Source organism: Manis pentadactyla, chromosome 5 (genome assembly GCF_030020395.1).
Source record: "Manis pentadactyla isolate mManPen7 chromosome 5, mManPen7.hap1, whole genome shotgun sequence".
Classification (NCBI taxonomy): domain Eukaryota; kingdom Metazoa; phylum Chordata; class Mammalia; order Pholidota; family Manidae; genus Manis; species Manis pentadactyla.
In genome coordinates this window covers 158241468-158312427 of record NC_080023.1, presented here as the reverse complement: position 1 = coordinate 158312427, position 70960 = coordinate 158241468, and the positions used below count along the sequence as shown (strand labels likewise).

Sequence of the window (70960 nt, the reverse complement as noted above, 5' to 3'; positions counted from 1 at the left end):
AAAGCTGAGGATAACAGGGACCAAGGAAGGTTCTATCTTGCATCCTCTAGTCTGTGTTTAGAATGATCTTAGGTGGCCCCTGAAGACCTTCACTGTCACTTCCCTCCAAAAAATGTTTCCTGATTTTCCCAGCCCATGGGTATTCATTCATTCTTTCATTCAACAAATTCACATGCCAGAAACTATTAAGTCTAGGCACCCAGACCCACATCAGACATGGTCCCACCCTCCAGGAGCTCTCAGCATCAACCAGCAGTAACAACTCAGAGATCCAGGTTTGAAGGAAGCCCAGGGGGTTGTAGCAACACAAAGGACATAACTAAACAGTCTGGGAGGTGGGGGAATCTGGGTCAAAGATTCTTTCCTAAAGAACTACTGTCTCAGCTGAGCACTGAAGGAAGCAGAAAAGGAGGTGAAATGAGAGAAAGTGGTGGAAAACCAGGGAGGAAGTGTTCCAAGCAAAGGGCCCAGCGTGTGCAAAGGCCTGGAAGTGAGGTGAAGGAAGAGACTTTGACTTGTCTACTACTGACTCCCCTGTTCCAAAGCCACATTCAGCCCAGAGTAGGTGCTTAATAATTATCAGTTGAGTAAACGGAGCATGCTCAGAGCCCTGCAGGTCACTCAGGACAGCTACATTATACCCTGCAAGGCAAGGACAGGGCAGGCAGAGGCTGGAGAGATCACAGGGGCTGTATTAGGAGCATGAGAGAGCCGCTGAGGAGTTTAATTCAGGGCAGGGGGGAAGGTTGCCTGGTTGGATTTGTTTTTGAAAGACCCTCTGGTTCATCAAGTGGAAAATGAAGGGGACAAGGCTGGGGGCAGGCAGACCAGTGAGGAGATAAGATAAGAAAAGATGACTTAGAATCTTGCCTCCTCACCAGCTACCACACTGTCCATCCACCCAGTCAGGATTATTGAGAAGCCCAGAACTTCGGCCAGTTCCGTCCTCCAGGCTGACTCTGACCAGCACGGAGGAGATCCAGATATCCTTCCAGGCAATCTACTCTTAGTAATGCAGCCAAAATGAGACTCATGCGCAGGTGAGCCTGAGGCTTTTTCACACCCTTCTAATTAACAAAGGTGTATGGGGTCTATCAGTCATGGTCCACTCAGAGAAACAGAAAGGACTCCAGATATTTCAAGCAGAGAGGAATTGAAAGCATGGCATTTATAACAAAGAAGATGGGGTGCAGGATCAGAGGAGCAACAGGGTGATAGTCTGTTATCGAGAGGCTGCTACCACTCGGGCCCGGGCCCACAGGCCCCTCTGACAACATTGCGCAGCAGTGGATGGGTTTATGCCAGTTGCACGACCCAGGTGGGAGGCAGACAAACCCTTAGGATGGACAAGCCCTCAGGACCAGGGTTTGTTGAAGTGTAAGGAGCAGCAAAACTCCCCATGTGGCAGCCACCTGGATCCCAGGGAGCAGCTGTCACTGAGATCAGGGAGGAGGGCTGATGCCCGCACACCCAGCCCGCCCTCTGCAGCTGGCCCCTGCTTGCCACCGTCCTCCTGACAGCGCCCAAAGGGACTTCAAGTAACCCATCCAACTCTGAGAACCTGACTTGTGCCCAGGTCTTAATTTACAAAGCTGAACATGGGGAAGTTAATGCCATTACTTACAACTCCTGAGAGAAGAGGGAGTGCCACACCACCCGGGGCCACACCAGGAAGCACCAGAAGGCAGGAGCAGAGTGGCAGGAAAGCATGGGCCACACAGCCTTTACAGGGTTTCCACCAGATAGACAAGACAGGCCAGGGTAACAGCCAGGGATCAGTTAGTTGGCGTCAGTCCAGTGGGCTTTGGGACATAGAGGACATCTCTAGTTGTCTGCAAGCCAGCTCTCGGGTGATTTAGGGCAGGAGAAATACTGGCTTGATGGAAATACTGACTCGATGTGAGAGAGTTAGATACTGGAGGTGGCTCAGAGTACAGGCTCGGGATCACAGGGGGATGTGAACAGTTTTGGCCACTAGTTTGGTCCTGTGACTAATGGATGCCAAATAGTCAAATACAAAAATCTAAGAAAAAGGAGTTAGAAACAAGAACTCAGCAGAAAACCACTGATCTTGACTTGGTCTCACACATACACCCATTTTACAGATGGGAAAGGGGAAAGAACCCCCCCAAAGTTTTACGCTGAATTTAAATGGAGATGAGACTCAGGCCATCTCTTGCCTCTCAGCCCAAGCCCCCTTCCCTGACTCCAGACAGGCAGAGGATGAAGAGGTCACAGGGGCCAGATTAGGAAAGATCTTAACTGCAAGACTAGATAAATCTTTGCCTGCACATTTTTTTGCACTATCCTCCCAAGCCAGTTGTCTGCACTGAGCCTCCAGCCCTAGGAATTTTCTTGCCTCTCCCTAAACTAGCCAAGCCCTCCTCTATCTCAGGAATATGTGGGTCCAAACAAGCAAGCTGCAGAATGACATACACAATGTGGGACCATGTTCATCAGGCCTTTTCTGTCTTGGGAGAGGAGGTCTGCCCTTGCTAGTTCACACACACGCACACGTGTACGCACATACTGTCCTCCCCCAGTGTGTCTCATCCCCCAGGCCTCAACTGTAAAGTCCCTTCCACCCAGAGGCCTTCCTTGACCATGCATAGGAATGATCCCCCACAGGTAACATCTCTCCCTATCACCTCTGTAATAGTATATACTGGTTTGTTTGGTTATCTCCCCACTGGATACCAGCTTGCTGAGGATGGGGTAATGACTGATTTCAACTTTGTCTCCAGTGCCTGAAACTTGTAAGGCACCAAATGAGTGTTGAAGGAAGGAGTGAGTGGGTGCATGAATGCGAATGGAGCTCAAAGAGCAGAAACTCCTCGGCAAGGCTCCCCGCTGCTGTAAGGGCCAAGGATAGGCTCCGGGCTGGCTCGCATGCCCCTCCCTCCGCAGGAACTCAGACACCACGGGAGGGAGTCAGCTTGGATTGGGGGGCTTCCCTGTCTCCCATGATACCCCAGCCTGGAGACTCCGGTCCCCATGATTCAGGAAAGTGCAGGCGTCCTCCCGGGGGCCGCCTGCCCCGGAAGCCCTCTCCCCACGGAAAAAGAAGGGGCGGGGCCGCCGGCCCTTCGCACCCCTCCATGCCCCGGGCCCTGCAGGGAGGAAGAGTGTGCAGCCCCGCCTGTGCGCCGCTGCAATCTGCAGCCCGACCTCAATTAGCCCGGTGCCTACGCGCGCCAATTACCGCGTCAATCACCGCGCCCGGAGGCAGCGGAGGCGAAGAAAAGAGCGCGAGGAGGGAGGCGAGAGGGCCTGAAACCCGACCCGGCTCCTGGGGAAGGTGCCGTTCAGCCCTAGCCCACCTCGGAGCTCCGCAGCCTCTTTGATCACTGTTCCGGAGTCCTCCCTGTGGCGGATTGGAGGGCGTCCCCCATCAGTCTCCCCTGCTCCCCTCCGCCCAACCTCTGTGTGGGCCTCAGTTTCTCCATCCACTAGATGGTAAGCTCCGTGAACGAGAGCTGGTATCTTGCCTGTCTTGCACGCCGCAGACTCTCCAAAGTGAAATTCTTTTCTGACCTTGAAAAATATGAAGTGGAGGCACAAGGTGGGGACAGAAGAATGAGACCACTGGGTAAGAGAGCACCAAGGAGATGAGGCAGTCTCAACTCCTGTTCATGAAGAATTTCCTGCCTCACAGAGCAGACAGACAGTACTTGAGGTTCCCTACTTTAGTCACCCCTGGACTCTTTTTCAGCCTTCCTTCTTCTGGTACTTTTAGGGAACCCTCCCCCCCTTCGCTCTCTGTTTGTGATGAAGCTGCAGCCATGATGTTTCTTCAGTCATGACTCAGGCTGGCCAGTCAGAGTGCCCGGTAAGCCCAGCCACAGTGATGCCCTGGGATTGCTATAGAGACTCTGCAGAGAGGGGCTCTCAGCTAGGGTTGCTGAGTCTGAGGTTGATAGTGGCCACATTTCATCAGCCATAGAAAGAGTATTTTTGCATAAATAAAGCCATGCTTGGAAAAGATGGGGAGGAAGACAGAGACACAGGTTGAGTCCCTGGTTCTATCAGTTACATGAGCCAAAAAATTGAATCTTGCTGGAGCCAGTTGAAGTTGAGTTTCTGTCAATTGCAACCAAAGGTTTTTGTTTTCCAGAATTTCTACAATGGGCATGTCTAATTATTATAATAAAAAAAAATAGAGATGCTCTTAGAAGTACTCAGGTACAAAGGTGATGTCCATTGCTTTCTTTTCTGTTCTTTTTTGCTTTGTATCATTTCTACAATGACAAGTGTTACTCTTGTGATCAGAAAAAAAATAGCCATTATCTAAAAACAGCAATTCACTTCTGATATTGGAACTTGATGAGTGAAAGAAGCCAGGCCTAGAAGTTCATAGTGTTTGTTGCCATTCATGTGAAGTTCAGAACAGGCAAATTATTGTCTATGGTACTAGAGGTCAGAAGAATGGTTATCCGTGTGGGGATGTTGACTGGGAGGAGCACAAAGGTGCCTTCTGGAGCAGTGGAAACATTTGATATCTTAATCTAGGTATTGGTTACACAGGTGTATACATACGTAAAAAGTCATTGAGCTGTATGCTTAGAGGTTTTCATATTTTACTGGATAGATGTTAGACTTAATACAAAATTTTAGATGGAAAAACAACATGTATTCATACCTCTGGACACCTCACAGTTCTACAAGTCCCCCTCCATAGGCCACTATCCCTCTCTAATTTTATATGAAAATAAAAAGTCTTCTTCACTAGGATTCTGAATACAGTAATAAAAAAATTAAACATTACATTAAAGACTATATCATAGGGGCACCCAACCTTCCATCACCACTTCTGGAAAGGCTTTCTTCCCTACTGAGCCCTCCTGGTACTCTCTCTCCTCATCCCCTTGGTGCTATCTCAGAGCAAGACATGAACCCATGTCTCTTGGATTGAACACAACTGTGTCCTCTTAGAACAAATAACGGCCTGGCATTTGGAACAGAAAAGCCTTGCTTTCCCAGCAACTTTGCAAAAGTGATTTATAGTATTAGTGGGTGGAACCTTCCCCTGGATTGATCCCCCTTTCCAAGGGACTAATTATAGATTTATTAATATTTATAGGCCCCTCGTCACAGCCAATAGCTCCTGTTTGAGGACATTAAGCCTTATCTCACTACCTCCAGGAAGGGGCATTTGAAGCCAGCTCTAATTGGGTGACCTGCAATCAAGATAGAAGAGAAAAATGACAAGAGCTCGCCTGTTGCCATATATTAAAATACTATCCGCCTAGCTTAATGATTATCTTTAGAATTAATAATCTTGCTAGTCCAGGTTTAGGCCCTAATAGTGGGAAATCGTATTAAATACTTTGCTAAGAGCAATCAGCTTTTTGATAAGGCTAATGGGCCTGCCCCTGGCTGTTTCTCATTTCTGAGCTCTGTTTTCCTTTCTGGGCAGAAGACCACTTTGTCCTTATTACTTGTCACCCAAAGTCAGCATGCCTTGCTGCTGTCTCCTGAGGGGGCTTCTGCTGCCTCTCTCGCCCCATCCAATCCATCTTGGGTGCTGCAGTGAGACTGATCTTTGGAAGACACAGCTCTGGCCCTGCCATGCCTCTACTCTACAGTCTTTAGTGGCTCCCCATTGTCAACCATATGAACAGCATGAACAGGCATCTAGCCCTCCACAATCCACTCCAACTGCTCTATACTTTGTTTCCTTCAAGGACCCAAATCTTTAGCCACACTGAACAATTATTTATCTGTTCCCAGGACACACCCCTGGTGTCAGACCACTTCCTAGTTGTGCAAAATGCACAGCTGGTTTGAGCCTCAATTGCTTCATCTGATGAAACAAAATGGTGATAAAATATTGTCTCCTTTATGTGGCTTGTTACAAGGATTGCATGTGATCAAGAAGGCAAAGTGCCTAACCCAGGGCCTACAAACCTCTAGAGCAGGTGTGCAGTTAATGCCTGCACCCACCCTCTTCCTAACTGCCACTTTACATCCTTCTACCTGGCTTTGGAGCTAAAGGAATTGAGAATTCAAATTCAGGCTCTAGTGATCTTGGCTGGCGTCTTAATCTCCCTAAGCTCAGTTTCTTCATACACGAAATGCATGTGATAGTCCCTACTACCTACTGCAATTATGAGCTTTAAATAAGACAAGGTGGGCAACACACTTACAGTGCCTGACACACAGTAAGTTCTCAGTAAACATTACTTACACTTTTGGTGCACCCCCAGTCACCAGAGCATTAGTCAAAGCTCTTCTCTTCCAGGAAGCCCTCCTGCACCTCACCTTTCTCTGACTCTGTCTTGTTAATGTTTTATCCTTACCATATGTCATTTGGATGCTTCCATCTCTCCCTTCTGCCAGCCCCCAAGGGCTCTGAATGCTTAGGGACCAAATCATACCTGGCTCTGTGCTCTCTAAGGTCCTTGGTGCCTGGGATAAAGTTTCGCATGGAGGAGACACTAAAACATTGATTTGATAATGACAATGATTACAGCTGATGAGTACTGAGTGCCCACTATGTGCCAGGCACTGTGGTGAGCATTTAAAGCAATTAACTCTTAAAGCAATTAATATTAACATCCATAGCAATTATAAATAAGTAATTTAATCTTATAGCAATTCATTCTGACAACCCCGTGAGGTAGGTGGGTTCTAGTAGTATCTCCAGTTGATAGGGCAGGAAACTGAGGGGTGAAGAGGCGAAATGACTTGCTCAGGGTCACACAGTTAGAAAGTAAAGGCGTCATGGGTCAAGTGCAGCCTGGGGGATGCCAGGAGCTCTTGCCCACCAGCCACAGGGAGCTGGAGTTGGCAGGGTTCCCTGTTTGTCTTGGGCAGCCCCGGGAGGCAGAGCTGGGGCTTACTTGCCCAAGGTAGAGACCAGCCCTTGCTACATAATATCTCTGTGCCAGGCCCTCCCCATATTATCTCCTTAAACTGAGCGCTGTAATCTGCATAGTATAATGGCAGCAACTGAGTCTCAGAGAGGCAAAGTAACTTAACTAAGGATACACAGCGGATAAGTAGGGGGTTTGGGATTTGAACCCAGGTCTGCTCCATTTTCCTTCAGGATTGGTGGACTCAAACAGATGCTCCAGTTTTTGCTGGACTGTAGCTCTGTCCTGATCTCTGTGCCCCTTTCCCAGGACCTTGAAATTCTGCCCTGTAGTCAGCAGCCCCTACTTGTGGGGAGCAGGATGGCTCTTGACCCTCCCCGTGCCCTCTAGACTCCTCACCACCAGCTGGTGGTCTCATTTTAACACCAACAGTGTTGACTTCCTGCGGTCCAGACCCTGCCCTGCCTCTGGCCCTTGGCCCCTTGGGCTGAGGGTACCTGGACACGTAGTCTCCCTCCTTGAGCCTCAAACATTGGGATTGGGAGTCAGAGGCAAGCACCCACCAGAATCCTCCTTGCTGACAACCAATAAGTATGATAGCAGAGAGATGCATACAGAGCTGGGGGGTGTCTGGGGAAGAAGAATCTCCCTGTGCGAAGCAAGGCAGGTTGTCTGAAAATGGGGATTGTGACCTGGCCCTGGAAAGGATGAATTCACCAGGCAGAAGAGGGAAGCCAACGCCTTAGAAGCAGAGAGCACAGGAAGCCCAGGGAGGCAGAGCACCCACGCCGTCCTCCAAAAAGAGCTGGAGTGGAGACCATGGGTGGCGGAGGCCAGAGTCAAAGCCAGTGAGGGGGAGCCATTGGAGGTGGGGTGGAGAGGGGGTCTGTGATTCCAGATGTACAGGAAATGAGGCCCACCCTTCCTTGTAGAGGGGTCAAGGAACAGTGGAGCAAAGAATACCCAGACCCCAACTATAGCTGCCCATGTCACCTTCCCGCTCCCTCCCAGCAGCCATCACCAAGACAGCGATTAGGTGCTGCAGACAGGTGCCAGGCAGGCTCCTGCTATCGCTGGCGAGGCCACTGACAGCCGCTCCAGCTGTCTCCCATCGGAGAGAACACACATCTGAGACCAGACTGATGAGGTTGTCTCCAGACAGGCGGCTGCAGAGGGAGGGGGCGGGAGATGGGCCGCTGTTACAGCGCACATCCTGCCTGTCTTCCCAGCGCCACCCGGCAAGAGGCTCTTAATCACCAGCCAGCCTCTGAGGGCCCTTCTCAGGCGCCCTTGTCCTCACTGGCACATGCATGTGCACAAACATGCCCTTAAACAGGTCTGAGAGTCCATCTATGCACCATGTAACAAACATATACATGTGCGTGGGTGCCGACACGCATGGGCATGCAATGGATGCATCTGCACTAGAGATAAGCATCACAAACATGTACCTGCATGTACACATTCACACCACTTCTCGCACAGAAAGCTTCTGCAGGTGCACACATACCCTCATTCATGCTTTGATTCCTATGCATTCATGGACATGAACGTGTGTGCACCCATATTCACACACGGACAACGGCATCTAAATCTGGGTTCTCTCAAAAGAAGACTCTAAGACGGGGATTTAGCTGCAAGTAGCTGCTGTGGGATCACAGGAAGCACAGTGAAGAAGACAGGAGGCAAGGAAGGGGTGTTAGTGAGTTGCCACTGGGAGTCCCTGGGGCTCAATTCTGCTAGACATGCTCTCAGAGACCATGTGGAACACACTCTGGAATTCTGCCACGGAAGGGCAAGGATTCAGAGCGGGGGAAGTGGGGGTTCTCTGAAACAGAAGTTCCTCACTGTTGCTTCTGGGCATTAACTCTCCCACACTGCTACGGTGAGCCCGCCCAGACAATGCCCTCACATGAAGACACAGAAAGCCATAAACATATGCAGGAGCCATCTGCTGGGGACCTACAAGGGAGCTGTCTGCTACACGCAGGGCAGACTCCAGTACAGGGGCTCTCAAAACATGTGAAAAAGTAAAGCATGTGAAGCAATGAGATATCACCTCACACCTGTGAGCACGGACATGGTCAGAAAGGCAAGAGGTAACATGCCGGTGAGTATGTGGAGAAAAGGAACCCTGGTATACTGTTGGTGAGATGAATTCTCTAGTTGTTTCTTTTTTATATTTTGTATATATTTATTATATCTCTAGTTGTCTCTTAGTGGTTCTCTGGTGATTACAGTTAACATTTTAACCTGCAACAATTTAGTTTGAATTGGTACCAACTTGATTTCCATAACATACAAAAACTTTGCTAGATTAGAGCTCCCTCCTTCTTTTGACTACTGTTGTCATACGAATTACATCTTTATACATTATAAACCCATCAACATAGTTTTATAATTATTGCTTTATGCAGTTGCTTTTTAGGTAAGAGAAAAAAAGTTGCAAACAAAATTACATTTATATGTCATATATTTACCTATATATTTGACTTCCCTCTTTATTTCTATACTCGTTCTTTGTTCCTGCAGCTTGAGGTACTGCACAGTGTCCTTTCATTGCAGCCTAAAGGAACTGACTCCCTCTGGTATGTCCTGTAAAACAGGTCTGCTAGGGACAAATGCTCTCATTTTATAAAAATGTATCATAAAACTCACCATTCTTACCAAGATTCAGCCATTTTCCTTGAATAAACATTCCTTGGGTTGTTGTCATTAGTTAATTTCCATCATTCCAAAAAAGTGTATTTGAGAGATTTTTCAGTATTTTTGTTTTTATGGAGGAGATTTTTGGAAGCCCTTCCTCCACCACTCCAGAAGTCAACCCCTAGGACCCTGACTTTTCCTGTGTGTCTTTTTGCATTGGATGAAGTTGTTACCATGTCCAGGCATTACCCGATCAAAAAGTAAAATATATGTTTAAAAGCAAAAAATATATTACACACATTTACATGTATGCACACACTGATGCAGGAATCCACATGCATAAGCCTGTTAATTTGTCTGTGATACATATCTGTTAATCAGTGCAGGGGAGTGACAGGGTTATCTCTGTGCTTCAGAAAACTCTCCTTTATGTGCATCCTGGAACATGCTGTTGACCTTAAAGGAAGATGTGGTACAGATGCCCTGGAGGGACTGGGGAACTGGATTGTCAAGCAAAAGGGGGACTTGGGGAGAAGAACAAGGTTCTGGAGTAAGGGCTGAGGGAGGTGTGAATTTCCAGGCTTAATGCCCTGGGCCCACCAGCCTCCCCTCTGTCAGGCTGGACCCATATGCCACCTTCTGGGTCTGGGACACCCTTTTTCATCTATGCAGATCCCCTCCTGTTCTCTTAGCAACCCATCTCTTTAACAGCCACTGGTCCCCTCTTTGGTTCCCCTAACTTGTTCAGCTCCTCCTGTGTCCCCCAGGTCACTTTCTTTCCCTGTGAGTAATTTGTACAGTTTGTCCCTTGTCCGGATCCACCCCTGGAGTTATCTCATCTGCAGCTCCGGGCCACCTCACTGCAGGGAGAACACAGAGCTGGAAGCAAACTGTGTGAGATCCCGGGTGTTCCCAACACACTAGATCATCTCAAACCCCTCCTGACACCAAAGGTTACAGGTCTCCTAAGTCCGAGATACTGCAACTCAGGATTTTTTTTTTAATATAATTTCTTTTTATTACAAATTATTGCAAACATCTAAAGAATAATAAAATGAAAACCAGTATACTCACAACCCAGTTTTAACTTATACCAAAATGATGCCTGATTTGCTTCAGTTTTACCTCTTATTTTTTCCAATTTATTTCATCAGTAAACAAATATATTCACCCACTGTCAGGCTGACGAGCATTTGGATGGTTTCCAGTGTTTTGCTATCTTGGGTAGAACAGTTACGAGCATTCTTGTCATGTCTCCTGTCGTGTAAGTGCAAGAGTTTCTCTTGAACATATATGGACGGAGGAGTGAAATTGCTGGATACCTGGCTTCATGAGAGACTGCCAAACTGTTTTCCACAGTAATTGTATCAATTTGCACACCACCAGCAGTGTTTGAGAGGTCGTGGGGATCTGCATCTTCTTGGAACCTCATACAATAGAATGAATAGCAACAGGCAACAATAGATGTGAGTCTCAGCAGTAGAACAATAAGTTAAAGAGGGCTACCTAGAGCATGCCATTCTAAAAAAATATTGTAAAGTTACATACACAAAACACATACATATATATTTATATATCCACATCTTGCCAGTTACTACCTTGTAAAAGAAAGAACATGTTACAGGTGAAGAGCCCTGTATATACCACTCCCAGTTCAATTCCTTTCTCTTCCTCCCCAGCCCAAAGAAACACTGTCCAGGAATGGGGTGTGTAGCCTTCCCATCCATCCCTGTTTACATAATTGAAGGGCTTATGAATGTACCCACACTGCTGGTGAGGGTTTTTTTTTTTTTTATATTTACACGAGTGGTATCTAATCATACATAACTCTCTACAATGTGCTTTTTTTCCCCACTCACCATCATAACTGAAATTTTTCCATGTCAATACACATAGCTGAAGTTCATTGCCTTTAAATGGTACATTCAATTTACTAATTTGCCACACTTCATTGATCCATCCTCCTGCTGATGGGAATTGAGTAATACTGAGTTTTTGTGATTTTGAGATTCCAAGATCCCAAAACTGTCTCATTCTACAATTTTAATTGTAGTTGAAGGATCCTTTTGAATATGAATCCACTTTGTTATCTCCTCACCCTTGAGTCCACCCATCATGTCCAGTTGGTGTCCTGCTGGCCGTGAGTTTGCAGAGCTGCAGCCTAAGAGGAGAGGGAGGGCTTGGGGCACAGACAGCAGAGGGGAGAGAAGCTGATGATCTAGGGAGTGACCAGGTTCCCAGTCACCCCCGAGGCCCCAAAACAGTCCCCTCATCTGGGCCTTGGGAGAAGTGTGGGAGGGAAACCAAGAGCCCTTAACGCCGCAGGGCTGAGGGTGATGACAAAACTCACAGCCAGGTCTTGAGCACCTGAGAGCAGCAGTGATGTGTGCCCCATTCCAGGTTGCCCCAGAGAAGAAAAGTCTGGATACACAGGCCTGAAATGGGCTCTCAGAGGCCCACAGGCCCAGCTTGTTGCAGGAGATGCACCAGACCCAGGGGGGTTCGCAAACAGCAGCACGCCATGGGACCAGCAACAGAGGGGCAGCATGTCTTGATGGGTGGACCACTGAGGTCAGCTCTTCTCCCCCATGACCTCCCCTTGACCTGTACCAGTCCCCCAAATGTCCTCCAATCTAACGAAAGAGGGGAGCCCAATCTGCCCGGTTTCTCCCACTGTGACAGATCAGGGCCTCCAAATGGAAAGGACACTGCATTATAGAAAAGCAATGGAAGCGACATTCCTTATACACCTGGGTGTAGGTGGAGAATTATACCCACTGCACTCAGAGTTGAGGAATCTGGGTTTCTAGGGTAATTGGCTCTCCAAGCTCTAAGACCCCAGGCTATCTAAACCCTAAGATTCAAGGACAATTTGGAAGTAGGGAAAATCTAGCCAGGAGGCCTCTGCCAGGACTATGTCCATTTCCTGACCCTCCAGGCCCCTTTGGGACAGATAAGGAATAAAGAACTTTGGGAGGAAGCCCCCATTCTTCTTGCCCCAAGATTCTGCCAGACCTTGATGAGTCAGTGCTGAGAGACCACAGTCAGTCAAAGCTGTAACGCCATCCTTTGTGGTCCCCTGGTCCACTCACTGTGCCAGAGGGGAAACTGAGGCCCAGAGAGGGCCTGGTTTGCCCTGGTCACACAGCAGCACAGACCCAGGCCACCTCACTCAAACCCTCTCTCTCCTTCTGTGATGACTCCTTCCTACCATCTGCCAAGGACAGTAGCTTGGGGTGGGATGCAGAGGTCCCTGGGAGTGTGTCCCTGCCACCCAGGCCATCATGACCAGCTCCCTGGCCCCAGGCCTCTCCCTGCCGAAGGTTGCCATCCATTTTCTGTCCACCTCATTTGTCTGTAAACCATGAAGAAAAATCACTCCCGTCTCTCTGCCTCAGCTGCCACTGTGATATATGGCCTCATCAGAGCCCCCTTCCCAGCTTGCACCCTCCTTCTTCCCAAGACACCCAAGGCTGGGGATCAGGGGGTGGAGTGATACTGAGCCAGCTAATGGGGTACACTGCCAGAGACTGTCCAGGAGACAAAGTTCCTATATTATTTTTGTGGAGGGAAGGCAGTGTAGACATTACTGGTCATTGCTGTGCGGACTACAGCAATCCATGCCACCTCTCGGTATAAGAACTCTCTGCCCCACACCTGACCCCTCCTCCAGAAGCCACACAAGGTCTGTTTACAGCTCTTACTTCATTTGCTCTTTCTATCGTCTCTGCAGGTTACCTGATGAGAACAATCCTAGTTTCTATTCACCCTTTGTGCCAGGCCACTGGGGACCCACAGCCACTGCCCTTAGTGAGCTATTGTATCTCATAACAGAGCAGGTCATGCAAAAAAAAATCAAAGCACCACCCTAGTGTAGAAATGCAATAATCAAAACCTTCCTGGATACACAAGTACCTGAGAAGAGGAAGGGCATCTCCCAGGTAGGAAGTTGGGGGTGATGGACAGTGGTGTGTGTGTGTGTGTGTGTGTGTGTGTGTGTGCTTGAGAAGTCTGAGGAGGTGGTCTCTAAGCTGGGTTCTAAGGCTCTGAGGTCAGAAGCATGGACTCTGGAGATGGACTGCCTGCACTGGCATCATGCTGTGGGTCCCTGGGTAACTCACATGGCTTCTCTGAGCCTCTGCTGACTTCTGGAGAGCTGGTAATGAGAATCCCTCTCAATGGACTGTGAGTACAAGTGAGTAAGGTGTATAAAGAATGAAGTATATCCTTCCTAATTACAACCCTTAAATAGAATTCATGCCTCATATCAAATTTACCGAGTATCATAATTCTTCCAAGTGGTAAAGATACCTCAAGACAAATGCTGGGCATAGAAGCTACAGGGCATAAATATGCAAAGAAATAAAAAGCTAACCATTTCAAACAATAAGGCTTCTCTCTCACTTACCAACTTTACATTTCCCTGTATGGCCCCGGAAGATGACTGGTTAGCCAGAGACGGGTAAGATTCCTCAAGGGAGGAACAACCTAAGACAGGCAGGGGGGTCATCAGGTGAGAAATTGGGGATCAACAGAGGTGAGGCTTAGAACCTCACCCCCCCGTTCTGAGAGAAATCTTCTGCATACGTGGATGTTTTATTGCCCTTGTCTAGCTTGGATTAACACATAGTCTACAGGCACACACCTGATCATCTACATTTGCTCTCTTAGAACACTAAACTATGTTTTCTACCTTTATCTTGTATCTACCTACCACTTCAGCATTTTATTAAAAATAATAATAATAAAGAGAGAAATGTGGTATCCACATATAAATCAAGTATAAAAACCAAATGAGTATTCATATTTGAACTGACTGTTTATAGTTCATAATGCATGAGCAAAACCGAAAGTTTCTGTAATGGCTGCCCTTGTACTGTTCACTATGTAACTTATTCATTATGTAAGAATTTGTTCTCCATGTAAGAACTTGTTTGTTACGCCTCAGAAGATTGGAGACTGACGAAAATTAGGCTTGGGGTGGATTAATGATTGTGCATTGAGCATTGACTCCCCTATACAGAATTTTATTGTTGTTAACAACCATTTGATCAATAAATATGAGAGATGCCCTCACAAAAAAAAAAAAAAAAAAAGGACAGACTTCCAATGGTAAAATAAATAAGTAACAGGGATGTAATGTATAGCATAAGGAATATAGTCAAGATATTGTAACAGCTTGGTAGGGTGATAGCTGGAACCTAGAATTATGTATATAAATGTTTTATCACTGTGTTGTACACTTGAAACTAATGTAATGTAATACTGTGCGTCAACTACCCTTCAATAAAAAATAATTATCTAAAAAAAAAAAAAAAGAATGAAGTATAATACTTGGTATAGAAAATCAGCTCTTGTTCTCACAATCTGTGAAGAGTGCTGGGAATTTGCCTAGAGGACAAGGTAGGGGCAAATGGTCTGGGCAGAGGGAACAGCCTGTGCACACACGAGGACATTGGGAAACATGAGGTTCTGGGAGATGCTGGAGCTTAGTGTGTGTGGCAGGAGTGCTGAGAGAGGAGGCTGATGTGGACAGGGCTTAGAAGGCCAGGAGCTTGTACCTGAGCCTGAGAGCAATGGGGAGCCATGCAAGAGTCTTGAGCAGGAGAGTAACAAAGTCAGACTGAATGTTAGAAAGACTCCACTGAGGGTAATTGGGGAAGAGAGGCTGGAGGGGTCCAGCTGAGATTCAAACCCTGGTCTCCCTTCTCAAATTCCCCTGCACTTTCAGTAGGATTTCAAATCCTTTGTGAAAACCAGAGCCTGATTTTCCTGAAGGCCCCAGAAACTGGTGAGGTTCCCATTCAGTTGTGTATTAGGGAAGGAGGAGCCAAGGAGTCTGAATTCCAGCAGGAGGCCCAGCAGATTGGGCTTGGGCGAGGCGGGTAGGGTGCAGGGCAGCCTCCATCTCACCCGGCCCCTCCTCTGTGGAGTTGGTCAAGCACTTCTCCCTCCGAGGATGGTGGCTCTCAGGCGTGTCCAAACTGCGCTCCTGGCTGCCTCTATTTCGCATCCCCCAGGTAGCGCAGACGCTGTGAATGGACCAGAAATTGAATGCAAAATCAAAAAGCAGCAAATAAATGGATGCAAAAGTCATTTGGAGCCAATAACAAGAACCACCTCCGGACTCTGGAGCCGGAAAAGTTCCACGGAGGCTGAGCTGGCTGGTGGAGAAAGGATGTTAGACTGTGCACACACCCCACACCTTTGCTGGCTCTGGCTCTGCTCCCACTGGCCTACATTGCTGGAGGACCTCCAAGGTCACCCAGTTCAGCGTCACCGTGCACAGACAGCAGAACTGACGCTTGGCAAGAGAAGACAGGTTGAACCCAAGGTGAGAATTAGGACCCTAACATCAAACAGACCCGGGTTTTGATTGGGATCCTTCACTTTCTAGCACACATGACCTTGGGCTAGGTGGCCCTGGGCAACTTGCTTGGCTTCTCAGTTTTTTCATCAGACAAGCCGGGAGAAGGCAGCTGTCCTCACGGCTTGGGTGGGCAGATCAAAGGTAATTCTGAGTGTGGAAGGGAGCCCAGCCCTGAGCAGACAGCACTCTGAATGTGATCCCCCAGAGGGTGGTGGTCATGACAGTGTAGCATTTCACTGCTCTGTCCGGGTGCCTACACTGTACCCAGCACACAGTAGGTGCTCAGTGCACATCTGGCAAATGCATGGAGGATGGAAGGTCTGCATGGGAAAACAGGAGCAGGTGGCTTTGTCTGCTCAAATAGACGCTTGAAAAATGCCTGGGGCGTTGTAGGTGCTCAATAATGCACACACAAACGAACTTAGTTTTAAACTTCAACTTGCTCCTCCCTGCAATGCCCTCACTGAGAGCCCCAGCACCCCAAGTCCCCAATTTGGGCTCCGTTGGGGGTTGCAAACTGACTTCATTCCCTCGGAGCTCAGATACCAGGAAAACACCGCACTGACATCTGATAGGCACAGACACCAGCAAGGCCCTGGGTGGTTCCCTAAGTACTTTCCCATCACATGTCTCTGTAGGCCTCACCATCACCTCCCCCACCACCTGCTGCACCTCTAGAAGAAGGAAAAAAAAACAGAGGACAGACATGACTTGCCCAGGGTCACACAGTGTTGAGCAGGGAGAGCAGACTGGGATGCCAAATCCTTTCCTCTTTGCACCACTCATTCCTTCAACAAAAGCCCGATGAACACCTGCAGATGGGTCAGACCTGGGGCTTTTGGACCCCACACAGCCCTGGTCTCTGCTCTGGGAGCTGCAAGGGTCCCGGGTAAGCAGGCGGAGAGCCAAGAGCCACCCTAGAGCACCGAGAGCTGGAGAGCTGGATGGGGGAGTGAGGAAAGGAACAAGATGCAGGAGGAGCCGCTGGGGCAAGGACACAGCAGGGAGAGGACAGCGGCCTAGAGAAAGGCGGTTCCACAAGAAAGGGCTATCAAGTGCCTACCAGCAGTGAGGATGCAACAGTAAGCAAGACAGAAAAGCAGACATGGAACTTAAACTTGGGAGGGGAGACAGACATTAAATAATCACCCTGATTTGTAATCTTCATTACAAATAAAGGTACAGGCTCTGAATGGAGGGAACATGGCTCTAGGAGTATACGATATTGGGACTTAAGCTGGGCCTGGGGGTCAGGGAGGGCTTCCTGGAGGAAGTGTGCTTAGTCTGAGATCTAGAGGATGAGGGAGAGAGACATACAGAGACAAAAGGGGGATGGGAGAGCGATAGAGAATGGGAAAGGCAGAGAATTTGAGAGAAGATGGGGCTGGGGGCAAAAAGGAGTCAGAAACAAGACAGTTGGAGAGTGAGGTAGAGAGAAGTAAGTCAGACTCAGCGACTGGACAGACTGACAGAGTAGGGGGGCTGTGGGAAGAGCAGACCAACAGGGAGACAGTCAGGGGCGAAGGGAGGGTGAGGAGAGAAAGACGGGAATGACTCCAGGTTCCGCCCATGCCCCCCGCTGCACACCACCTCCCCTCCACCCCCCTCCGGCTGCCTGGACTTTCATCTCTGGCACAAGAGGAACTTGAGCTCCCTTGAGGGGAACGCGTGGCGTCTGGCTGGAGCTGAATAATGCATTTCATGTTCCAGCGCCGTTTCATCTTTCCCTTTGTAAACGGGATTCCGGAGTGGAGCTGGAGTGCAGCCAGTGGGGTGCGAGGTGGGCAGCTGGGACTGGCTGGCCCGGCGCCTCGGGAGGACCCCTGCCACCCCACGCCCTCGCCGAGTGCCTCATCCCAATTGTCAAAGACCCTGGTGTCATTTAAAATGCTTCCGGTTATGTAAAGTGTTAACTGTTAATGAAGGTGTTGACTGCTAACTAGGATGTGCTCACTGTTGACTACAGTGTTCATTGTTAACCAAGGTGTTTGTTAAGCAGCATGTTTGCAGTTTACTAGGGTGTTAACTGTTCATAAAGATATTTGCTGTTAACTAGAGTGTTAACTGTTAACTAGAGTGTTCAACAAGGTTTTTGTTAAATAGGGCATTTTTAGTTAACTAGGGTATTAACAGTTAAGAAAGGTGTCGGCTATTAACTAGGGTGTTCAGCATCAGCTCAAGTGTTTGTTCATGGGATGTGTGCCCTGGCCCCAGTTTCCAGGCCTCAGTTTACACACTCCTTCCTCCTCCTTCTCACTTCCTTGGCTGCTGGAGTGTCTCCTTCCTTCCAGGATGGGGCCCCTCAGTACTAAGACCAGGACCCGGCTTGACCTCAGAACACTCCCGTCTCTCCTTGAACTGTTTCCACATATAGTCCCACCCAACTCTCTGGTCCTAATTTTACCTGACAATGAGGATGGAAAGTAAAACACTTCCAGAGAAGACCTACATTTTTTTTAAGGAACATTCGAAATATACACATAGCCGAATGCCTGACTCAGTAACGGTGGAACGACAGGCAGGCAGAATAACTTTCTTGGCCATGAGATCAGGCAGAAGGCCCAGGCTGTGAGCTAGGCGGGGAGATTCCTGTCCTTCCATGCTTTGCAGGCATACCTGCGGGTCCGCCCGGAAACCAGGGGCGCCATCTATCAGGCCTGAAGTGTTCTGTCGGGTGCCTCTGGAGAACGAGCCCCAGTGCTAATGTTCCAGGATCCCTGAGAGGACCCTGACCCAGGCAGTCATAGGAGGCCCGGGGTCTGACCTCCAAGCAATCGCTGACTTGCTGGGCAACACTCACCAAGTCACTGCCCTCTCTGGGCCTTAGGTATAAGTGAGGTTTGAACCAGCAGACATTGGAAAGTCCAGCCAGTTTCATTTTGGGGAGCTGTGCAGCAAGGCCCATTTCATAGATACAGAAACAGAGGCCCAGGGGGTGGCTCTGTCTTAGGTGTGCACCCAGCTTGCCTGGGCCTATCCAGCTCTCCTCATCAGCCTGCCAACTCCAGCCTGGCCCCACCCCTGAGAGGCCCCAACCCTCCCCCACAGTCAGAAACTCAGGTACGGTGAGTGGGCACTTGCGGATTCCATGGCTGCCCATCAGGCCCCTGCCTGGGTCCACCGCCCCTACCACCCAAGCCTGCCCAGTCCGGGCCAGGCACACACACATTTGCAAACACTCCAGGGCTCCTGAGGTGGAGTCCAAACCCTGACAAGCCCTGCCCATGGCCCCACCTTCACTCACTCGCACCTGCCACCTGTCTCCAGCCACACCAGACTCCTCACAGAACCTCTGGAGGCCCACCCTTCTCCAGGCCCCCAGCCTTGGTACACGCTACCCTTTTGCTTAACTCCACACCCTCCTCTTGCCTGTCAACTGACTCCTACTCAGCTCAACTGCCAGTTCTCTGGGCAGCCCTCCCTGAGCCCCGGTTCCGTTCAGCTCTCCCTGTTCTATGCTGCCCTTCAAGCGCTGGGCAGAGATGCAATGACTAGCTATGTGAGCGTGTGATGGTTTCCTTTCTTGTCTCCATTAGGCTGGGAGCTCCCCGAGACACTGTCAACTTTGGCGTCTTTCACTTCCCCAGGCACAGGGCATGGTGCAAGGGGACACTTCATATGCATTTATGCAATAAAGGAATGAATGAATGGTGCTCAAGTATTCATATACAGACACCCAGAGAGAGAAAGAAATGGGCAGCCATGCACATACAGGACTTGAAATCAGGACACCTAAAATCAAATCCTCTTGCTCCTCTCCGACTAGGTGACACAGAGAAGTGACTTGACCACTCTGAGCTTCAGTTTCCCCATTTGTGAGACTGGGATAAAAAAAAATAACCCCTAGAGTGAAATGGGGTATGAAATGAACCAGTGAATGGGAAGTGCCCCAGAGCTGGTCCCAACACAGGGACGCTGTCCATTCCATACACACGTGCCCCAGCCCTAGCACAGCCTCTCATCCCCAGGACAGAGGCAGGGCTTACATCTGGCACCCCAGCTGGTGCCTCTTGGCCAGGCCGAGAGAACAGCTGTGCTTGTCAGTCCTCACAGTGGGTCACCCTGGCCAAACACCTGATGGGCACTTTCTTACTTCACTCTCTCAACAACACCATGATGGAACTGGTACCCCTTTCTCACCCCATTTTACCGAGAAAAGGACTCAGCCTCAGAAAGCTGGCCTAGCATGCTTATGGGGGGAGGAGGGCCCTGTGCGAGGCCCTTCTCCACAACCTCACCCCCTACTTCCTCTCTCTGTCTCATCTACCTTTCTCTGTCCAAACAGTTTATCTTGAAGCCTCCTCTCTATCTCTCACTTTTATCCTACAGCCCCTGCACCTCCACCTGCAGTCTCCCTCCTGGTCCTCCACCACCTGCCATCTTCGCTTCCTCCCAGCAGAGGACAAAGGGAGCCTGGTGCAGGCCTCAGCTCGGCCTGGGCCCTACCCAGCCCAGCCTGCCATTCATTGGCTGTAGCAGGCTAACCAAGTTGTGCCTCATTTTCCCCATCTGCAAAGTAGGGTCAATACTAATACCACCTAGGGTTGTGATAAGGAACCAACAAGCTGATGATACAAGAGGAGTGGCTGATGGTGATGGCTCAACCCAGACCTCATCAACTTGTTCTGTGAGTCCACACCCCACTTGCTATAGGTTTGTTGCTAATAAACAAACCTCATTCAGAGGCTTGACCTCAGACCATAGAAAGCATCTAAAATGCCAAGGAGTTTATGTACCCCTGAAGTGGCCCCCAACCAATCACTGACACTACAGGAGTATAAAAGCCCCGTTCATTTGCTTCCAAGTAGGACAAACTCGGAGGCACTCTTCACACTCTAGAGCTCCCCTGAGATTAGGCTGCTGCCTTACCAGTCCCTTACCATGCCTTCTTAATAAATTTGCACAGGAATCTTTACCTCCAGGTCTGCTTCAAGGACCCATGCTCTCAGCTCTGAGTAAAGGCTCAGTGCATGTAAGCTTACTATCATTTTATTTCTTGGCACCTGGAAACAAATAACTTTGTTTCTCTACATTGTAATTTCCTCACCTGTAAAATGGGCACAATGATAAATCTACACAAATCTCTACATAAACCTTCATTAAATAGCTGAGTGTGGCCTTGGATAAAAGGACAGTTCCTGCCCTTCTTCACCACCCCCACCTCCCTCTGCCCTCCTAGCCCCAGAAGCTAGGAATCCCCACCTGCCCCTCTATGCCTCCCTGGCCCAGAGGAGGGAAAGCAGCCCCCATTCTTTCCCCTTTAGGCAGGAAAGCTTCCCATCCAGATAATATGTTGAGATCAGCATAGCCCTCTTCCTGCTTAAACAACTGCTGCCATCACCACAATCCCTCCAACCTTCCGGGTCCAACTACAGAAGCCTGGGCAGTCACCCCATCCCAGGACATGCTGAAGCCAGCTTCTGCCAGGCCATAAAAGGCGGTTGTTTAAATTTTTAGGAATTCTGAGAACTGGTTGTTAAACTGTTGGCAACCTGAAATCAGCCACAGTGAGAATATTTACACCATGGAAACTGGCAAATGCTACAAATCAGGCTTTTGTTTTTTTTTAATCACAGTCGACTGCATCCCTTTACAGACCCCCACCTAAGCCCTAGTCCTGGCTGGACATAAAAATTATATTTTCCTTTGCTAAATTACTTTGCTTTTTGCATGGGCTCTTCTCAGAGATTTACTATCTGTGGGTAGATGGTTCGCCTTAGGAACAACAGCAAAAATATATTTTCTATCTGCCTGTTAGCATCTCAGCCCCCAACATACATTCCCCATAGAAAGTCCATCTTGACCTTCCTTTTAAAGATTTCTTGACTCATGATGTCTTAGAAACTTTGACTCCCAGAAACTGCAAGTTATAGAAACTCTAGATTCTGGAATCCTGAAATCTTAGACTCCTGGATCTTGGATTTGAATCATCCCAGTTGGAGAAGTCATATCTTACTCAGGGATTTCATTCTAGAGTTAGCTGGTTAGCAAATATTCCAACCCAACATAGTTGAAATTCCCCATGTAATTCCTTCAGAGACCGTGCTAGAGACCATCCATTGCTCAGTGAGTCCAAGGACGGAATGAATCTCTGCCTTTTCGGTTGAGAAAATAAAGTATTTGGTGTGAGGTTAGGGGCTGTGGTATAGTACAAGGTGCATCTTTAAACCCTGAAATTCAACTCAAGGTGACAAGATGCCCACACTTGCCATAAGAGGTACCTGGAAGGCAAATCCACATGCCCACCATTTTATATTTTAGTGTTATAAACAGAAGCCCCAAGCTGGTCTCTCTTTCTCTCTCTCTCCCTCCCTCCCTCTAAAGTCATAGTTGAAGTTCTCTATCACGGTGGATCATAAAATTTCAGTATTGGAAGGGACCTCACGGCCAGGCTCCATCAAATGCTCCCCTACACCATCCCCCTAAAAGATTTCATTCAGCCTCTGTTTGAATTTCTTCAGTGGCAGGGAGCTCTCCACCCTGCAAGACAACTATGTCACTTGTAATCATCTTTCCTTATATTGTTGGAACAAGACATACATATCTTGATATCTCTGATCACTAAAAAATATCTCAAAGTTCCTCTCCTGCAGGAGCTGGGACACAGAGAGAAACACGCCCTGTTTGCACAGCCCTAAAGTGCCACCTTAGAGATGGAAATAATGCTCTGGACACTCAGAGAAGAACCAGTCACTGTAAAGAGCCTGATGACCCCCTTGACCCAATCTTGCATGTACTTTCTGAATATTCATGGACCCCTGAAGTTCCATGATTCAATTCAAATCTCCTATAGTATAAATGAGACAACTGCAGCCCAGAGACGGAAGAGACTTCCCAAGATCAAGGTCACACAGCATCCAAGAGACAGAGTCAGGATCGAAACTTACATCTTCTGCCTCAAATCGAGCAGACTTTCCCCACATGAGACCCTTCCCCCCCCACCCACCCCCCGCCAAGCCTAGACACGCCCAGAGTCTGAGATCTGCATCAGAGACACCCCCTCCTTCATCCCACCCCAACCCCGCCATCGCGGGGCTGGGGAGGTGTTAGATCAGTATGCCAGCCCCAGCCACTCTGAGCCACAGGAGTCCTTGGTACCTACCCAGGCCACAGGAAGGGGGTGGACAGCTGGGCAGGGTGATGGGTGGTTTTAATATTTAAACACAGTTTGCCGCTGCGCAGCCAAAGGCAAAAGCAGCCGCCTCCTTTTTCTTCTCCTTCCCTCCTTCCCTCCTTCCCTTTTTTTAAATCTTTAATGTCTCCCGCCAGCCGCCAGTGGGGGAGGTGGTGTTCGAGTGTCGTATTTCAAAGGGTTGCCACAGCTGGAGGGATATTCAGAGCTTTTCGAGCCAATCCATTGTGTATAAATATATAGATATATATATATATATAGGTTTCATTATCCCCTTCAGGGCTGCCAGAGAATATATTCTTTTAATATGTATAATATATTTGAGCTGCTACATGACTCACAGAGGGGGAGGAGAGGAGGGGGGCCCACAATTGACATTTCAGAGGCATTTCCAGGGACAGAGAAACAGCTGACTTTGGGAAAGGGGAAGCCTCTGTTCAGCTGAGATTGGTCTCTGGGGTCCTGTCGCCAGGAGGGCATGGGGTCTAAAGCATAATCTCTACCTTGTGCCAGAGCCCAGCACGGATGTTCATTTGGTCCTTTGAGGTGGTTCCTCTGACCCTTTTGGGTATCCATAGCTTTCCATTGTTAAGTGGTGTTCAACTACAACAAAGGATTTGGGGACAACATTTCCTGGATCTCCTGCAGCCCTGGAATTCGAGGCTGTATGCTAGCTGTGTGATGCTGGACAAGCTGCTTAAACTCTCTGAATCTCAGTGCCTTCACTTGTTAATGGAGACGACAGGCCTGCCATGCAGGGTGAAGGAAGATCACATATGTGGATGTGGAAAGAGATGGCTGATAAGTGCTCACAATTGGGGATGTGACTCATTATGGGGGTGAGGGAGGGCCCCCCCTGGAGAAGTGACACTTGCGTTGAGACCTAAAGGATGAAGAGGGTCAGGGAGAGAGAATGTTCCATGACCTCCCAAGCCTGCCAAGGCAAGGGACATTTTGGTCGTTTGAAATCTCCTAGCAGGATGGGTTCAGAGTGAACTGGGCCACCCTCAGCTGGCAGACTTAGCTTGGAGTGAGCCCAGGGCCTTAGTGGCCCACAAGGCTTCCTCACCTTCACCTCTGCAAGTACATGTGCAAGGACATCAGCCTTTGTGTCCTGTGCTGCTTGCCAGTTCCTCTTGGTGCTTCCCCCATCCACGTCTTGGGAAGCAAAATACTGTCTTCCTTGGTAGCTGGGTCTATTTAGAAATGAGGTCAAAATAAAAAGCTGGCTTGTTTTTCCCCGACATTTCTCAGCATCTCTGACTCTCCAGCAGCTTCTGCTCATTTGTCTCTCAGGGCTGCCTCCTCTCTTGCCACTGCCTCTTCCCTCACCTGGGTCTGGCCACCTGGAAGAGAAGGACAGTAGTCACCAGTGTCCTCATGAGAACAGAAACCCTGAGCTCTAGGGTAGGGACTCCTACCTATGGGTCCATGCCAGCTGGGTCAGCACTTGGGAGCCTCTGAGTCAGTGGATCTGGGGCCTAGAAATCATTTCTCCACAGTGATGCTGAGGCTGGGCCAACTTTCGGAGCCTTAATCCTTGGGTTCAGAACTACAACCCAACCCCAAAGGCAAGGGAATATGGAGGGAGGGCTGGACTCTGTTCTGGGATTCCTAAGTTTCTGCCAGATATTCTTAATTTCTGTGACCCTCTCAACCTGCTTCCTCACCCCCTTCCCTACCTCAGTAAAGTAAAGAGGCTCTTAGAACCACCTCATTTTTTAAGGCATCATCTTGGATTCTTCCCTGTCCCCTACCTCTCAACTAACAGAAGACCCGTCAACCCTTCTTAAAAATATATTCCCAATCCACCATCTCCACACTTACCACCCTGGTCTGAGCCACCAGCATTTCTCCCCTGATTTATTGCAACAGCTTCCTCTCTGGTCTTACGGCTTCCATGCATGCTCTGCCCCAGCCCATTCTCCACCCAACAGCCAGAAGGATCTTTTAAAAATATAAATCTGATCATTTTCTTTGCCCTAGTTCACCCTTTCCACTTGCCTCGACTTTGCATGGCTGGCTCCATCTCATCTTTCAGCTCCTGGTTTAAATGCTGCCTCATTAGAGGCCCTCCCCTGACAGCTCCAGCTAAGAGCAGCCTCCCCCTCCTCAGTTATACTTTCTCTCTGCCCTTTCTTGGTTCTCTTCACAGCATTTATCACAATTTGTAATTATTCATTTGTTGTTCACTTGTTTGACAGTCAGTCTCCCCCCTCTGGATGGTGAAGTCCCTGGGGGCAGGGCCTCATTTCCCTGCTTACTGCTCTATTCCCAGGACCCAGCACAAAGCCTGGTACACTGTGCATGCTCAATATAAATCTCTTGAAGAATGGGAGGGTGATATTTGATTGGCCCAATTTATCATTTTGAGTCAGGGTGCCTAGGTAATGAAAATGCACACTCTTGGGTCAGATGACCATCCCATTATCCAAGTGAGTAGTGTCCAGGAACAAGCGTGGCGGTCTCTTCTGGAAGTGGTTGTCTGGACAGTGCAAGAATGGAGTCCCCAGGACACTGGTCCAGCTTCTCTTAAGCCGCCAGCCCTGCTGAGGATGAAACAAAGAACAGGGGAGAACTGAAGGTGCCCATTCCCTGCACACCCATTTCACAGATGAGTAAAAAGGTCTTGAGCTCCTCCCTCACATTGTGCAACGTCCAGAGGGGAAAATCCCCCAGCCTTGCCCTCCACACCCCTCAGACTTCCCAGCAGCTAATGAAGGTCTCTGAGGGGACTGAGAGATCAAGTCCATCTCCCTGCCTTGGAGGAATCTGAGCAGCCTGCTTAGACACCAGTACCCTCACCTTATTTCCCAGAGGCTCTCTGCCTTCCCCGCACTAAAGGGGTATGGTGCGGTGGGATTTGGGACTGGGAGTTAGGAGATCTGAGTAGCCTCCCCCCACCCCCTTTCTGGGCCTCGGTTTCCCTCTTGCAACAACCGGCGGGATCTCGAGGATGTGGGGAGTCTCTCTCCGCGTTGTAGTTGACCCTCCCGCCCTCCTGCAGCAGCCCAGTGTGGACGCGGCGCCGCTTCTCCACGGAGCGCGGGCTCCCCCTGCTGGATAAACGAGGGAGGGCAGCTCTTGCCGTCGCCAGGCCGCGGCTGTTTGCAGGCGGAGGACGGCGCCGCCTCCTGGGGTCTGCAGCGCCACCCGCCTGGAGCCACAGCTGGCAGGAGAGTCACAGACACAGTACACGGAGACACAAATACCCGCTGGCCCCAGACGTTCCAGGCGCACCCTAAAACATGGACACGGTATCACCCTGGCCCATGGTCCCAGGAGATCAGAAGAACAAGCGCGGCTGGTGGCCGAAGGTGTGGACAGTTTGAACACGTGGGCGGGGTATTCACAAGTGTATGGGTCCCAGAGGCCCCTCGTGCCGTGGGGGGAAGGGGCGAGGAAACTGCATAAACACCCCATGAGGAAAAGCCACCCAGTCACGGGGCTGTGGGAACAGTGCCCCGTGCAAGGGGTAGGTCAAATCCTAAGGGAGAGGAGAGGAGGCGAAGACAACACTGCCACATGCCAGCATTACAGGAAACCCTTAGAGAATTTCCGGGTGTGGGGTTCCAGAGCCCGGGCACGACCATGCCACTGTTTCCCCTCTCCTGTGAGTACTGCTCTTCTGCCCGGTTTAGAAAGCATCAGGCTGCCCCCAGAGGCCACGGCAGGAATCTGCAGCCCGGGAGGAGAACCCGGAAATTCCGCAGATCCTTACCTTGGAGCTCTTACACCAGGCTTAGTGGATTCTTGTTCATTCAGTGTGGACTTGCTGAGCACCTACCACATGCGTACGCTTGCTAGGACCCTGCATATCCTGTGGTGAGCAAGTTAAACAGGGAAGACAGACCATTAAAGAAAAAAGCAAGTGAGAAATACACCAGTTGACAATTCCACAATTCCACTGCTAGGTAAGAGAAATGAAAGCATGTGTCCACACAAAAATTTCCATGTCAATGTTCATAGCAGCTTTAGTCCTAATAGTTGAAAACTGGAAACAGCCCAGGTGTCCATCACCAGGAGAATGAATAAGCAACCTGAGATACATCCACACAGGGGACAGAGCCCAGCAATACAACTGAATGAAGACCCACACCCACAGCAATGTGTCTGAACCTCAGAAATACTAAGCTGAGCAAAAGCAACCAAACACAAAAGAATATATGCCAAATTAGTCCGTATATGTGAAATTCTAGAAAAGGAAAAGCTAAGCTACATTAACAGAAAGCAGATCAGTGAGCAAACCTTTTGGGGTGATGGAAATGTTGATTTGGTGGTGGTTACCAGGACATAGGTGTTTGTCAAAATTCATCAAACGATGCTTTAAAAGAGTGTATTTTATTGTATGTTAATTATACCTCGATAAAGTTGGTTTTCAAAAAGATATAACGCTGAGAGCTACGAAGACAATAAGATGAAGGGGAAAGGGGTAAATTTAGGATAATGTGGTCATAGATGCCTGAGACAATATTCCAACCGACCTGAATGAGGTAGAGGTACTAGACTCGCAGATCTCATGGGGAAACATTCCAGGCATCAGGACCAGCAAATGCAAAGGCCCTGAGGCAGGAAGGCTCCTCCCTCCAGGCCTCAAAAAACTACCACAGTTTGCACCAGCATGTACCCAAGGGCTGCCAATTGCTGACCTAATTAAAACAAGAAATAGGTGGGCCTGCTCCTCCCTCGCCTCTATCTTGGTTTTCTGGTTGTGTCCACAAAGGTTGCTGTAAGCCGTGAGCTATTAGGGACCCACTCCAGCTCTGGGTTTCATCTGACAGAGGAAGCCTGCAGCCCCAGGGTAGGTTGGAGAAGCAGGGGTGACTCTGGCATGTCTGGCTCCTGTCTCCCTTCGGGGTGCCCAGGAAAGCAGACACTGAAGCAAAGATTTGGGTGCAGGTGGTTTCTCTGCAGCCCCAGGAAGGGAGCCAGGGAAGGGAAGAGAGCCAATACAGGATCATTAATGCGGAGGTTCCTGCTGTAGACAATGGGGCTCAATCTAGTGGAGGGGGGGGCCCTCGGGGACACAGTGTGGAGCACGTCATAGCGGTCTTGCTGGGTGAGGTTCAGCCCTAAGGCGTGAAGCCCTTGGTGCCCAGTGCTGAGGCACATGGTCCAGATGCCCTGTGTGTGGGCTGAGCCCAGAGAAGGTCCTCGGGCAGACACAGGAAGATGCCGGCAAGCGCGGTAGTATCTGCAGGCCACCTCCAAATGGACTGCGGGAGAAATGTGGGCCCGGTACCAACCACATCTGCTACCGAATCTGACTGGGGATACGGGGAGGGAAGCTCTCTGCCACACAGAGTTCCGTGAATTTTGTTTCATTGCAGTAAATAAGAATCTGAATCTTATAGAGGAGCAGCTGCCCTCTCATGGCTGACTCTGGCACCTCCTAGTAGAGGCAGCCTGGTCCCTTCAAGCCTCAAACTAGGGCTTCCCCCAATACCTGGCCCCCTTTGCCCACACATCCAATCAGACCCCCAGGCCTGTGGATTCTCCCTCCTCGTCCTCTAGGCCCTGGCCTCATGTCCCCCAGCTCACCACTCCCCAGGCAATCCAGACAGCTAATGAGCCTTTAGAGTGGGCCTTCACAGTGCCAGCCTTGCCATGCCCATCCCTTGCTCTGTCCCTGCTGTGGCTCCCACCGTCCTCAGCAGCATTAGCCAAACTTCTGCCCCAATCCACCTGCATTTCTAATTTACTTAAAATTTTCCTTCAAGTTGACTTATCTCTTTGATTTATATACATTTATCTTTAAAGGAAACTATTAAAATAACATACTATTTCAAAATCCTTGTGAAATCATGAGTTTGACGTCCCACCACAAATCAGCCAGCCAGCCCCCCACCCCTCCAGGAACACCGACCTTACACTAAGGGAAATGCTGGGGGTCAGAACCCATCCAGCCCCCTAACAGGTATGAAACCTTTCACATCCAGGATTCCACCTGCATCTCCAGACTCACACCCTACCGTCTACACACACACACTCACACAGGAAAGCAGCACTTACCTGCTTCCAAACTTTTAGCTCTGCTGTTCCTTCTGCCTGATGTCTTCTTCCCACATCTTTATATGCCTGATGCTCTCCTATTCACCCTTCAAAACCCAACTCAAATGGCACTTGCTCTCTAGATGTTATTCCCTCTCTGAGCTCCCAGAGGAACTGATTTCTCCCTCACTGGGCTTCACACACCCCTCTGTTCACCCACCTGTTATGTACAGACCATGTGGGGCCAAAAATGACTGCTCAGATGCCTTTCTCCTTACATGGCCGAGAGTACTTGTTTTAAGGTGCAGAGCCTGGAGTGTGTCTTATTTATAAAGCATCTGGCAAACATTCATTGAGATTCTTCTATATGCCAGGCACAGTGAAAGGTATGGTGGATACAGCCACAAGCACGGTAGACCAATTCCTCTCTCCTGAATCTGACAGCCTCCTTGGGGAAGACAAACTCTAAATACATAGATAAACAAATGAGTATATAATTTCTCAATTGTGATACATGCTATTAAGAAAGCATCCTGGGTGTTTCAAGAGAGAATAATCGGAAACCCATTTGGCTAGGGCAGAAAGAGAAGGCCTCTGTGAGGAAGTGACATTTGAGCTGAGTCCTGCAGGATGTAAAGGCGCCAGAAAGAAGAAAGGCTGGGGACAGTGTTCTAGGCAGAGAATACAGCCTGTGCCATGGCCCTGAGGTGAGAAAGTGGTGTGTTCCTCAAAGGGAATGGAGGCCAGGGTGGCTGGAGCAGTGCAGTGAGGGGGAGAGCAGGCAGGATCCATTTTACACCAGTGGCGTCTTGGCCACCAGCATCCACATAGCCTGTCGGCTACCTGTGTTTTTCTGCCTGCGGGAGTCACCTGTCCACAGCACTGAGCTGGCTGGATGCAGAGGGCAAGCCAGAGAGTCAAACCCCATAGGTGACCTTCAGTCAGTGAAGATCAGAATTTAGAGGATAAGTACCCCGTCTTCCACCAGAGCCTGGACTAGGGTGTAGACGGCATGTACCTGGGGCACAAAATCCACGGCCCTCACTCTCAGGTCGTTCAAGCACAGAGTCTGCGCCTGAGAGTGAGTGCCTTCTTAAATTTTTTATAACACCTTTATTGAGATATAATTCACATTCCACAAAGTTCACCCTCTTCAAGTGTACAATTCAGTAGTTTTTAGTATATTCACAAAATGTTACGATCATCACCACTATCTAATTCCGGAACTTTTGCATCCCCCCAGAAGAAACCTTGTACCCGTTAGTCACCCCCTATCTCACCTCACCACCCATCCCCTGGCCCTGGAACCGCTAGTTTACTTCCTGTCTCTATGAAATGTCAATTCCAGACATTCCATAGACGTGGATTCCTACACTATGCGGCCTTTTGTGACTGGCTTGCTCTGCTTTCAAAGCTCATCCGCGTAGTCTCAGATACCAGTACGTCATTCCCTGTGATGGCTAAGATTCCATTGTACGGACCGACCACGTTTTGTTTATCTGTTTACAAGTTCATGGACTTTTGGGCTGTTTCCACTTTTTTGGCTGTTATGGAAGACGCTGCTATGAGCATTTATATCCTTTTGTGAGGATGAATGTCTTAATTTCATTTGGGTGTAGACCCAGGGGTGGCGTGCTGGGTCACAAGGCAGCTCTGTGTTTAACCTTGGTAGGACTAACTGCTGACTCTTCCCCGCAGCGGTTGTGCCACTTCACATCCTCAGCAGCAATGCACAAAGCTTCCAGCTTTTCTGCTTCCTGTCGCTGACTGCAGCCACCTAGTGGGGGAGGGAAGCGCCACCTCCTGGGGCTTCTCCTTGAGTCTGGCCCCCTGGGCACTGCACCCCCCCATCCCCCCCCACTAGTCCCGGCTTGGGATTCCTCCACCCGCCATGGGGCCTTTCTGATTCAGACACGTTTATCTCCGTGTAATTCTTCAGAAGGTCTCCGGTGGGACTGAGCCTGTTGCCTGCAGCAGTAACACGCCCACCCTGGTGCCCTTATCCCCTCTCTTCTCCCACCACACTTCCCAACTCCCACACATGCCTCCTGTGATCACCTCTCCTGGGACCTTCTTGCACCCAAATCCTTGTCTCGGTCCATTTGGGGAGAAACCCAAGATGAGAAACATTGCCTGGTGGGTCACACTGAGGAATTAAAAACTCCATGAAAAGCAATGGAAGGAGCTTGAAGAGTTTCCAGCAGAGGGGTGGCGGCCTGATGTCTTTTTAAAGCATCACGCTGGCTTCCCTGAGGAGAACAGGCTGTGGGCATCCAGACTGGGTGGGGAGACCAGGGAGGCACTGCTACAGCCATCCAGGGCACGAGGAGCCAATGCCCAGCGCACTGCCTGGTGCTCGTAGCTGCTTGTGGAATTCAATGGAATTGGAAGGTGTCTGCGACAGGACTTGATGGCATGGGGGGACTTCAAGGGATGGAGTTGTGTGTGTGGCATCTAGGTGGAGAGCAAAGTGTGAACAAAGGCCAAGAGACAGGATTCTAAACAAAGAGGAAGGAAGTGTGTTTGCCCAGAGCCCACTGGGAGGTGTCTGGGAAGAGCAAGGAGAGACCAGGCGGCAAGGCCAGGAAAGGGTGTCCCTGCCTCTTGGAAGCTTCTCGGAAGCTGTAAAGTGCCAGACAGGTGGCCTTCAGTCATGGAAAATGGGTCTGGGGCAGGTGATGGGGGTGGGCTTGGATGCCAGCCTGAAGAGTGTGGGCTTGATCTCCAGGGCTCAGAGCAGGGGAGGGTCAGGGTCAAGGTCAGGGGGAAGGTTAGGGAGGGCAGGGAGGAGGCTGCAGGCGCTAGGCTGGGGCCCTGGGCTTCAGTAGGCAGAAGGGGGGAAAGGGGGCAGGGGGGCATCTACCGTTAGGTTGGAGGGCAATTCGGATTGGTTATTCAGGAATTAGTTGTGGGGAGAGTTTTGATTACTGATCCAATCTCCTTACGAGTTATAATAATCTGAATAGATTGTCTGTTCCTTCATGATTTAGCCTCGGAAGTTTCCCGATTTCTAGGAATTTGTTCGTTTCATCTGGGTTTTTCTATTTGTCAGTGTACAGTTGCTCTCGTGCTCTCCTACAGCCCTTTTTATTTCTCTAGAAACAGTAGCAATGCCCCCACCGTCATTTCTGATTTTAGTAATTAGTCTTCCTTTGTTCGTAGTTCATCTAATGAAAGATTTGTTGAATCTGTGAATCCCTTCAAAGTACCAACTTTTGGTTTCACTGATTTTCTCTATTGTTTTTTGTCTATTTCTGCTCTAATCTTTATTATCTCCTGCTGGCCTTGGATTTAGTTCTTTTCTTAGTTTGTTAAGTTAGGTTGTTGATTTGAGATCTTGCTTTTAAAAAAAAAAAAAGGAGCAATTATAGCTATAGAGTTACCCCTTAACATTGCTTTTGCTGTGCCCTGTAAGTTTGGATATGTGTCCTTCCATTTTCACTCATCCCTAAATATTTTCTAATTTCTTCTGTGATTTCTTCTTTGATCATTGGTTGTTTAAGAGCACACTGTTTAATTTCCACAAATTTGTGAATTTTCCAGTTTTCCTTGTGTTGAGTGACTCACTTTTTAAAATTTACGAGTGTAGCATCTTAGTGCATATACTCCTCCGTAAAAAGAAAGGAATATTTGTCATCAGCCAGAATAGCCCTTCACTCCAATGCTGCTTAGTTTTGGATGCAGATGATGTTCTCAACAATGAAATAAGTAGATGATTCTCATTTTCAGATTTTTAAAAATCCAGCCATGTGGATCCCTCTTCACATGTATGTACAGTTAGAAAGTCCTTTGATTCATTCATTCAACAAATATTTACTATTTCACCAGGCATTCTGCTAGAAAAGAATGTTACATGAGTGAATCAAACAGGCAAACATCCCTGTCCACAGGAAACAGTTAGTAGATGGGGGAGACAGTTAATAAAGAATAAACAAACTAAATAAGTAAATTACAAAATGTTACAAGGTGGTAGGTGCTTCGGGAAAAAAAATAGAACAGGGGAGAGGGATCTGAGTGTGAGGGTGCGTTGTAGTCTCACATAGGATGGTCAGGATCAACTTTGTTCAACAGGTCCTACTGAAATAAAGGTTTATAGGATGTGAGAGAGTGAGCCATGGCGGAATCTGAGGGAAGAGCAGTCCAGCAGAGGGAACAGCTGGCGCAAACTTATAAGGGGGGGAGCATGTCTGAAATCTTCAGGGAACAATGAGGCCAGAGGCTAGTGATGATAGCAGAGGGGGTGAGGGGGGCAGCTCATGGAGGGTCTTGTAGGACTTAGGATTTAACTCTGGGGGAAATAAGGGGACATTGAGGATTTTGAGGAGAGACGTTCTGATCTGACTTATTTTTAACCAAATCCCTCTGGCTTCTGGGTCTTGAGCACAGTGCAGCAAGACTGGAACAAGAAGGCCAGTCAAGAGGCATTTGTAATAATCCGGGTAGGAGATGATGGTACTTTGGATCAGGGTATCATTGGTGGAAGTGGTGAGAAGTGGTTGGATTCTGGAGCTATGTCAAAGGTAGAGTCACAGACATTGACCAGAGACAAAGACTCAAGGACGATGCTACAGTTTTTGGCCTGAGAAAATGCAAGGACAGCGTTGCCATCAGCTGAGATGGAAAAGGCTGCAGGTGGAGCAGATCTGGAAGCAGGAAGAACCAGGATTTCTGTTGTGGACACACTGAGTTTGAGGTGCCTGTCAGACAGTCAAGTGACAGTTACCGGTAGGCAGCTGAATGTCTAGCGTTCAGAACATCTAGAGTGATATTAACCCCCTTCTCTGACAGGGATGGACACTAAGAATTAATTCCTTATCAGACTGATGTCATGACTTTTGTACAACAAACTTTTGTTTCTGTAATCCCTCTGAAGCAATCTCCAGTCTCCCGAATCTATCCTTCCATTGAGTGTGTCAAGTTATTTATCAATGTCCTCAAAGTAATGGGAAAAGGGTTCTTATTCACTCACAACTGCTTTCCAGTGTGGGAAAATACGGCAATCTTTTGATTCAGTTTTAAGTGTCTCCTCATCTTGTGAAAATACCTTCAGCGAGTTCTTCAGCTGAGTTGGTAGCCAGATCACTGAGACCACAAAAACGTTTTCGGCATTTGTCTTAGGGTTGACAGACGGTGTGGGGTTGGCGATCTCCCTCCTAGGGCGCAGGAGCTTGTGTGGGATCCCAGAGGTCACAAGGGCAGCTCCTGCTTCCCTAGTGCTTACTAGGTGCTGTGCAAGGCAGTGTGCCAATTGCCATACTCGCAAAAACACGCTGAAGTGTCACAAGTGTGACGGGAGGGAAGTACTCTGATTCTACCCATGGAACCTGAGGCTCCAAGAGATAGAGTGACTTGCCCAAGTCACAGAGTGAACTCGAGTGTTGGAGGTAGGACTGGAATGCTCTGAAGGACCCTAGAGGTGTCCTTGAAGCTGCTGCCCTCTGCTGGCCCGGTGCAGAGAGGGCTGATCCCAGGTCAGGAGGGATGGAGGCTAGCTTCCCGGTCTGAGCCTTGGCTGAGGGCTCGGCCACCCAGCACTCCAGGACTTGGACCTGGGCCTGGCCTCAGGATCAACGCCCCAGCTGGCCTGTAGTTCCCGTGGAGAGACCATGGACGCAGGGCAGCTGCTGCTAGATGTGAATGGGAGAGCACTGATGACCAAAAAGGGAGGCCTTCACAGCCCCTGCTCTCGTTTATCCTCATTGCCCAGACCTCTTTCCTTGCACCATCTAGAATGCTCTTCCATCCATTTCCGAGGTAAAAGTAGGGCAATGGGGGTAGGTTGGGTGCTATTAACCTTTTTCCTACCAGAAAAATCAAGTTATCCCTGTCTGAAACCCTGATAATCCTTGACATCCTCTCCATCCTCCTCCCATGATCTCCAGCCTCATTGGACAGATAGAAGGAGGACTTCAAGGTGATCGTGGAATTAGGGCCCAGGGAAGATGGGGAGGTGGCACTTTTATAAGGACCTTTCTGTTGACTGTGAGGTCTCCTTAAACTTGGAGGGTGATGCAACTATGCCCAGCCCTCTTACTATTTGTGCTTGGAGATCAGTTGCTGGAATGCCATTGACTGTTGAGCAGATTGTGAACTGCACAAGGGCACCCAGCCAAGGAGACTGAAATCCAGCCCTTGCTGCCCTGTGAAGCTGAATCCACCCAGGGGAAGGGGTGATTATTTTTTCTGATTCACACAAAGATATTATATGGGCTGGAGGTTAGTCTGTTAAACAAACAAAAAGTCATTAAAAGTTACGTATGAATCCGAAGAGTTTTCTTTTAACTTAAAACATAAATGTGTGTCCACTCTCCCATCTTTTGATGTAGGTCCAAGGCCTTTTCTTCGAGGGGTCCTCTGATCAGAATCCCAGTTCATTACCTACATCTATAATTTCCAGTTCTGGTGTCTTGATGGTGGAACAGGCACTTCAGACTCGTGGGACGTGACCAGCAGGCAGAATTGTTCTTGAGGATTTCCTCCTCACTGTTGTCCTGCTCATATCTACTTACAGAGCAATATTTTAACAATTTGCCATTATTGGGGTTTTGAAATCTCCTACCTGGATCCCAGAGCTCCCACAAAGACACTTTTGTCTGTAGACAATTGCCCATATATCAGTATCTATAGCTACCTACCTATCTAGCCATCATCTATCTATGAATCATTTGAAAGTCAGTTGTAGATATCAGAGTTCTTTTCCTATAAATATTTCCCAAGAACAGGATATTTTCTCACATAATCAGAGTATAACTATTAAAATCAGAACTTTGAACATTGAACAATCTATTACTAGCTACTTCATAGTCCATATTCAAATTTTGCTAACTTCCCCAATAATGACCTATATAGCCATTTTTTTTTCAGTGCAGCTTTCAATTCAGAATTGCGTGTTGCATTTAATTGTTACCTCTGCAGTCTCCTTTAAGTTCCTTTCCTTTTCTCTCTTGACTGTAGCGTTTTGGGAGGGTCAGACCGGTTATTCTGTGAATGTCCCAAACTTCTATTTAATTGTTTTCTCCCGATAAGATCCAGGTTACCCACTTGTGGCAAGAAAACCATGTAAGTGATTTCCTTCCTGGTGCATCATGCTGAGAGGCACACATCCCAGTGTGTCCTGTCACTGTGACGTTAACCTTGATCACTGGGCTCAGGTGGGATCCATCAGGTTTCTTCACTGTAGTAGCCATTTTTTCCTTTGTAAGTAATAAACTATTTGAAAGGAGACACTTTGAGACTATGAATATTCTGATCCTCATCAAACTCTCGGCCAGTAGTTTAAGCACCCATTGATTATTCTTATTCATAGTCATATATATTACTATTGTGGTTACAACATGTGATTTTCTAGTGCCATCATCCCTCCTGTATTTATTAGTTGGCACTCTGCTGTAAGAAAGAGCTCTCCCTTCTCCCCCATTTATTTATTACAGTACAGACCCACGGATTCTTATTTTATTCAGTGGGAAACAATGCATCGCTGTCATTTATGCTAATGTTTTGTAACAAAGAAGCAGAATTCGCACCCAAGTCTTTCTGATCCCACAGCCTGTTCTTGACCACTCTCCTATGCTCCGTGCTGCTTACTAGCTGTGTTACCTTGAGCAAATCACCTAAGTTCCCTAAAATTCACCTTTCATATTGGAATAGGCATGGGTGATGAATGAAAAAGATCCTAAAAAGAAAGTGTGCAACATACCCACTCATCTGAGTCCTAGGACTAACCCCTATTCCCTGCCAGGACCTCAGAACGATTCCACTCAACCAACTTCAAGCTGCGCCAGCCTTTTGCCTGGTCCTGTGCTAGGGGCTTGGCACACACAGATGAGTAAGACTGGGCCCCTGCCAGATCGAGGCTGCTCCACCTAACTGGGTCCCAGAGTGAAACAATGAAGAGCAGAGCCATAGCTGAGCTGCACTGCACATGCAGCAGGAATGAGAAAAAAAACATCTGTGGTTATCAGTCACTGAGGTTTTGGACTGGTTTAGCCCTGCAGTGTAACCTCATCTACCACCCACTGTCCTAGGTTCTGGAAATACAACAGGGACCACAACAGACTTAGTCCCTGCCCTATGGAGCTCACAGTCTCCTCAGGAAGGCAGACGCTAACTAGAGGAATAATTACTTAGTGATAATTATGTTAAGAGCTACAAAGGAAAAGCACTGATATTGGGACAGCATCTACCAAGGATACCTGACTTTATCTGGAAAACTTGGCATAGCTTCTGGAGAAGTAACTGGAAAAGTAAGACCTTAAGAAAGAGTTTGAGGCAGCGGAGTAAAGAAGGGCAGGTGAGCTATTCCAGCAGAGGGAGCAGCAAGTATAAAAGCCCTGGGGCAGGAAGGGTTCCTGTACTTTCCAAGCTTGCTTCTTCAATTGCCTCCTGATTCTGGGAGCCCCAAGATCCTGCTGATATATTACCTCTCTACTTAGATTAGTTGAAAGTCCACTGCTTTCCACAAAAGTAACATATACCTTAGATATTTTAGGCAGGAGTTTTTTTTAGCTACAGTCTGCCCCCTTTTCTTGGGGTCACATCAACCTGAGTCTCTCAAAGAAATTCCCACCTCAAGGGACTCATTGGCCAGAAAGAAGTTCCTGTGCTAATGTGTATGTGGGCCCACCTGGCTTCTCCAAGGAAAAGTCAAAAGAATTTCCTTTTGTGCAACCAAGTATTGAAGAGCAATCTGATTTCCTTTTTTCCTTAGGTTGATTCTTCAAAATGAGTCACTGGCACTATTCTATACACTGCCAGGGCAGCAGAGCCCAGCAACATTTCTGGCACCCATTACCTCCTCCTATACCTGGGTCAGGGATAATCTCCCAGCATAATCCAAGCCAAAACACAAAAAACAAACACCCAAGAATCTCGACCAGCTGGGGCAGATCTGAACTCAATTCTCCCCAGATCTGCTCTTCCCCGCTCTTACTTATTTCAGTAAATCAGTCCATTTGTCAAGCCAAAATCCTAAAAATCACCCTCAATTCCTTTTCTCAACCCCCTCACATTTAAGTAATCAGTATATCCTGACAGCCCTCCAAGATACGTCACAAACTAGCCCACCTCCCTCTGACACCACTGCCTCCACCCTCAACCAAGCCGCCACCACCAGCCAGACACTGGTCTCGGCTCCTCACCATCTCACAACTTCTCTTGCTCTCTAATCCACTTATTTGAGCTAGAGTGATCTCTTAAAGAGGCAAATCTTCTGCTTTAAAGTCTCCCAATGGCTCTCCATGGTCAGGATAAAATATAAACTCTTCTCCTTGGCCTGTAAGACCCTATGTGATATGACCATGACCCAGGTCACTCCCCTTGCACCTTTAGGAATCCAGCCGCACTTTCCAGTCTGTGGTCTCTGGAACTGCCGTGATCTCTCACCTCTGAGCTGTCTCAGGTTTTATTCTCTTTGGCTATAATGCTGTCACCCACACTCGTGATCCAGAAAACTGCTTCTTCATATTCAGGGTTCATATTAAATGATATCACCTTCAAGATGCCTTCCTTGGCCACCCCTAAACTAACATAGGTTCCCCTGTTTATGATTCTTCTCCTTCATACACTGACATGCTTATAATCTTGTGTTCCAGGTCTGGCTCCTCTGCCATGGACTGTGAGCTCAGTGAAGTCAGGGACTCCCCCTTTATTGCTCACTGCTGTATCCCTAGAGCCTAACATGATGCCTGGCTTATACTCGGTACTCAATCAGTGTTTGCTATAGAGATGAATGAATGAGTGACAGCTGGGATTCTGGAATCTAGGCTTAATAGCTTGTCCTTGACAGGATCCCATAATCTTCTGGTGTGGCCTTGTCCCCTTGGGAAGGAAAAGCTCCCTAGATCCTAAATTCTCTGAGGGATACTAGGGAGACGTTTTATAGCATATTCAAGCATGAGTGTCTAAACCTCATTATTCTCCCTAAAGTAGCTATAGATTACAGTTATGTTCTGTGTGAGGCAGGAATATGATTTTCTATGTTTTCCCAGTATTCATCTAGGGTCCTGACAGAGAGGGGTTAAAAATGCAGACTTCAGGTCCACATAGCCTGGATTGAAATCCAGCTGTCACTTACAGCTGGGGAGCCTTGGGCAACTGTCTCCTCCTGAGTCTTCCTTTCCTCTTCTGTAAAATAAGGATAATAAAAATCTATTCTTTATAGAAGTACATTGGAAGTTAACTGAGTCAGCTCATGTAACAGTGTCTGGCACGTAAGAAGAAGTTAATATATATACCATGGCCGTTTGTATCATTAGTAGGTTGATGAGTTTAGCAAGAATGTTAGGTAGGCATTTCCCCATATTGCCACCAGGTGTCGCCAAAGACTTGACTAAAAAGCAGCACTTCGGCCCCAAGAGCAGAAGCCCTAAGAAAGGTGGAACAAAAGGGCCTTAGAGTTGGAGAAACTGAAGACAGAATAATAGTCAAGGACCTCTCACGGTCATGAAAGCAGGTCTGGGATGTGAACCCACTTGTTCTGCCTCCTTAAGTTCATCAAGCTTAAGAGCCATGTCGGGAGGGACCCTCCGCACCAGGGTTCCCACAGTCATCCGCCCTGGGATAGCTCATTTTATCCATTTGCGGTAACAGGGAACTGAGTGTTAACTATGTGGCAGACACTACACTAAGCACTTTAAAATAGGAACTGTGAATTCCCAGAAACTGCTCTATGGAGTAGATACTAATGTTTTCCTCATTTACAGATGGGAAATGTGAGGCACAGGGAGGTTAAATAACTTGCTCAAGGACACACAGATAGTCAATGCAGAGTGGGATTAAAACCTTGGTGTTCTGTCTGCAGTCTGAGCTCTCCCAGGGCTTACTTCCTTGCTCATCTTGGTAATCATGTTTCTTACTCCATTTTAAATATTTTGATACCACATAGCTTCTTTGGTGATTTGACAAGTAACTATTGCTCCATTACAGGTTGAATTTCCTGAATCTAAGTCTTGGTAAGAAAAATAATGCTGATTTTTGAAAAACTTGTCAAATGGAGTGGTATCAGAAAACAGGTACTGTGGCTTCACAAAACATTGCTGTATTAATAACATAACTTTTGCTGATTCTTATCATTTAGCTCCAGGTTTGCCATCTGTTTCAACTGAATTACATGACCTGGTTACCAGCTAAGTCAGAACTTAAGGATAAATGAGAAAGGGAGGAGCTTGACCTTGTCTTTCATTGATTCAGTAGTTACAACCTTCTCCTCCCAGCCAGTCCCTGTACTGGGATCTGAAGTCAGGAGAGGACCCCCGGATGAATCCTGCCCAAGGAGTTCACAGTGTAGTGGGAGTTAACAGACACAGGAAGTGAGTGCACATTGGCATTGCTTCATCGCTCACCTCCCCTGACTGTCTGCAGATGGCATTTGTCTGATTCACGTCTCTGTCCTCCTTCCCTAGCACGGTGCCTGGTATTTTAGGTGCTCAATAAATGTTTGATAAATGAGTGCAAAGGCTTCGTGGGGAACGGAGCATTTGATCTGGGGCTTTGACAACAAGAGAAGCTCTTGACAAGTGAAAACAGTGGAGAGGGGACACATTCTCAAGAGGAAGAGTGACAGAGTCCATTTAGAAAGATCATCCTGGCTATTCTACCAAGGACGATGGTTCTGAGTGATATGGGTGGGTGGGGGAAGGGAGACCAGCAAGGAGTCTGGTGCAGGATCCAGGGGAGAGAGGATGGTGGCTTGGACCAAGGCTTTGGCAGTGGGGACAGAAAAGGCCTGAAGGGGGATTCAGAAGGGACGGACAAACCTTGGGGAGAGTGGAGCAAGACAGAGCAACAGTCATGGGTGAGTTCAGGTGTCTGGTCAAGCGGAACAAGTTGGAGAGGCTTTGGCTGAAGTTGAGGTCTATTGAGCAAACTTTTAGGACAGAAAGACCTTCCAGGTCCCTCAAGTCAAAGCCCAGCTTTGGTGTGACTTCTACCACTTGGAACTGAGCTTGGAGGGTGGAGTGGTCTTGTGGGTCCATAGGAAGGTAGCCAGCTGGGCAGAAGCCAGCCCCATGAAAGTAAGAAACAGCACCTCACCTTTTCCAGTTTTCTGGGGCCCCATGGGGAGAGGGATGGCCACTAAGGCCTTGTCAATGCCAGAATGAAGGTTCCTGGCAGGTAGAGCCCATCCAAAATGAATCTGCTGATTCTTACTCAGCAGCACACATCACATGCTCTCAATTGGCAGGTCCCTTCTTCTCTTTATTATGTTTTATTTCTCCTAAGGTATAGCATACTTTATGGTATAATAAAAAGTACCCTAATCTTAAGGTATAGCTTGATGAATTTTTACCCATGAGATGACCAACCAGATGAAGCTATAGACCTTTTCCAGCACCCCAGAAAAGCCTCCCCTGCTCCTTTCCCATCTCTACTCCTCCTTTAATCCAGGTAACTACTATTCTGATTTCTATCACCATAGATTAGTTGTGCCTGACCTTGAACTTTATATACATGGAATCATACAATAGGTACTGTTTCTGTGCCTGGATTCTTTTTTTTTTTTTTTTTTTTATTGAAGGGTAGTTGACACACAGTATTACATTAGTTTCAGGTGTACAACACAGTGATTCAACATTTATATACATGAGAATTCTAGGTACCAGCTATCACCATACCAAGTTGTTACAATATTTTGACTATATTCCTTATGCTATACATTACATCCCGGTTACTTATTTATTTTACAATTGGAAGTGTGTTTATATATATTTGTGAGGGCATCTCTCATATTTATTGATCAAATAGTTGTTAACAACAATAAAATTCTGTATAGGGGGGTCAATACTCAATGCACAATCATTAATCCACCCCAAGCCTAATTTTCGTCAGTCTCCAATCTTCTGATGCATAACGAACAAGTTCTTACATGGAGTACAAATTCTTACATAGTGAATAAGTTACATGGTGAACATTACAAGGGCAGTCATCACAGAAGCTTTCGGTTTTGTTCATGCATTATGAACTATAAACAGTCAGTTCAAATATGAATATTCATTTGATTTTTAAACTTGATTTATATGTGGATACCACTTTTCTCTCTTTATTATTATTATTTTTAATAAAATGCTGAAGTGGTAGGTAGATACGAGATAAAGGTAGAAAACAGAGTTTAGTGTTGTAAGAGAGCAAATGTAGATGATCAGGTGTGTGCCTGTAGACTATGTGTTAATCCAAGCTAGACAAGGGCAATAAACATCCATGTATGCAGAAGATTTCTCTCAGAACATGAGGGGAGAGGTTCTAAGCCTCACCTCTGCTGATCCCCATTTTCTCACCTGATGGCCCCCTGCGACTGTGCCTGTCTTAGGTTGTTCCTCCCTTGAGGAATCTTACCCGTCTCTGGCTAACCAGTCATCTTCCGGGGCCATACAGGGAAATGTTAAGTTGGTAAGTGAGAGGGAAGCCTTATTGTTTGAAAAGGTTAGCTTTTTACTTCTTTGCATATTTATGCCCTGTGGCTTCTATGCCCAGCATTTGTCTTGAGGTGTCTTTACCACTTGGAAGAGTTATGATACTCGGTAAATTCGACATGTGGCACGAGTTCTATTTAAAGGTTGTAATTAGGTAGGAAGAAGAAAAGCTATAGAAGTAGCATCTGTGCCTGGATTCTTATAGTCCACATACTGTATGTGTGATTAACGGATGGTGTCACATGTGTCAGTATTTTGTACTTTTATATGTAAAGCATAGTATTTCTTTGGATGAACATGCCATAATTTATCAGTTCTCTTCTTGATGGACATTGGGCTATTTCCAGTTTAAGCTATAAAGAAATCTGCCATGAAAATTCTTGCACAAGTCCTTTCATAGAGGTACTCATTTCTCTTGGAACAAATACCTACGAGTGGGAATTATAGGTCTTGGCATAGGTGTATGTTTAAATTCAGTAGAAACTGCCAGTTTTCTGGAGTTGTTATACCAATTTCCTCTCTCACCATTAGTGTGCAAGAATTTCATTTGCTCCACATCCTTGCCTCTACTATAAGACTCCTCTTTTCCACCAGTGTTGAATATTGGGTGTGACTGGCATGGGTGCATTTGATCCCTTAGCCCATAAGCAGCACGATAGTGAGAGGCTACATCCAGTTTGCTTGAGTCTCAGCTAGAGGAGGAATAGACATCCTGATGTGGATGTGACCCCAGGAACTGGGGTATCCGTCTGAGGACCATGAGCATTAAACCATCATGAGGACAACAGAACAGAGATGGAACGAATCTAAGAGAAGGAATGTCCTTGATGATATCGCCAGGCCACTCAATCACCCTGCCACTGCGTAGCACACTACTTATTTTTCAAGTCAATTGATTTAGGGTTTTTTGGAACTTGCAACATAAAGGCTACAGCTCATAAGCCCTCCTTGTAACCAAACCCCACGATGACACTTCTGTCCTCCACAGCAGTCAGCCCCACCAAACACTCCTTGAAACCTTCCCTTTGGGATCCCATGCTCACCTAGCCCTCTTCCTACTCCAATGGTCACTGCTTCTCAGCCTCCTTTCTTGGCTCTTCCTCCTCTGCCTGCTTTTTAAAAATCTACCTCTCTCCCTTGGGATCTCATCCAGTGGCATGATATGCCACCTGAATGCTTATGTTACTCAAACTCACTGTGAGTTCCAGTCTCATATAAACTGAGTGCTTACTGACCCTCCCCACCTAGGTGTTACCCAACCATTTCAAAGCCAGACTCACCTCCTCAAAGCCAAACAAATTCTTTACCTTCCCTCTCAATCTGATCTTCCTTCAGCCTTCAGCACCTTAGCCAAGGACTCTTTCACTCCTTCATACTCAAGATGCCTTAGCACTCACCCACATCCAATCGTACATCCTTTACTTCACCACCCTGCCTGAGTTACCACTACTTTGCACCTGGAAACTGCTAACTGCTCTCCCACTACCCACTCCCAAGGGCTTTCTGAGCCATGCACATAGGGGGGCCTTTCAGAAACCCAAATATGGTATCACTGCCCTGATGAAAATGGTTTCTCATTACTCTCAAAATAAAATCCAAATGTGGTACATAGTGCTAACTGCACTACTCCTTGCTCACCCTGCACCCTGCCCCTTCCCACCTCCACATCTGGGATAGTGGTTCTTTCGCCTAGAACACTTTCCCCCTCATTCTTGCCTGGCACAACTCCTTATTGTCCTTGGTTTCTCAGCGTAAATGCCAACTCCCTGAGGAGAATCCACCCTTACCTCTCACCCTACATTAGGGCTCCACTAATTTTTCATAACACTTTATTTCCCTCCACAGCACTTCCCATGATGCAGAATTATAGTTTATAAAACTATTAAATTATAAATTTAATATGAATTATAAAACTATTAAAATGTAGTGATTATTTGGTGACTGTCCTCTCTTCTCTCTCTCTCTCTCTTTCTCTCTCTCTCTTTCTCTCTCTCCTGCACTGCATTTTCACAGACCAGGCGCTCAAGGAATGTGCTTGATTACCTAAATAAATGACTACCCTGAGTCATTCAGTCCTGCTAACAACCCTGTTATGAGGTAGGCATTCCATCAGACATGTGGAAGCAGAAGGTCTGTGAGCTTAAGTGGCCTACCCAAGGTACAGGGTAAGGGGAGAAGTCAGGTCCTGACCCAACTCGGTCCTAAATTGTGAGCCCAGATCTTTCCACTTCTGAGCTTTGACCCCTGTGTGAAAGGGCCAGGGAGGGGGCGGACTTTGAGCCAAGACGTTTTGCCAGAGTACACGAGTCACCCACGTGGGCCACGGAGGCCAGAAGCTCACCTACAGAGCTTAAAGTACTTCCCCTCTGCTCTCAGTGAGTAGCGATCACAATCTGTTGCATATGCATGAAGGGACCATGAACTCGTGATTTGGGACTGCCCATAATGTGCCTGATTGAAAATTCTTCAGGCTTGAAGACTTCAGAGCCCTCAGAGTTCCAAACACGTACATAAAAAGCCTTCAACAGTCATGTTGGAGTACCGTTTGGCGCATATTGGGCTAGGGCGACCCTAATTTGGGTCGTGTGATCAGGCATATGTTTTAGGCAGCCCAACCCCAGGAGGGGTCCTCGGCCGGCAAGACTAAAGACGAAGGGGGCGTCTCCCCTGCTTCCTGCGGCGTCGGTGGCCAACTGAGGTGGAGGGAGGCTGCGGCGGCGAAGGCGACAGTGGTTTCGGTGCCATGGCAGGGCTCACAGGTACTGTGGCGTCGGCCTCCTGGGGTCGGGGTGAGAGGACCTCCATGCGGCCGCGCCGCCATGTTGTCCCTTCGGGGTCACCTTAGGCGTCCACCCGTACCTCTCTGGGGTTTTCTTTCCGCGCACTCTGGGGGCCACCCCTGTCCTGTGTCACATGATCGCCCTCTTTGACCCTAGCCTGGGCCTGGGGTGGCGAGGTGTCCCTTCCTGGCCTGGGGGCGGGCCACTGGACTCCTAGGTTCTCGTCCTGGCCCTAAGGTCAGTGCTAGCCGGTCTACCCCAGGGACCGGGCGTATAGAGTCTGGAAGCGCGGTACTGCGGCCTGAGACCACCCCCTCTTCGCCTCCGGGCCCAAAGCAGGAAGCCCAGCTTCTGGGAGGCCTGTCATTCTGTCCCTTCCACTTCATTTGCATTTTTTAAGTCAGAAGGGGCGTGGGGGAGAGGGGAGAAAAGGGTCTCCCACCCCGGGCCTCCGCTTTAGTATATGGGGTGATAAGTTGACGCTCTGCTTTGAGTCACGGGTGCCTCCTTACCCCCTCCAACTTTACAGCAAGTCTAAACACCCGTTTCCTTTCCTCCAATGTGTACGAGGAGTGGCCCTCAAGGGCAGCTGAAGGAACGGAATGCTGACACACTAATGGCCTGGAAAGAAAAATGGGGGATGGGGGACAGTTGCTTTTTCCTTCCCTCTTCCAAATCTTTAATTTCCTTCCAAGCCTCCGTATCCCTTTTCACCGTTAAATGTTGGGACAGTCTGGGGTCTGTCCTAGGAAAGAAATGGTCTCTCAGTTTATAGGTTCGGATTGTGTTTTATCCCTTTCAGGGAACTGGTGTGTTGGGGACAGATTCTGTTTGCCCTGCATGACATGGTCCAACCATTCCCTCAGCCTTCTGGACGGCAACACCAAAACCAGGACCAACAAAAAAAAAAAAAAGTTCCAGCTTAAGTGCTATTGTCAAGTGTTAGGTTTTGTTTATTTGTTCGTTTTAAATCAGAGACTAATTAATGTCAAGCATATTTGTTAAAGATTCAGAGCCCTGGTCAGTTTGCAGTGACCAAACCAATTCCGTATCTGAAATTGGTCTGGTTAGAATTGCTGCCAAAAACACTTTAACCTTTTATCTGTAATATGTAGTTTCAAAAAAGGAATCTGGAAGTCTGGGTTTGGCTGTCTCTTTTGTTGTTCTCTTATCTTTGAAACATATGCATTCCATTTCAAGCCTGTCATTGTGTGATATACCAAGGACCATGTGTTGCCTGCCTCTGCCTTCCTGTTCTGGGAGTGCTTAGGAATCTGCATCCTGCTGGGGTATGGGTCCTGTGGGAGGGAAAGGGGGAACAGGATCATTCCCAGAGAAGACGGTGACATGTCTCTGGGGCATATAGAGGAAGTCAGAGGTCACCAGGGAAAAAGAGACTGTTATTAGATTCGTGTGTGTGTGTGTGTGTGTGTGTGAGACTGTTATTAGATTCGTGTGTGTGTGTGTGTGTGTGTGTGTGCGTGCGCGCACGCCCGCACGCTCACGCATGTGTGTGTGCAGGTTAAATCTCTGGAGGTAAAAATAACTGCAAATTCAGAATCTCACTTTAGGGTGCTGGCTCCTGAGTAGATACTCGTTTGAAAATAGGTATGTAGCAAGTGGCGCACAGCAAACCTGCTCCCTCATCCAACCCACTTGTAATATGCAGTTGCTGTCCTGCAGCTGAAGCTCCCAGGTCTGCCTTCAGTTATAATCCAAATCCTCCACAGAGAAAGGTTAACAGTGTCACATAGCACCCCCTACCTTTGAAAGTCATGGTACCTAAACTCCCCAGGGCTTAACTTCAACTGGTTAGGCTAGGAAACCAACATCTTGGGGCATTCGTCCCCAGAGTCCTGCATGTTGCTGGAGTCCCACAAAGCTATTCCAGTCCCCTCACAACTCATCTGCTTTGTCCTTGGCTTTGTGGGGGCAAAGTCTTGTGGGGGTGGTAAAGACTGTTTAAAGAAAAGGAGAGGCCTGTGGAAAAAGGGCTTTGCAATAAAACTCTAGTCATTTTCAACTCTTCCCATTGTTCTCAGAATAAAATGTTTTAATGGTATCACTTCTGGAAAAAATTTCACAAACAAGATATGGCTGGACCAGACTTGAAGGCATTGCACAGGAATAGAAATCAAATGCATCCCTTTCATCTGCTGTGGTGGGTTGTATTTGCTGCCAGAACATGAGAATTTGGGGATGGGGGACAAAAGGGAGGAGTGGACATTGCTTACTCAAGCCCACCCATGTGGGTATAGGCCACCAGGGCAGCCTGTACCTGGAAGTTTGTTATCTCACTGTGCCATGCCCAGAGCCCTACTGGTGGAAGGATGGAAGGAGCCCTCAGATGGGCTTTGCCAAGATCATCTGGAAAGGCTCTGGGGCTACCAGAAGCCCCTTGCCTTTTAAAGGAGGCACAGGAGGTTAAGGGGGCCTTACTGTGTCCAGAGCAGCCATATCCTTCCATGCTGCTGCTTATGTCCCTGAACCCAGCCACTGTCTAACTGGGCTGTGGTTAGAGTGTCTGGGGCATTGGGGCCATAGGCACACCTCTTGGAGGTTCTGAGGGGCGGGGTGACCTTCACTGAGAACACATGTTGAAATATGTTCGTGGTTCCATGGATGTAGTGTGGAAAGCCACAGAAACTCCCAGTTTTGAGGCTGCCAAGGTATGGGCTCAGAAGGGAGGTGTGGACATTGGCTGCTGCTGAGTCACCCTGGGGCAAGAGGAGACCTGCCTCACCTTTAGGCTGTGGTAAAAGCAGGAGCTTCGCAGCCTAAGGAAGTTGGAGTCTCTGATTACAGATCCCCAATCCTGATTGTCATTTTGATGGCAGAATGTCTCTAGTATGTTGGGGTTTACTGGGATCTTGGCTGCACCTTTAAAAAGGGGAACTGGCCAGGTTTCCTAGGCTGATTGATGGCAAAACCAATTACCAGAACTTAGGTCTGTGTCTGCACCCCTTGATTCACTGGTTTTGAATTGGAATTACGTACCTATAGGGTGCTGGTGGTTGGGCTGAGAAAGGCAAGGGACTTGCTTAGAAGAGGAAAACATTGTCAGGCTCAAGGTGGAGAGGTGCTTTGTGTTCCAGAGCATTTGTGACAACTGTGACTAAGGGATTTGAGGAAGTGACAGAAAGATTTATGGCCCTCCAACTCATTCCCTTGCTGTTGACCCAGGAACAGGTGTATAATGACAGGGACACATAAAGCCAGAGATGAGGCTGAACAGGCGGCAGGGCCGTTTGGTGAGGCAGGCAGCTTATCCCATGTAAAAGCCCTGACTCACTGAGGGGTGGGAGAGGGGAGAGAAGTCAGGAGCCAAGCAGCCAGCCCACCCTGATATGATGGCAGGGGAGAGGGCCAGGGACCTGATAAATGCCCCTAAAAATATGGAGGCTCATGCTAGGAGGAGCAGAGAACCCAGTAAAGGGGAGAGTGAGCTGGAGAGAAGTTCCTGGGGGTGAGAGGACACCCCAGAAAATAGCAAGGCCTGCAGGATGCCATTGTGGTGGCCCTGATAGAGGTTCTAGGGCCTGAAGGGATGAGCTGGGCAGAGAAGATGCCACACCACACCTCTTAAACCACACTCACTGTCCCAGCCACTGCCATTGCCCCCTTCTCCCCACAGTGCTCATTTCCTTGGTGCCCCTGAATGGAGATAAAGCTTTGTATTCTGAAGTCTTGATCACCCCCTTGGTGAGAGCTACTCCCACCTTTGCCCCTGCCCAGTGATTGCCTGGCCTGCCAAGGCCCTTATCCCAGGATTATGTGAAGGTACCCACCCCTCTGGGAGGGTGAAGTGGTCCCTTATTCCAAGAACACAAGTGAAGATGTCCACTTTTAACTTTGGGGAGGGGAAAGTATTCCTTTATTTCAGGACAGGCTGAGATGGAACTGAGTATACAAGGGTTCCAGTTTATTCCCATTTTGTTGCCTCCCCCTGCCCCAAGTAGTGTGCCTTTTCCATAATGGGCACGTCAGCCCAGTCTTAGAGGTATGTGTCGAAGCCGCAAAAGAAGTCACACGAGACAATTTTTTGGTGCACCTTCACCGCCCCGCAGGGTTCTGGGACTCTGTGCGAGACGGGGGAGGTACTGGTTTTTTATTTTTTGTAGAGGTGGTCCCTGTCCTCCAGGAGCTTACAATCTAGCTGGGGAGACACAACTAATGCACACTTATACAGTCAATACAATTAGCGATTACCACAATATTGACCACAACTGCATGAGACCAGGGAAAAGATCAGTGAGGGGCTGGGGGCTCAGAGAAGGTGCTTTAGTAAAGATGGGATTCGTTTTCTGGTTGAATAGGTCCAAATTGAGTGACACATTTCTTTTGAGTGGGAGGGCTTGGGGGACAGTGAATGGGAAAGGGAAATGGAGGGAGCAAAGGCAGCAAGGCTGGAATGCACGTGCGTAGGCTAGGGACCAGCTAGAGGGCCCCAGTCTTAGCAACTCTCCTCCCTTATCCATGCCCTCCAGTCCCGCTACACAGGCACGCAGTTTGCCTTGTCTGCTGCACTGAGATTCAGGGCTTTGGCTGGTGATGTTGGAATGTCCATTCTGCTGGCTAGTGTAGTTGTCTGGATCTCTGCGGTGGCGCCTGCTGGCATGGCCGTTGCTGCTAGGCTCGGATGTTGCTGTCCCGACTTGGTCCAGATCAGAATGCATTGCCTATCCCAGATCTCAGGGGTCTGCTCCTCCCCATGACCCCTCCCCCTCCACCCGGCCCCACAGTGGGACAGGTGCAGAGGGGTTTGGAAGGGATCTGGCATTGTCGTCGTCGTCGGTGCTGCTTCTCCGGGGGCCTACCAGCCCCTCACTGACCTTGGCAGGTGCTCCTCTAGCGAGAGGGCACAGGGGACCCCCCATTCCTGTGCGGCACTGGCTCCCATGCTGATCGATTTGCACAGGAGCACCTGGTGACACAGCCGCCCAGGGGTGGGGGCTGGGGCCTCAGTTGGGGGCTCGCTGCCGACGCTCTCCCAGCACCTGCCGCCCGGTCCTCGACACGGTGTACGCCAGCTTCTGCAGGGAGTACCTGAACACCTGTGAGAGAGCCAGGGCCTACCCTTAAAGGCACGCAAGCACCCGCAGTGTGTCTGCAGCGGTGCCAGCCCGCCCCCGTCCCATCTCCTGCCCCGCCCGCCTGTCCTACTAGGAGAGGCGGTGCGGGTGCAGCTTGTCCACAAGTCAGGGCAGCTGGAGCTTTTCCAACTGTGCTGAAGGCTGCATGGCGGCAAGCTGATTGGACCCACAGCTTAGGTATACCTCACTTCTCGCAATGGGCTGGGTCCCTGGAGGATTTCGAAAAGCGAATCCTACCCAGTAAATGCAGCATTCCAGGAACACCTTGAAGGAAATATGCGATTCCTTTGGCAAAAGGATTCCTTTAGCAGAGAATTCTTCCTGCAATGGGTTCTTTTAGGGTAAATAATATTATGGGCAAAGCACTTTCTTCTGATTTTTTTTTTACACAAAGCACTTTGTCTTTATTTGATTTTCTTTCTAATAAAGCGAATTGTCTTTTTTTGGAAGCGATTTTTTGTTACATTTTTTTCCTGCAAAAGCCTTTCCCTCTATCCTTCTCAAATCACTTTTATCCAATTGATTTTTTTTGTTAGCTCCTGTGCCTAATTTTTTTCTGTAGTGCGATTTTTATCTAATATATTTTTTTCCGCCAAGAGTTTTTGTCTGATTTATTCTTCCTGCAATGCGCATTTTCTCTAATTAATTTTTTCCAGCGAATTATTTTTCTCTAATAAATTGTGGGTGTTTTTTGATGGTGTTTTTAAGTGGTTTTTTTTTTGAGAAGTGCCTTTTTCTAATGTATTTCTTCTTCGACCCCCGCAAGCACAATATATACATATTTTCAAAGAAACTCGCCCCGCAATGCGCAATTTTTTAAGCAGAAAATTTTCTCTATTCGAGCCCTAAACGCAAAACAGAAGTGCCCCGCCTCCCTCCTGGGGTCTAGTCTGGGTGTAGCGGGGTTTTCTTACCACGTTGGTCGCTAAGAGCCTCGGCGATCGTCCGCGGCTGGCGCCCGCCGCGCCCCAACTCTTTGTTCCCAGCTGGGCGCGGGCGCACTGGGAAGGGTCCGAGCGAGGAGGAGGGCGCAGGGAACCGGCAGGGGCGTGCGGAGCCGGCCGCGGCACTCAGAAGGGCAAGGATCACGGCACTCAAGATAGGACGGGTTCGGGAGGCGGCAATTGCGACGTGGGCTTGACGGTTCAGCTGGCAAGCGTCCGAACCCCTCTCCCACCCAGAACCCGGAGCACTTACCTGCAGCAGCACGCGGAAAATGTACCAGCCAATGATGAGCAGTTCAGCCGAGGCTGCCGCCACTGCCGCCATGGTTCCAAGAGGGGTGGGTGGGTGGGTGGTTGAGATCTAGCGCCGCCGGAGGCCACCGGTTTGCCGAGGTCCGCTGGTCTCTCGGAGTCCGCTGTTGGGCGCACTGCCGCAGCCGCGGTGGCCGTGCTTTAAGTATCCGCCTGCCACCTAAGTGCGCATGCGTGCTTGGGGGGGGTGTCCATGAGGAGGGGTGGCCGGGGGCGCTCCTCATTCGCCAGAAGAGGAAAAAATAATCCATCTGCTCTTTCCACACCGACCCCCGCCTCCAGAGATCCCCTTTCCAGAAGATTCCGTGCTGTGCCCGCTTTTGAATTTTAGTGTAAAACGGAGTGGAACTGCAACTCTGAGTAATGCATAGCACGAGAGTAGGGGGTGCGTGCCTCTTGGTGCTGAACCCCTCTCTCCAAGTCCTAGGCTGCAAATTAAAGCCCAGGGTCCAGTGCCACATGAGAACCACCTTGGGTGCGGATGGAAAACCAGGAAAACCTCACTTAAAGAGGGATCATCTGCCCCGCAGAACAAAAAGGTGCCTCTCCCCTGCTCTGCACTTTTAAAAATATTCAACATGTTTGAAAGCCCATGTCCTCAGCTTCACGAGAGTACCCGAGCTTCTAACCTTTCCCTGATGCCTCGTGTCCTGCTCTTGGTGGTTACTAGATCAGGATCTACCACGGTGGCGATTGTAGGGAGCCGAGTCCAGGCACTGAGCTCTAGGCACAAAAGCGATAGTCACCGGGTATCTAACTCTGTAAAAGGGATGCAGGAGGGCTTGGCACTTTTGTACACGCAGACGAGGATGGGATGAGCTCTCCCGAGGAGCGGTCAGAATGTGCTCTGGGGTAGTTTTCTGCTTGACAGATCATTTCAACCTCTTGTTTTCTGCTTCTTCCCCACCCCAGACTCTGGTAGGTCTTACTCTGCCACCGAGGTTCTCTGTACCCTTTTTGGAACGGGGTTTTGCTATCTGCTGCAGCTCGGCTTAGAAGGGCGCTGGGAAGACCCGAACAAGGTCTGCAAGCATGGCCCCGGCGTACTCGTGGTCCGCCACTCTAGAGCACCTCTATCCTCAAGCACCCTAGCACAGGGGCCAACTGGCATTTGCCCCTAAATTAATTTTGATTAAAAGCTCATAGAGGTCAGATTCTGTACAGGGCCAACAGCAGATGGAGAGTGTAAGAGATTCAAGCAAGGTTAACTTGGACGAAGTAAAGTGGTGATATTTTTTTTCCTACGCTGACTTTTGAAGAAGTTGTCTAGTTTTGGCAAATGACACTGGGCATTTTGAAAAAAAACACAAAAACAAAAAAAAAACAAACTCATCCCAGGCTGCCATCTTAAAACAAAACATTTGATGATGGTGCTGCTACTGAGGCTTCCCAGAACTTAGGCGAATCCACTGTCTGTGATCTCTGGCCGGCAGTGCTCTGGATCCTGCTTTAGCTCACCTCTGAGCCCCTGCTGTGAGAGATACTAGATACAAACCCTGCCCTTAATTCACACGCAGGCACAGCACTGAGCCCATGGCCGTCTGGTGGCAACCACAGGGCGGTATTGTGAGGTCTGGGCCCCTTGAGGACGGGCCGCAGCCCCAGGAGGCGATACATGATCTCTGCTGGGCAGGGCCCAGGCAAAGCCAGTCCACTGTGCCGGACCTGCTGAAGAGCCCTCTGGCCAAGCCCCCAAAAAGCCCAGGGGAGACACCCCAGGAGGCTTCCGGCCATGGTGACTTGGAGAGGAATAGACTTCCATGGGTGGGCAGGGAGGAAAGGGCATTCACATTTGCTGTTGTTAACCATGATCCATTTTCCCAAATAAGTATACATTCTGTTCCTGTTTTTTTTTTTTTTTTGTCTGTCCGTCTGTCTGTTTTTTGTCTGTTTGTTGTGTTGACTTTTCTCTTCAGGATCCCTGCTGCCTTGGTGATCCCGGGCTGACAGCCAGAGAGCACAGCGGCTCAGCTCCTGGAGAGTGAGGGTTGAAGAAAGCAGAGGGCAGCTGCCCACACCCGCGGGCTCCCATTAGGTCGGTTCCTGCAGCGGTGCCCGGCGGCCTTGGCGAAGGCCCTGCCCGGCAGAGATCATGTATTGCCTCCAGTGGCTGCTGCCCGTCCTCCTCATCCCCAAGCCCCTCAACCCCGCCCTGTGGTTCAGCCACTCCATGTTCATGGGCTTCTACCTGCTCAGCTTCCTCCTGGAGCGGAAGCCTTGTACAATTTGTGCCTTGGTTTTCCTGGCAGCCCTGTTCCTCATCTGCTATAGCTGCTGGGGAAATTGTTTCCTGTACCACTGCTCTGATTCCCCACTTCCAGATTCAGCGCACGACCCTGGTGTTGTGGGCACCTAACAGCCCTCCCGGTTATCTTTCCAAGGAAGCAGAAGACGGGAGGGGAGGCATTGACATAGGTCATAAAAGCATTGGAGTTCAAATCCCGTAGCCCTGCGGGTGCCACATTCCTAACGCTGCCTTTTTGGCCTGTGATGTTTTATCCTTACAATGTGAATAATGGCACTGACCAGTGCTTTAATTGTAGAGTCCTATAGTCGTGGGTGGTCTTGTGATTGTGTGTGTTCTGTCCCCATCTTGGTCCCTGGCTGGCAGGATAACCACCACCACCCTTGCCTCATTCCTGCGAGGAGTCTGCACCCATCCTGGTCAGCCACCCCAGCATGACCTGGGCAGATAAAATGCCAGTCTTGTCACCTATGTGACCTCCTCCTTATCAGGGTCTCCTCCCTTCCCAGAATGTTACGGCTTCCTCATCCTGTCCCAGTTTCCCTTTAGTTCCCTTCTACCCCTTTCCTTCTTTGGGAAGCACCTGTCCAAGACAGGGCTCATTTTTGCACTTATCTCGAATTTAAAGAGATTGCTGACGCCCGAGAGCCTCGCTTTTTCATCTTCTTTTCCTGGTCTGCAGGCTAGATAGAAACATGTCTTGACTGTTTGTTGTCCATGAACCTCTAGTATTTTCTCCACTTCATTTTTAAGAAAGGAGTAACAGATACCTGTTGCTCTTTCACTTGGGTGTCTGGGCTCCATGCTTACCAGCTCAGCCTCACTTCCTTTGCTCTTCCTCCTGCCTCTTCAACTCCCAAGGAGGGGGGCCTCAGTGTATCTCCCATGCATGCCCTGCAGGAGATGTGGTGTGTCCTCGTAGATCTAGCAGTCCCCAGCCGAGTGAATGGAGAGTACTTTTGTGTTTCAAGACAGCCATGATCCCTTTGATAGGTGTTTGGATATTTCTTGGTGTGCCGTGCGTGTGTGTGTACGTGTACAAATACATGTGTATATTCCTTTCCTAGAAGCTTTATCAAACGTGTCTGACTTTGAGGTTTAGCAATAGCTAGCTATATAGTAGGTGCCACTGCAGTTTTTATTTGGCATGGGGATTGCAGAGTGAACAGCACACTGGACTCCAAGGTGGTTCAGACGAGACAGAGGGGAACAAAGGCCATCGTCCTCGTGCCAGGAGCTTCTTCAGTCCTGCACATATAGACTGTGTTATGAAGAATACAAAAGAAGACTCTGACTGTCACTTGCTTTTTGCTTTTTCTGCGCTTCAATAATGAGTGTTGGCAAGTGAGACTTTCTCCTGGCCCCTGCCCACTGGGGACCAGCAGGTTGTCCTTCCAGCCTAAACCATCTTTATCTTGCCTGAGGGGAGAAGGAGGTGGGCCAGGCAGAGGACAGAACTGGAGGCCGTCCATCTAGGAGATGGGACCTTGAGGCCACACTTGTGGAACATTTGGACTGCTATTCTGGAGCTTTTATTTCTGGTGTGTTCATTGCACAGCTGTTTGAAATGTTTAATAAAGCTTTATAAACTTTACTTTGTGGTCGTATGTGACTGCAGTGCACACTTTGGATTTCTAAGCTGGTTGGGGCAGGAGGTAGCATGGAGGGGCTGAGTCCTTGGCACCAGAGTACTTTAGGCCGAAAATGTGATCTGCTCTCTGGGAGCAGATGGTGGGGTCAGGGGAGGGGGAGCAGGCGGGCTGGCCAGGCAGTGAGCGGGAGGGAGTCCGAAAGTTCTCAGAGACAGACATTTGCGTTTCTCAGCTCCTATGGCTTCTCGCCTGAAACTGTTTCCCTCCGTTGGAGACTTGAGTAACCGATCCCTTGACAAACAACTTAAGACAGCTGGAGCTCTAATCATCAAGGATTTTTATGGTGCTGCTTTTGAAGTAAAAATAAAGTGAAACCCCTTATGGCATTTCAAGTGGAAAAATAAATACGGCAGGTCCACCAACCCAGGGGGCTTAAGGCTATGGCTGGAAGTGTGAGAGTGGTTCAGTGTCGTCGGTGCACACATGATCCCATGGCTGTGACCTTGGAGACAAAGCCGAGTAGCTTGTCAGGGCCCTGTGCTGGGTGTCTACCTCTCCCTTTTCCTTCTAGAAAACATAACGGGAGCACTGTCTGTCCAAGGCATAGGGGCTGCTTGAGGGTTTATTGAGATAACAGCTGTGAAAGGGCTTTGGTAATTTCATAGGAGATAACCTGTTTTACCTTCATTTTTGAATTTATTGCTATTAAGTTTTGTGTGCTTTTTTTCCTGCGCTTTTAAATCTTCACATTGTCCGTTTAGCCTTTTCATTACAGCATTGCTTATCATTTTCTTTTTTTCTTGATCAAAACTTGCCTAAGATTTGTCTATTTTAAAGGTGTTTTCAAAGAACTGAACTTTATTGATTATACCTGCTGAATATTTTTCCTATCTGATTCTTTTGTGCTTTTTTCTCTGAATTCTTCTTTTCTGGGTTTCTAGATATATTTCCTGGTTCAGCAAAGTCTTGACAAGCTGAAGAGTCATACACGTGGAAAGGATGGTTTGTTCAGCAAACATTGAGCCCCTGTACCAGGCTTGCAGGCTGATTTCAGGGGCAAGACCCTGGCCTGTCTCTTCAGGAGGGCATGATTCTAGCCTAGTGGGAAGACTTAGAAAAACAGACAATTGCAAATTCCAAAAACAAAACAAACAAACAAAAAGGTCTTTTGTGGCTTCACTCTCCTGTGGAGGCACCTGGGTGATGAATGAAGCCAAGATTATTGCTTATTTTGGTCTCCCTCCGAAAGCAGCTCTCTGTCTCTCTGTCGTAGGTCAGGCCCACTTGAGTCACAAACAGGCCTCCCTCTGAAAGATTTGTGGCCCTTTCCAGCAAGGAGCCTGCAGCCCACCCCCTCCCAAGGTGACTGCCAAATCAGCATTCTGTCTGTCTAGCAGTGCCTTCCACCTTCCAGGGCAGCACTGTCAGCACTCTGTGCCCTCTTCCTGAAAATGAGAAGTAGACACCTGTGCTGGACCAGGCGTTAGAAAACCCCACCCTGTAACTCCTCTGGTCCCTAAGGTTCCTATGGTGAAATGGTTGCTCACATGGTACTCATCACAAGACCCCATGAGGCCTAGGTTTGGGCTTCTTTAGAAACTGATGTGAGCCCTCTTCCTTATAGGGTCTCAGTTTCCTTATAGGTAAAATTAATTTCCGGAGTAAACACAGCCCTCATATACTGGGAATCCTTTCTCAGGATCTTATGGTCCTCCTGGATGCACTTGAGGAAGGTGACTGAGCTCTGGGAAGGTGGTAGTACCCCTGCAGGACAGCCTGCATATGCTTTATGCTTTAGGCAGTATACCACGTGTGCTCAGATATGCCTCTGTCAGGAAGCTTTCCTGGACTTCTTCCCTCTCACTGGACATCCACTTGCCTAGAGCCGTTCACTCAGCCTTGTGCTGAGTGCAGGTGCTGGTGCCCGTGCTAGGCAGACTTCCTCTTCACTGCAGTGACCCAGTCCTGTCGTGACTGGGCTCCTCCCACCTCCCAAGGGGGCCGACATTACTATTCAGTCAGTGGGTACTTGACAGAGTCCTGTGCAGGACTTGGGGCTACATCCCGCCATCAGAGTCATCCAGGCTAACGGGAAAAGGGATGACATTGGCAGATAGATAGATAAATAACAAAACTATGGCTTGCAGCAGATGCCATAAGAGGAGCCTAAGAAGGGATCTGATGTAGGCTGGGGAGGACTGATATTCAGGCTGAGACCTGAAGAGAGCTGTAAATGTTTGAGCAGTGAAATAATAAATGAGATGTTATTTCTCACCATCTAATCAAGCATCTCTGTGCTTACAGATGAAGAGACTAGGCTTAGAGTAAAATGAAGGGGTACCAATATCTGGCTGCCCTAGACTCAGAACCAAAGAGGCTTTTTGGAATAGAAGGTCAGTCTGTTTAAAGCTGGAGGATTGTATTGGAACACACTGAAGGGGTCTGAGGCTGACAGACTGGTGACAGGCCCCAGAACTCAGTCCTGAGAACTCTTTAAGTTTCCAGCTCATGGAACCATCACAAACAAGGTTCTAAACAAGCGAATAAGGGGTGACCCAATCAGAAGAGCATTTTTAAGTTAGCATTCTTTCAGTAGGGAAGAAGACAGCATTTGCGCAGTGAAAGCAGCAGTACTGTTGAGAGGGGCATGGCCCAGCTAGACCACAGGGAACGGAGAGCAGTGGGTCTAATGAGTGATGGTGGGCGAGGAGAGGAAGGCAGGCAAAGGCGGGGCTAGGGAGGGAGGACAGCAGAAAGATGACAAGGAAAGTTGACTCCCAGTGAGCAGCTATAGGAAAGGAGGCCAGAGAAGGGTTGTCACCTGGGTCCAGTCGGCTGGCAGAGCCAGAATCCAGTCTCCTGGCATCCAGTGCAGAGCCCACTGCGCTGAAAGGAGAGAACTAAGATGCGCTCTTCTCAGTGAGGGATGGAAGATGATCCTGACTAAAAGGGGCTTCTCCAGCCCCAGCCCAGCACCCTCTGGCCCCTGTGACTTCCTGAAAGCCACAAGAGTGGTAGAGTTTGGTCTGCCGGGCCTCAGGGGGGAATTCTCTATCTTGAGAAAAACTGTAATTATAGAGTGCGCTAACAGCAAAGTGGGAAGCTGGCTGAGCAACAGCTGAAGGCTGCAGACAGAAGAAGCCTTTAGTCTCCCTTTGGGGTATCCAGACTCAAACAGTGGGTGGAGGTGGACTGGGGGAACAGTTTAGGACTGATGAACCTTAAAAGGCAAGACTTTAGGGAGCCCTAGGCCTGATGTTCCCACCTTTGTGACCTCACCTCCCTGAGCCTCAATTTCCTCACCTGTGAAATGGAGACCATAACATCCACCGCAGCCTGGCTGAAGGCAATGTCTTCACCCATGTCACTGTTCTGTGGCCATCCACCCCCAAATCTGGTCAGACTGAGGCCTCTCAGGGATGCGATCTGATCATCCAGCTCTTCCCACTTGTTCATTCACACAAGGAGCTGTTGCTGAGCCCTGTGCCAAGTTTGGAGAACCTGATGCCAAACAAGATCATGCCCTTGAGGAGCTCAGCTCAGCAGAAGGGGAGCCAATGAAGCAGTGCTGTAGGCATGTAATCACAAAGCCAAGTCTGGCCTCACCTCTTTTCCTGGGCAGCTTGTAGAGAGTATACACTTGGACGGATCATCACTTCCAAAGTTAAGCCCTCTGCCAATTCCCCACCCACACCAGTCATCGCAGCCATCCCAGGGGGAAGGGAAGGGGACGCAGGGAACTGAGGCTCTGGGCCTGAGATCCCCACCCATTTGCCATGTGATCTTGCTCTCCTTTGCTCACTCTTCTCCAGGCCTCTGTTTTTCCTTCTATACACTGGACCCAGGAAGTCTTTAATGTTTCCAAAGCCATCTTCTGTGAAGCATCAGTGAACTTTACCCTTGTTCAGTCTTAGAGATACTGGTTGAAAGAAAGTGTTAAAACAAGCAAGTGTTTAATCCAAGGAATTGTTGTATTAAAGAATGCATTTTAAATCTCTTGGGTGCAGAACTGTCAAGAATCCTAGAGCCAAGGCAGACTTGGGAGGGTCTTGGAGGGAAGCAGACAAACGTGGCCCTTCAGTAGTTCCCTATTGCTTGTGGTCTCAACTCATTAGTTTGGCCATCAAGGCCCTTGAGAGTGGGGTCTTGGTCTTTGTCCCTTGACCAGGCACAGAGTCTGCCTAACCAGGCTTGGCATAGAAACTGTTGGTTGGCTGGCGAGGTGGTGGATGAATGGATGGCTCAGTCAATCTCTAGGCTCCCTAAGTAATTAGGTGGCCCAGTCTTTCTTAGAAGGGAATTCAGTTTGTCTCCCAAGTCTCCTCTTGGCAACTCAAGTGACAATATTTTCCATGCTCCAGAGTAATATTTTACATGCAGATGTCACAGAGACTAGTATCTTACAAAGATACATGGGAAGAACATCGTAAAAGGCTCCACATCTGGTATCCTCTCAATGGGCCTCAGTTTCCCCATTTGTAAGATGAAGCATTGGACTGGATAACCCTAAGTTCCTTTCTAGCTCTCACATCACCCTCAGATCCCCTGCAAAGCGGTAATTGGACTGGGGGCATAGTGACCCCAGGATCTGGGTCTAGTCCACGTCTTGGAGCATGGAGGAATCCTGGTGATGGCTGCATCTCCCTACAGGATGAACTTGGCAGGAAATGGCTGAGAGTTTTCTGCTGATGGTGAAATGTCCTAGCAGAATCTGTGCAGGTAGGTTGATGCAGGTGAGGGGTGGGATTGGGTTCTTCCTTCTCTTATGATCCCTGAGTAATGCTCCCCTGCAGAATTGGAAGCCTTCGGGAGTGGTTGGTGCGAACTAGATTCAGCCATTCATATTGGCAAAGTGAGTGAACCATCCTTCCACACACTATCTTGGCAGGGCTTCCAGAAAGGTTGTCTGTTCCTACCCCTGAAATACCTCCCTATATTTCATTGTTTTGTGCCTGGAATCATACCTTCCCAAAGCCTTGTAGTTCCCTATCCAGGTGTCATGTTCTCTGAAAAGGTTATGGCCCTGATGCCATAATCAGCCAGGAATAGTTTAGCTCAGAGTCAGGGCCGCAAAGGAAAGGCTGAGGCTCTGCCTATTGAAACAAAAGATAGTAATCCACTTACAACCTTACCGTAGAGCATGCACCCAAATTCAAAAACTATTTTTAAAGGGCATAAAGGAGATACAAGCCCATTAAGAAGCAAGGAGAAAAGGAATTGGGTATTTAAAAGTGTCTAAATGGGGGAGCCCCACTAAGCTAAAGAGCAACAAGAAGACATCAAAAAGGCAAAGACCAACTGATTTTGCTGCATCAAAACTAGGTATCTCCAAAGTTAAGCAATATCACAAACAGAACCAGAAAGCAGAGTGGGTAAACTATCTGTAGATCTACAATATGTAAAAGAGCACATGCAAGACCTTAACAGTAAAAATGCAACAGGTAAGTATGTTATTTGCCTAAATAGTTTATAGGAGAGGAAATAGAATTGACTAAAAAATGTTTTGAAAAAATACTAAATTTTGCTAATAACTGAAAATCAACAATAAAAAAAACAATAAGAAAATATAAATTAGGGGGAAAAAGTTTTAAGAATGCCCAGTGTTGATGGGGATATGGTAGAACAGGCACTATTATTCAGTGCAAAGGGGAATGTGAATTGGTATAAACTTTTTGGAAAGTAATGTGATAGTTGAAGAGAAGCAAAGAGATGAAAGTTTCAAAAAAGGGCAAATGGCCTGAGTAATTTATCCAACACTTCGTGAATGTTTTCTGCTTTTTGTCAGGCACGGTGCTAGGCATAGGTGTTAATATGAGGATGAATAATGTGATGTCTGCTCTTAGGCATATAGTCAAAGAGGTAGGACGCACAGACAGATTGATAGTAAAATGATACATAGTAAGAAGAAGGCCAGAGATAATGCTGGGGACATGGACAAAGCGTGGAGTAGCTGAGTTGGGTGGTGCAAGTGAAGCTTTATGGAAGTATCCAGGGGTTCCAGGAAGAGATGCCTGGATGAGTAGGAATTATTCAGGAAGAGAGCAGAGACAGAAGTCAGAAGCATCATAGATGAACTTGTAGACATTTTTTTCTGAGTTGCCAGAGCATGGAATAAGAGTCAGGGGATAGAAAAGGCAGGCCACATCACATAATACATGTCTGTCTAAAGAGTTTGGTCTTTTTCCTCTTGACAAGAGGGAGCCCCTGAAGCATTGTGAGTAGGCAGATGCCATGGTAAAATTTATGTGTTAGGGTGATGGCTCTGGTTGCTTGTTGTCATTTGGAGGTACAAAGGCCAATGAGGAAATGATTGTCTTGGTCCAGGTAGCAAGGGCATGGCCTGAGTTAGATCAGGGACCAAGAGAATGGAGAGAAGATAAAATTAGGTGGACCAGCTAACCAACTGGTTGCTGGAGTTAAAAAGAGTCAAGGATGCCCTCCCTGCTTTCATCTTGGGTGACTGGGTGATAGAATACCCAGGAGGAAGAGCAGTCTTGTGGGGCTGCAGGATTATGGGCTCAATCTTGGACAGGCTGAATGAAAGGTAGGCATCCACAAGGATGGTACAACATTCGAAAATCCATCAACATCATCCACCACATCAACAAAAAGAAGGACAAAAGCCACATGATCATCTCCATAGATACTGAAAAAGCATTCGACAAAATTCAACACCCATTCATGATAAAAACTCTCAACAAAATGGGCATAGAGGGCAAATACCTTAACATAATAACAGCCATATATGATAAACCCACAGCCAACATCATACTGAACAGCAAGAGGCTGAAAGTTTTTCCTCTGAGATCGGGAACAAGACAGAGATGCCCACTCTCCCCACTGTTATTCAACATAGTACTGGAGGTCCTAGCCATGGCAATCAGACAAAACAAAGAAATACAAGGAATCCAGATTGGTAAAGAAGAAGTCAAACTGTCACTATTTGCAGATGACATGATATTGTACATAAAAAACCTTAAGATTCCACTGCAAAACTACTAGAACTAATATTGGAATTCAGTAAAGTTGCAGGATACAAAATTAACACACAGAAATCTGTGCCTTTCCTATACACTAACAATGAACTAATAGAGAAATCAGGAAGACAATTCCATTCACAATAGCATCAAAAAGAATAAAATACCTAGGAATAAACCTAACCAAGGAAGTGAAAGACCTATACCCTGAAAACTACAAGACACTCTTAAGAGAAATTAACGAGGTCACTAACAAATGGAAACTCATCCCATGCTCCTGGCTAGGAAGAATTAATATCGTCAAAATGGCCATCCTGCCCAAAGCAATATACAGATTTGATGCAATCTTTATCAAATTACCAACAGCATTCTTCAATGAACTGGAACAAATAGTTCAAAAATTCATATGGAACCGCCAAAGACCCCGAATAGCCAAAGCAATCCTGAGAAGGAAGAATAAAGGGGGGGGGGGATCTTGCTCCCCAACTTCAAGCTCTACTACAAAGCCACAATAATCAAGACAATTTGGTACTGGCACAAGAACAGAGTGACAGACCAGTGGAACAGAATAGAGAATCCAGACATTAACCCAGACATATATGGTGAATTAATATTTGATAAAGGAGCCATGGACATACAATGGTGAAATGACAGTCTCTTCAACAGATGGTGCTGGCAAAACTGGACAGCTACATGTAAGAGAATGAAACTGGATCACTGTCTAACCCCATACACAAAAGTAAATTCGAAATGGATCAAAGGCCTGAATGTAAGTCATGAAACCATAAAACTCTTAGAAAAAAACATAGGCAAAAATCTCATGGACATAAACGTGAGTGACTTCTTCATGAACATATCTCCCCGGGCAAGGGAAACAAAGGCAAAAATGAACAAGTGGGTCTATATCAAGCTAAAAAGCTTCTGTACAGCAAAGGACACCATCAATAGAACAAAAAGGTATCCTACAGTATGGGAGAATATATTCATAAATGACAGATCTGATAAAGGATTGACATCCAAAATATATAAAGAGCTCACACACCTCAACAAACAAAAAGCAAATAATACAATTAAAAAATGGGCAGAGGAGCTGAATAGACAGTTCTCTAAAGAAGAAATCCAGATGGCCAACAGGCACATAAAAAGATGATCCACATCGCTAATCATCAGAGAAATGCAAATTAAAACCACAATGAGATATCACCTCACACCAGTAAGGATTGCCATCATCGAAAAGACAAACAACAACAAATGTTGGTGAGGTTGTGGAGAAAGGGGAACCCTCCTACACTGCTGGTGGGAATGTAAATTAGTTCAACCATTTTGGAAAGCAGTATGGAGGTTCCTCAGAATGCTCAAAATAGAAATACCATTTGACCCAGGAATTCCACTTCTAGGAATTTACCCTAAGAATGCAACACTCCAGTTTGAAAAAGATAGATGCACCCCTATGTTTATTGCTGCACTATTTACAATAGCCAAGATATGGAAGCAACCTAAATGTCCATCAGTAGATGAATGGATAAAGAAGATGTGGTACATATACACAATGGAATATTACTCAGCCATAAGAAAAAAACAGATCCTACCATTCGCAACAACATGGATGGAACTAGAGGGTTTTATGCTCAGTGAAATAAGCCAGGCAGAGAAAGACAAGTACCAAATGATTTCACTCATATGTGGAGTATAAGAACAAAGGGAAACTGAAGGAACAAAACAGCAGCAGAATCACAGAACCCAAGAATGGACTAACAGTTACCAAAGGGAAAGGAATGGGAGGATGGGTGGGAAGGGAGGGATAAGGGCGGGGAAAAAGAAAGGGGGAATTACGATTAGCATGTATAGTGCGTGGGGGCCACGGGGAGGGCTGTGCAACACAGAGAAGACAAGTAGTGATTTTACAGCATCTTACTATGCAGATGGACAGTGACTGTGAAGGGGTATGTAGGGAGGACTTGCTGAAGGGGGGAGCCTAGTAAACATAATGTTCTTCATGTAATTGTAGATTAATGATACCAAAATAAAAATTAAAAAAGAAAGGTAGGCATCGAGATGGTAGTGTATTGCAGAGAGCTAGGTAGGAAGTTGGATCCAGCAGGAGACTGGACCGAAAGGTTTGAGTTGTGACTGATGGTGAGTACAGCCTTGGGCTTCCGTGAGCTGGCCCTAGGAGAGTGTGGCAGCTGAGAAGAGAAAGGGGGTCCAGACAGAGAACATCCCCGCCAGTTAAGGGGTGGGCAAGGAGAAGAGCCCACAAACGCAGAAAAGAAGTTAGGAAGAGATGGAAAAAGCACCTGGAGCCTGTGTTGGCATGGAAACCCAGGAGAGTTTCCAGGAGGGAATAATCAGCAACAAAAAAGCCAGTTAGATAATGAGGGCCCACTGAACAGAGCAAATAGGGGGCTTCCCAGATCCTTACTACCGCGTTCGCCCCTTGTGGCAGTGACGACAGCGATACGTACACAGACCTGGTTCACTTCAGTTCTTTATTGTTGCTCGGAAGGCCGGGAGAAGGTGAGTGAGAAGAAGCAACAGCCGGGGGGAGCGAATGAGAGGAAGAATGAGAGGAGAGAGAGACAGAGATTGAGAGAGAGAGAGAGAATGAGAGAGTGAGTGAGTGCTTCTCTTTCCTGCTTATGCCTTATATAAAGGAAGCTGGCCTATGGTGATCAAGATCATGCAAGCCTATAGGAGCAACTTCCTTATGCTAATGCCACCAAACCAGGCAGGGTGGCGCCCAGGAAGCGTGCACCACCTTAGGGCATTGGTCAACTAGAGTGGAAGGGCGGTGTTCAGCCATAGTGGGACTCAGCCTCGGCCGTAGGCCGGCCCCTACACTTACAGGAGCAGTTTCCTGTGAGAGATGGGGCAGAAGCCCCCACAAAGTGGGCAGAGGAAAATAAAAGGAGAAGTATAAACAGACAGGTGGCCTTCTGAGCTGGGCTTAGAGGAAATAAGGATAGGCATGATAGAAGAGAGGTTGAAAGGGCTGTCACCTAATGTCTTCCTGTCTATATAAATCAGAGGTAAGAGCAAAGAGCAAGGGTGGTAAAGAGGACAGGTGTCCATTGGTGACCTTGACTAGAGCTGTCGTCAAGTAGGAAAGTATATATGCCAGTTTGGAGCTCACAGAGGAAGTGTGGGTATCTCCCAGTGGGGCTATATAGAGAACCAGGGATGAGCCTGAAGGAAAGGTGCAGAGGTCATGGAGCAGGCAAGACACTGCGCCTGACTGACATTTTGTGGGCAGATGCAGGAAGAGGATCCTGCTGAAGAGACTGAACAGAAGAAACCGGAAGAGCCAGAGGAGAAGATGAAAAAGTGGGGGTCCTAGAAGCCCAGGGAGGAGAGTTTCCAGAGACTAGAGGGGCTACTGGTGGGCCAGATACACAGAGGTCAGGGGGGTGAGGCACCCCTGGACCCGGCCTTTGGGGACCTTAGCCACGGCAACTTTAGAGGAGGGGCAGAAGCCCACCTGGGTGGGGGATCTGGAGTCTGGCTGAGAAAGCAGGAGGGAAAGGGGTTTTTGGGGGACCCGCAGGGTCCAGGAGGGCACTGACTCTTACACGCTGACATTTGGAGGGAGGACGGCTGTGTGAGCCCGAGTTTGAGGAGCAGGGACCCGTTGTGAAAGGGGCCCCAGAGGTGTGGGATTAGGTGTAGAGGTGAAGGGATTAGTTGTGTTGGTGGAAAGGGGCAAAATTGAATCATGTACATTTTACCAGGGAACCTGATCTTCATGTTCTTCTGGAGGCTTTTCCTCTGCCCTCTGGGTACTGACTACAGCTCTCATTAGCTGTGGTTTCATCCTGCCTCATGTCTGGGGCCGTGTCTTACTCGTTTTTGTACCTTTCGGCACCTAGCAACAGGCAGCAAGCTATGTAGAGGCAGAATAATTACTTTCTGCTTGAAATCAAATGACTAAAATGGAGGCTCAGATTTTTTTTACCACAAATATTTTTTGGCAATTCCTAGGGAATCCAAACAAGAAAATAAAAGTCAAGGTTAAGGTTGTCTAGGCGTGAGGCAGTCTCGGTCTCAGAAACTATAACCCGCACTCCAGTTTGGGTATGACTCTGTACAGTTACGGTGGGGTCATGGCCGTTGTCTCATCTGGTCATTGCAATCTCATCCACCCAACCCCAGCGAGGCCAACAGCCCCCATTTGCCCCATTTCATCATTTAGGAAACTTGAGACCCAGAGAAGCAAAATAGAAGGAGAGAATGATGGGCAGTGAAGTGGGTGGGGACTAAATGCTGCATTCAGGGTCTTAACCACCACTACCTGGTGATGTTTCCTAGACATTGAGTAATTCTAACTATTTTTTCCATATCTGGACAGAAGTCTAAGTTAAGAGAGAGCCTTGGCCTGACTGACAGCTCAGGCCTTGTGTCACCCCTGATGAGACCTGGGTGGTGAGAAACAGGACCTGGGAGAGGGGCCTTTGTGGCTTTTGTATGAGAGAGCTGCCCAGGTCCCACTACAACCACACAAAATAGGGAACAGAAGCATTCCCAACTGGAACAAGGAGTGTTAAGGAGGAATAAGATACTAGAAAACCCAATCCCCTAACATCCATAAGAAGTAACCAGCCGAGAAGCAGGGAGACATATTAGGAGGCCATGGTCCAGATAAGACAGTGAGAGACCTGAAATAGACCAGTGGAGAGGGAGAGAAATAGTTCAGAAGCATGTAGTAGATAGAAACCAGAAATAATTGGTGATTGATTAGCTATTAGGGTGAGAGAGAGGGTAATGACAAGGGTGACGCCTATGTGGGGTGGGGCCTGGGTGGATGGCTGGGGGACCCCTGGGGTGGGAAGCACAGCATGGGGAGCCAGTCTGCGGGGCAGGATGGTGGGCTCAGTACAGCCAAGGGGTCAGAGTCACAGCCAGGTGAAGCTCAGCAGGTACTTGGATCCAAGGTCAGGGGCTCGGGAAGAGATTTGACTGGAGGTACTGGCCCAGGACCATGGCCACTCGGAGTGATGGCAACCTGGAGAATGAGTGAGATCACCAGAGAGAGAATGGGACAGGGCCCAGGGCAAAGTCATGAGTTACAGTGACACTGAAGTGACCAGTCCAGGTGTGAGCAAGAGACAGGAGAAAGAAGAGCCCCAGAGATGTGACAAACAACTAGGAGAGGCATTGCCGTGGCAACCAAGGTAGTGAAGAGTTTCAAGGAGAAAGTAATCAACACTGTCAAATGCAGCAGAGAATTCCCATAAAATAAAGACAGACTTTTTTCTTTGGGTTTGATGATTAGTAAGCTTTTGGTGACCTTAGTAAGAGCATTTTGGGGGAATGAGGAGTCAAGTTGGAATAACGTCGAGTTGTGAGGGGGTGGTAAACCCGTCACTAAAAGTCCTTTGAGGAATCTGGAAAGATGACTTCAAGATGGGAAAGATAGGGGAGGGGAGACTGAGTGTAGGAAAGACATTAACAAGTTTATAGGCAGACGTCAGCTCTCCAGTGCACGAAGTATTGTTAGTGACAAAAGTTTATTCATTCTACATATTCTAATTCAGCACCTATTAGGTGTCTGCGTGCCTGGCACTGTGGGTTCTTTGGTGAATGAATTAAAATAGGCAGAGTCCCTTTTCTCATGGAGCTTGTATGGTAGTAGGGGAGAAGACATGAATCAAATAATCACACACATAAATGTACAATCACCGGCATGACAGGCCCCTCTGAAGGAAAGGTGCTAAGTGTTGGAGGACGTACAAGAAGGCCACCTGCCCTAGGCTGGCTCCATGAGGCTTCCCTGAGGAGGTGATTCTTGAACCAAGTTGTTAAGGAGAAGAAGTCAACTGGACCGAGCACACTGGGGGATAGTATTCTGGGCAGAGGGAACGGCCTGTGCAGAGGAAGATGAGAAGAGATCAGAGAGGCAGGCAGTGCTGGCTGGGCTGAGCTCTGCAGACCAGTGGGGGCTTCCGGTACATCCTGAGAGCAAGGGAAGCAGTGCTGAGACCTGCCCAATGTGCCGCAGTAATCTGACCTGAGGCTGGCTACCTTTTGGAGAAACCTTGGAGGAAGCACAGAGAGACTTAGGGAGGCCAGTTAAGAAGTTTTGTTGTCATGGTACACAGGATTTGGAGACAGTCAACATACCCGGTTAGTCTTGGTGCTGGATGGAATGAAGAGGGGTATTCAAGATGACCCCTACGTTTCTGGCTTGTCTTACTGGTGATGGCAGTGCCGTTCTCAGAATGGGCGTCCTAGAAAGGACTGGGTCTGTAGAGCAGACCCTGTGTGTGGTGGCAGACAGTTGAGACATCCAAATGGAGATGGGATGAAAGTGACTGAATGCACAGATCTGGAGCACAGAGTGAGATTTTACAGAGACTGGTTCAGAGCTCCTGAGGGATCCTGAGTGGAAATGTAATTCAGTGGTGTGTCAGGTTTCTGGAGCATTCCGAGGCTGTGAGGATGACTGGGGAAGAAGAGGCCAGAAACCAAGCCCAGGAAGCACCAACATTTGGGAACAGCAAAAGGAAAGAAGAGTCCTCCTAGGATACCGAAAAGAAAGGGGCCAGGGAACTTTTTGCAATAGTCAAGATATGGAAGCAACCTAAGTGTCCATCAGTAGATGAATGGATAAAGAAGAGGTGGTACATATACACAATGGAATGCTATTTGAGAGAAACAATTCCTACCATTTGCAACAACATGGATGGAGCTGGAGGACATTATGCTCAGTGAAATAAGCCAGGTGGAGAAAAATAAATGCCAAATAATTTCCCTCATTTGTGGAGTATAACAATGAAGCAAAACTGAAGGAACAAAATAGCAGCAGACTCACAGACTCCAAGAAGGGACTAGCAGTTACCAAAGGGAAGGGATGTGGGGAGAGTGGGTGGGGAGGGAGGGAGAAAGGGACTGAGGGTTATTATGTTCAGGACATGTGGTGTGGGGGTCATGGGGAGAATAGTGTACCACAGAGAAGGGACATAGTGGATCTGCCTGTACCTGGACGAGTGACACATACACTTACTACACTGATGGACAGTGACTGCACTGGGGTATGGGTGAGGACTTGATAATATGGGTAAATGTAGTAACCACATTGTTTTTTCATGTGAAACCTTTGTAAGAGTGTATATCAATCATACCTTAATAAAAAATTTTAAAAAAAAAAGAAAGGACCTGAGAGGTCTTTCGGCAGAAAGATGGAGTGTCGGCAGTGGGTGTGTGCTGTGAGAGCAGGGGGACAAGAGCCGATCTGTGAGCCCCTCCAGTGTGCAATGGGCAGTCACCGTGGGGCCCCCAGCTTTGGGCAGCGTAGTGGCCCTGCTGACTGGCCCCCCGCAGGGCCGAAGGGGGCAGGCCTAGGGCTTCTTAATTGTAGTCTTAAAGGAAAAAGCAATGCTAGTATATGAATATTCTGAGGGAAGCGAGCCTGAGCGATGAAGCGATGAAGGATGGAGACAATAGTGAAATGAGCTCTCAAAGCAGCTGGGATCAAGTAAGGAGGTGGATAAATTAGTTTGGGGCAATAATATGTATTTGACTGAATGGGGCAGAATTATTTACCTTTTAGAGAGTAACTTGATCACTGTGTTCTTTCGGGAGCTTTTATCTGACCTGTGTACTGACTACAACACTAATCAGTGGCAGTTTTATCCCGTCTCATGGCTGGGATCGTGTCTTACTACTTTTTGTGTTTCTCAACCCCTGGCAACAGGCACTAGGCTCTTTGGGTGCCAAATCAGTATTCTCTGTCTTGGAAGCAAATACCTGAAGTCAACACTCAAACTTTGCAACAAAAAAGGACCTATGACGATTCTCCAGAAGTTACTCTGCAGGAAAGATTTGGGGCATCAAGTCATAGGAGGCAAGGGTTTGAGTGGATGGGTGGAGAAGAAGTAGAGTCGGCTCCCCTCAGCCTTGTAAGCTCTGCCATTAGTCATGTTCACAGTCATCATCTCATGAACTTCCCACCCTGGCGCATGAGACAGAGCAGTCGATTTCGTGGAAGAGAACACGGACATAGGAGAAGGAAATGCCTTACTGACGCAGCACAAGTGGCAGGAGCTGCGTTCAGACCTCGGTCCATCGTGTATCAGTCCTTCTTCCCAGCGCCAGGACGGGCTGGAGAGAAAGAGAGAGGAAGAAGGGTCTGTGAAGTCCAAGTAGGGATGCCCCCCACAGGCACTTGCCAAGATTGGAGGTCCGGTTCCAACTGGACACCTACCAGATATTAAAGCATCGTATCAAAGTGCGCTGATGAAATCTGCAGGGCCAGCCCTAGAACGGGAGTGCTCTTATTTAAGAAGCCCCACCACCACATGAGTGATATATACATTCTGTGTTTACATCTGAAACATCTATATTTTTAAAACTTTAACCCATCTGAAATGTATTTTTGTGTATGATGTGACACAGAGATCTAATTTGATATTTTTCCAAATGGATGACCAGTTTGCTAACTGGTACTATTTATTGCTCCTGCACCATCTTTTCTCCCAGATCCCTATGTCTAGACTGTTCAGATCTGTTGGTCTATTTGTCTACTTCTGAGCCAATACCATATCTTAATGAGCAAAGCTTTGTCTTACTACCTGATAAAGTTCCCCTCCCTCTCTGACCCTTTATTCTTTTTAAAAATTACCTTGGTCATATTGCCCATTTACTTTCTCACATACATTTTA

General features: G+C 48.1%; 2 protein-coding genes across 5 annotated transcripts; one reads left to right on the top strand and one right to left on the bottom strand.

The window, feature by feature from the left end:
• The first annotated feature begins 44965 nt into the window (after positions 1-44965).
• Positions 44966-55328, top strand: BLCAP (BLCAP apoptosis inducing factor). The gene is made up of 2 exons (XM_036902323.2): positions 44966-45119; positions 53406-55328. The coding sequence occupies exon 2, from the start codon at positions 53582-53584 to the stop codon at positions 53843-53845; it is 264 nt and encodes an 87-aa protein (XP_036758218.1). The 5' UTR covers positions 44966-45119; positions 53406-53581; the 3' UTR covers positions 53846-55328.
• NNAT (neuronatin) lies at positions 49725-52033 on the bottom strand. 4 transcript variants are annotated; one of them, XM_057502985.1, is made up of 3 exons: positions 51431-52033; positions 50304-50497; positions 49725-50194 (listed from the first exon to the last, which is right to left on the bottom strand). In XM_057502985.1, the coding sequence occupies exons 1-2, from the start codon at positions 51500-51502 to the stop codon at positions 50339-50341; spliced, it is 231 nt and encodes a 76-aa protein (XP_057358968.1). In that variant the 5' UTR covers positions 51503-52033; the 3' UTR covers positions 49725-50194; positions 50304-50338. The 4 variants fall into 4 exon arrangements, 3 of the variants coding, with proteins under 3 accessions (XP_057358968.1, XP_036758219.1, XP_036758221.1); XM_036902324.2 differs by having other exon boundaries at positions 50417-50497; XM_036902326.2 differs by lacking the exon at positions 50304-50497 and having other exon boundaries at positions 51431-51796.
• Positions 55329-70960: the final 15632 nt, after the last annotated feature.

Bases quoted from the DNA above. Each gene is read 5' to 3' on its own strand.
- BLCAP (XM_036902323.2), top strand. From the start codon at position 53,582: ATGTATTGCCTCCAGTGGCTGCTGCCCGTCCTCCTCATCCCCAAGCCC.
- NNAT (XM_036902324.2), bottom strand. From the start codon at position 51,502: ATGGCGGCAGTGGCGGCAGCCTCGGCTGAACTGCTCATCATTGGCTGG. The intron at 50,498-51,430 runs GTAAGTGCTCCG...ATTTCCTTCAAG, and splicing joins TTTTCCGCGTGCTGCTGCAG to GTGTTCCTGGAATGCTGCAT. The intron at 50,195-50,416 runs GTATACCTAAGC...GCTCTCTCACAG, and splicing joins AGCCCATTGCGAGAAGTGAG to GTGTTCAGGTACTCCCTGCA.